Raw genomic sequence first — 72,089 nt, forward strand, 5'->3', positions numbered from 1 at the left:
ACTTGTAATATAATTCATCTATGGTACTGTACTGGACTAAAGGTAGCTGATAGTCTATCATGCTGTTCTTTGTTAGGGTTTATCTTGTTGTTTCTTGTAGGGGCTTATCTTTGGTTAAATATTCTATGTATTTTTAAAGTTGTATTTGTCATATTACAACGACTTAAAAGATTGTAATTTTTGTATTTATAAAATGGGTTCTATATTTGTTTCCGTATAAAATGTTTTTATATTTTTTTTATAATGTAAGAGCTTTTTTATTTCAATGGTCAAGGACATTTTGGGCCCAGTTATGAAGGGTATATGCTACTACCATTTTCAATGTTTGGTACATAAAAGAGACAAGAAGAAAAATAGTTATGACTAATGGCACAGCCACCTCTGTGGCTGTGCTAATGGTAATGGCTTAGCAGGATTCAAAGGTTATATTTAATTTTTGAAGACATTTTCAAGCACATATATAGCACAGTCGAATTGGCAAATTTCCCAAAGAAGACACTCATTTTTGGAGACTTCAACTTGCCTCACTTCGATGTCAACTTACCTGTATCTGGCCTTCCTCAACATTGCTGCGAATACCTCCGTGACATGTCTTCTCTGCACTCTCTCTTCCAGATAAATCATGTTCAAAACCATAGAGGAGTAACATTGGACTTGGTCTTCCATTCTGATAGTGAAGTGCAAGTTATCAGGGCCAACGATTGGTTGATTAAACCTGAAATTCATCACCCTCCTCTGTCCCTTACTCTTGAGTGCTATATGCCTTCTACTTGTGACAACAGCTACAGCGGCTACAACTTGGGGAAATGTGACCTCCCCGCTGCTTTTATAGCCCTTCAGGAAGCAGATATGGGATTTATTCACCAGCCGATCTCAACTGATGAAAAGTTTGATCTTTTGGAAAGTTCCTTAGAGAAAATCGTCAAAAATGCAAGTCCGATGAAGAAATTTGGTATCTCACGCTTCCCTAGGTGGTTTAATGATGACCTAAAAAAATGCATTATTGAAAAGAAAGCTGCGCATGCACGTTTCAAGAGAAGTTTCAATCTTGTCCATTATTATGAATTCTCAAGGCTGAGAGATAATTGTAGGTCGCTGTCTCGTGAATGCCACATTCGATATTTATCCAATGTTCAATCAAACATATCTTCTAATCCACGAGCTTTCTGGGGACTAGTTAAGGCTCAAAGAAATACTCCTGACATGCCGTCTAGTCTGCATTTGGATGACGAAGTGGCCAGTGACACAACAAGCATATGTCAGCTGTTTTCCAGTTATTTCAACTCGGTCTACTCTCCATCGTCACGAGTTTCACCTAGCTTTAGCTATCCCGTCTTCGATTCTCTCTGTGTCATAACAACCTCAACTGAAGAAGTTCTCAGCAAGCTTAAGAATCTGGACACTACAAAGGGAGCTGGAATTGACAATATACCGCCATCTATGCTTCATCACTGCCGATCTCTCTTAGCTGAACCCCTCACAGTGTTGTTCAACGAATCACTTAACAAAGGAATCTTCCCTAGCTCTTTAAAGTCGGGCTTTATCATTCCTTTACATAAAGCAAATGATCCCAGCGACATACGGAACTACCGTCCAATCACTATTCTGCCGGCAATTGGCAAAGTCTTTGAAAGTATCGTGGTAGATAGACTGAATCCTTTTCTATCCAAAATAATCCATCCTTCCCAACATGGCTTTATGAAAGGCAAGTCTACTGTCTCCAATCTCCTGCTCTTTCAAGAATATGTCTTGTCTGCCTTTCGCAAGAACTACCAAGTTGATGCAGCCTACATTGATATGGCAAAAGCCTTCGACAAGGTCGACCATACAATTCTTGTGTCTAAGTTGCTGGGCTACGGAGTGGCTGAACCTCTTTTGTCATGGATTTCTAGTTATCTTCAAAAACGTTCTCTTGTCGTGAGGATTGGTTCTACCACTTCCACTCAGTTCTCACCTTCTTCAGGAGTTCCACAAGGTTCTTTGCTGGGACCTTGCCTCTTCAATGTTTTTGTCAATGACCTACTAGACAATTTAACTGTAAAGGCCTTACAATTTGCTGACGACCTGAAGATTTTCACTACTGTGTCTACACCAGAAGACTCTCAAGAAATTCAAAATAGCCTTTCTGAAATTGAGAATTGGTGTGTCAGGAATAACATGTCTGTAAATCCCAGTAAGTGCTCTTGTATAACCTATCACCGCATCAAATCCCCAGTCATGTACGTATACTCCATTTCTGGTACATCCATTCCACGGTCCCAGTGTATAAAAGACCTAGGCGTTATTTTTTCCAGCGACATGGGATTTTCTGGGCATATAGATCACATCAGTAACAAAGCAAACAAGATGCTTGGCTTCATAGCAAGATTCTCCAGAGGCATCGACAACCCTTCTGCTCTTCGCTCTCTGTATTGTTCCCTTGTGAGACAGCTAGTGGAATATGCAAGTCCCGTGTGGTCGCCTTACACTGTTGGCAATAGGACGAGACTGGAGGCTCTACAAAGGCGTTTTCTTCGTTTGGTTGGTGTCCGGCTGGGTTTTGCCTATCTTGATGTGCCTGTGGAGGAACTGTCCAGCAATCTGAACTTGTCACCTCTTGCCCTGCGACGTGACGTGGCTGATGTTACTCTTCTCTGGAAGATAGTCAATGGTCACATGAACTGTCCAGATCTCCTAGCTGAAATCGACCTCAGAGTGCCTACAAACACAAGATCTCGAGATCTGCTGGGTCGAAGATACCACTCAACCAACTTCGACTTCAACAGTCCTTTCGCAAGGTTTACTCGCCTGGGAAATCGAGTTGCGTCTGGGTGTGACCTGTTTTTCGATGGACTTCAGCAGGTTCGTCGGCAGGCCTCCTCTCTTCTTCTTTCTGGGAAAGACTAGTAATTAATTTATTGTTGTTTGTTAATCTTTATTTTCTGTTGTTGCTATGTTAGAGTATTTATTGTTGTTTGTTAATCTTATTTTTTTGTTGTTGTTACGTTTTGGATATTTATAACCTGTTATATCTTTGTTAACTTATATTTATCATCAAATTTTGCTTACCTATTTTGTTGTATTCAACCATCATGTTTATCTTTGTAAATTGGCTGCTGCCGTTGGAAATAAAATAAAATAAAATAAAATAAAATAAAATATATATTCTTCATCGAATTAGTTTCATTGCACAACATACAAACAAATACGTTAGAACAAAACATAAATTTGCAGAGTGTAAAAACAATCTTCTTGGTTGATTTGAGTTTTAACAGTCAAATATCCAAGTTTAACCCTTAAATTGATGACGTTACCAACAAATCTTTACACCTCGTCAAACACTCGGCAGTTTAACATTTTTACAAGAAACGGCTCAAGATTGGTACCCTTGAGCAGGAGAATCACATGAATAACCTCCCGGTGTGCGACAGAGACAGAGACATTGGGTGGGTGGGGGAAGGGTGGCAGTGATTGTGGGCGGGCCTAGCTCAGCCAATCGCAGAGCGGCGTTCCACGTCTTATAAACAAGCCCGGACTTCATTACAAGAAATCTCTAAGAGAATGTGGGTTAGCTTGTCACCAATACAAATAAACTCCTCACACACACACACACACAGAGAAAATCTTCAGAGAACCATTTAGTCTTGCGTGGTTGCTTTGTTTTTCATCTGGGAACTTGTTATGAATAGTATTAGTCTGACGTTTTTTGAATTAATTACTACCGAATTTTATTAGATGGTCAATCATTTGATAACGTTTTAATTAGTCTTAATCGTAGTCCATGACTAGGTCGTTCAAGGGTATAATCTTTGCCTTACTCTGATCCTCAACAATAAAAGATCAAGAACAAGTGATATAGGGTCCAGATTTTAGATAATTCTAGAGTTGGAACAGGGAACTTTGGGATTTGGGATTGAGCACTATGCTATACTGTATTTGTTGAGAGAATTAAGACTACGAGTTTTTGTTTTGCATTTTCAACTAAATCCCTATTTCCATCGAACTTATATTCGTGTAGTTTGCTATTAAACAACCTAAAAGTGGTAATAAAATAAACGTACGAAAGGGGATACTATTCTATGGGAAAGCTTGTAAATGTATTTAACGTTACTTATAATGAAATATTATTTCACAATGTAAATTTACGTAAGGGTAAATACATGGTAAAGTTCAATAAGTTTTTCCAAAGAAATAGAATCTCAGCACGTCTTAGAGAGTGTAGGCATGGAGGCATGTGATATTTGGCAGGGTACATAGGCATGTACTAGGTACATGCCAAACATGTGTTGAGTTATGCATTGACATGACAAATTTTTTTATTTGATAAATAAAGCATTTTTACTTAACATTTGTATAAAAAAATAGTTTTATATATTTAAATATCCATAAAATAATCAACTACCTTATAGCAATCAAGACACATAGGCTACATTTATATAATCTTTAGAGCAGCAATGCACAGATTGAATATTTGTTTAAACTAAGGGACATTTAACTTTTACTGTTTTATCAATCGCCTAAATAACGCGTTTAATTTTTTTCAAGCAACTACAGAATGTTGTAAGTTTTTTTATTTTATTTTAAGAAATAACATACGATACATCCGATTCGGAAACATAATTATCCACCCGTCAATAAAACAGCCCTCATCATATAAAATAAACCATAAACTGATCCAAGGAACACAAGCATGGTAACGAAAGTAAAACATACACCAGAACATATTCATTACAAACTGCAATAAACCTCACAGTAACCCACAAAAATCTATAAGAAAGAAATCTCAAGCTTCAATCGTCTAGAAAGATGGCGTTGGTTAAACAGCAGATAAACGGCGTCAAGTATGGAAAATCCCGACCAACTAGGAGCCGCCGATAACATAGCGAGATTTTAAAAGAGAAATCAAGTATGTAATTGCAAGGGAGGGAGGGGGCGGGGCCTAAAGTGGAGGGGGAAGCCACACCCCTAGCGGTCGCGAGCAGAATCAGTGAGTCGCTGACTCAGTGACTCAAATGACTCAGTCTTGTGCGGTGTCAAGCAGCAGCTAGTATCACACGAGTACAACACTGACGCGGTCCTAAACATCTGCAATCGTAATTTTTTTATATACATAACCTAAAAATAAATGGTTAACAATTAACGTTTTTCATCAAAATATTTTTGCAGTATTTCGTGCGTTTGGCAGTCGAGATGCCCCCGCTATAGGTGACTATGGAAGTGTCCCCCTCGGTTTTGGCCCCCCTGGACTTTAGTCTTGCCGTCAAATCGCCGCGTCCGGACGTCAAAATGCCGTCAGTTTCTGGCGCTGATACCAGCAGTGCATTTCGGGTAGTCACTCCTAAAGGCAAACAAGGTATTTATAGAATGATATTGTTAAGTGTGTGGTATTATTGGGATCTATTTGTTAATAGGCAAGCATGTTTCTTTAAAACATTTTTCCTCAGCTCGTGTGTATTGCAGGGGAAATCTACGCAGAATGTTGGAAAGACATTTTCCTGTAAATGTGCGGAATCCCATCGTAAATTAAAATAGGCTAAAAATAAACTCAAAAAATGAATTTAAAATAATAAAAAAATTAGCATGGACATAATGGGTTGCCATGCTGTTGACGGAATAACAACGCAATTTAAACAGAAAATCAAAACAAATGGAAGAAATTCCAATCATATGTTTTATTTACAGCGTAGGGTGAAAATAGAGAAGTATGTACATTAAATATTTTTGGTCGAGTTTTCAACCACTGGACGACCTCTAGTTTTAATAAATGGCTGGATTTAGAAACAGCTGATCCTTGTAACAGAGATGTCATCTCATCCATTCCCTACTTTACTCGCCTTCTACATTCTGATGTGTCTGCGTTGGATAAATATAATTAAATATAATTATACCATGATATTCCGTCATCTTGTACAATGTATTTTTCTTATTCCTACAGTATATTTAAATGCTGGATTGATCTAAGTGTAGTTAAATAGTCATGTTAAATAATTTGTACGCAATCTAACTTTAAATCCCTTGAATACTGGTTTTGTCATTGAAACAGGTACTTAACTAGGCATTTAATGTACCATTGAATAAATTTCAATTAAAAGTGGTAGATGAGACGGTTTGTTTTTTTATTTGAAATCTATCATATTTATAAACTTTACTAGAAATGATACATTTGATTATTAATTGTATATATTGTTGTAAATAGTGTGATTATTCAAAAATATACTAGTCTACCCTTATTTACCCGATTGCAAATAATACAATACATAATGAAGAACAAAATGCAAAGTAAATATAGTTGTAAAAAATAAATAAAAGACGTTGACAACCACTTTAACAATTTATTTTTCTCACAGTATACAGGTGGGTTTTTGGCCAATATGTTTAATACAAAGGGTGAACTTGTATTACTGTAATGGACGATAATTATAAAAAGTAAATGACAGTAAAGAGATGCGAACTCGCACAGTCGCTACCAAGTTTGATGATCCGTCGCGCTACCAACTCATTGAATCTCGACTCATTGAAATGTATGGAAATAGTTTCTTCATAAATTGTAAATATGCAAAAGGTTAAATGCGGCTTGCTTTTCTTTCACAACTTTCACCTAACAGCTGTTATAATTGTTTACAGCTTTATAAACTACACGATATTTTACTTGGTGGAATTATTTATCTATAGGCCTATAGCTTAGAAATCTTCAAATAGACTATATTCATTGTGAAATCAGATAGTTTTATACTTAATGAACATTATTTTTATCCCTCATATTCGTTGGCCTTCATCATCGAACCTCTGGTAAAGAGGAAAGATTTCGTCTGTCTTCAATCAAAAATGTACGAAAACAAAACACGTACAACATAAAATTACATAGTTCCTATATAAGATCCATAGTTTTTAAAACTAAGAAGGGCTGCTCACCTAATTGTGTTTTTTTCTATTTGAATTTGAGTGGGAACAAAACTTTATCTGTCAATGGCTTATGTAGTACCAATGACTATATAGTCAACGGTAATATATGTTGATGTAGGCCTACTGTATAAAAACCTACAATATTATCTGGTGCACTTTTAGGAATTTTCAAATAATTTTCAATTAACGATGTGCTGTAGAAGAATAATGCATAACTAAAGTATGAATGTTTTATTAAAGAATGTTAACTTCAATGTAAAAATTTAAACCATTGGTTGTTAAAACTTTTAACTTCTCTATATTTATAAACAAATAATAGCGAAGGTTTGAAAAAGGTTCATTGTTTATAGAGCTACAGTAATGAACAAGAAAAACATTTTGTATTCACAGTAAAGGAACGAGCATTGGTGAAGGATACTGCACTATTATTTATATATATTTATATATATATATATATATATAAACATTCGTAACACATACTTAAGTAAGTTAGAGGTGTATTTAATTGGCTATTATAAGAGGTTTATTATATTTGAGATACACATAATTAGGGCACGATCATTTATAACACAAACAATAAAAAACATTTTCCATTACTTATACCAAGCCGGTACAAATTTGAACTAGATCGCTCATTTTGTATACACACATTAAACAACACAATTTTTTTTTTTCATATCAATTATCATACAATCCTAGGTGTTGGTTTACGAATGTTATAAAATACTTTTATCATCCAATTTTTTTTTTAGCAACGTAATTCCAACACATGTGCAAACGAAGCGTTTACTCCATTGCACGTGATGAAGGGAAGGCAACAGTTATAGTCGATAATCAACAATAATTACGCCAGCCAAATCATATGTGTTTGTCTTCTGTGTAATAGCGTAGTATAAACACCTAACACTTTTATCAAATTTTACTGTTCGAATTCATAATGATTTGTTTAGAACAACAATAATATACAATTTAATAAAAGACGTTGACAATTTTTAACGTTGGATCAAAATTTGAAATTAGGTTAGAATGAAGAGTGTTATTATTCGGCATAAGTTATCTCATAAATCTACTGGTTTGGTTTTTTTAATATCTATCTGTTTACTCCATCTAAATAATGCATTATACAAATTAATAAGGTATGTTTCGTCTATAAAATTACTGATAGAAATGTAAAATTTAAAAGATGGGAACCAAAGGCTGTATATGTAAGAGAAAAGACTAAATCCTTGGAAAAAACGCTCTGTTTTTCTCTAGTAATGGAAGGTTGGATAAATTTATCTATAGTTCCTTTTATTTATAAAACCCCATTGGTTATTTTTGAAAATAACGTTACTGTATATTTCTTGTGCAGTAACCTTTAAAATTCAGTATCACCGATATGTCAAGAAATTCGTAGTTGATATGCAGTAGCATATTATTCGAAGGCTAAATTTTGGAAACCGTTACCTACATATGTGTAAATGATAATATACAGGACTAAATTATTACATTGCCCAACACCATAGTAGCCTAAATTAGCATGGACAAACGGTGTCCGTAACAATGAGTTCACACTAGCAAAGTACTCAATTTTACACGGTTCTTGTACATTATTAGTAACAGTAAGTATTTTGTCTTTGAGTTATTTAAATTTCCTTCGTATCCTGTTCCTGGACCATCAACCAATCAGAGGCTGAGATTGTACAGCGGCGGCGACTTTCATCCCACTACAGCAATCTTGACTTCCTGTTCCCCACACACACTACCACAAACCACGCTATGACAAGTAAACTGCAGCAAATAAAATACGTATGTTTAATCAGGGTAGAGAGTTGTTCCGGGGAGAGAAATGTATTTATGCTATACATAGATACGTTTTTTATATCATTGTTTAGGAATGTGATGTCGATGATGTCTTTTAGGTGTGATAATTCATTGTTTTTATGGGATTCTTATAATGTTTGGTAAATAAAATTCAAGTTTCATGCTTAGGCAGAAGTAACCTTACACGCGCGGAGCTTACTTAATACCATTGACTAGTCAAAGCTAATACTTAAAAATATGGTTTGTTCCACGTACATTTGTATTTTTGAGTATTGATATTTGTATTGGTAAAGGATACGAATACGTAAGTTAAAACTAAAAAAAGAAATACTAACGGAACTGCAAGTCCATATTCTTACGATTTATTTTAAATTAAATCTAGAGCATGTTTTCACTTTCAGTCACAATAAAATATTTTTCATCTGCCCTTGGCATTATGTCCAAATCAGTTGATACGATTCAAGCCCAAACTTGTTAAACTAAATGCTCCAAGTCTTCAAAACCTGAATTAACATCGGTTTACGTTTCAGAGAAATGTAAATCTCTTAAGTAGCAAATCAACTTCAAATCGCTTGTCGAAGCTTGGGAGTGACTTAGCTAATCCCCTCTAATCTAGAGGGTCTTTAGAGGTTTGTACCTTTCCTTTAATTACCAATAATTACAAAGTAATTACCAAGCCCTCAACAATCACTTCTTATCTTGAAACTGATTAAACTTTATCTAACAGTTGCAAAATCCAAGCGTTACTAAATCTTTGAGATTGTTAATCAGAGTGTAAGTGGAATTATTGTTGAATTTATGATTAAATTTGTTTACAGAGCTTTACTTCATGACGTTTGAGTTTTTGTTTGATAAACAATTTTATGGGCTGTTGACATTCGTAATGGACGTTGAGTAGTCAAACGATTGAGGTGTGTTTTCTACTTGTGATAGTAAATACAAACAAATTAATAACTAGAACACGTTACAATGCAATTAAAAATACTTATTGCTGTAATTGTTGTGTGAATCTTTAGAATTATCTAATGAAACCTCTTTAATAAGGTAGTTAGTTGTTCTTAAATATAAATAAATATTTTAAACATAAATATAAACCTTTAGCTTCCTTTAAACGTGAGAGAAGACACACGACAGGCAAGCACTAATCTTATGTACCATGACTTGTAGACGAAGCAAATACAAATCTTTTTCAACTACAGTACGTTGAATCGTAAAAATATAATGAATAAACCAAGTTGATGCATTCACTTATATTATCAAATTTGATATTTACTGCAAATTGACAAATTAAAATATAGTGTTTGCTACGAATGAATGGAGTCACACTTACAAAAATATGCATCCTAACTAGTGGCTTGACATAATTCCGGTGTCTATGCTTTCAATATCTGCAAAAAGTGTCACAACTAGCTCGTAGTTAGTTTTCGAGTTTTTTAGTAGTTCTCGCAAATATATATCTATAGGTACATCACTATAGGTAAACAATGTTACTAGACCTAGTCTATAGATATGTTAAGAAATTATGTTGGTCTATGGTTAAGATTACTGATCGTTATTCATAACCCAAAACACGTATCAGTAGCTCCTTGAGCTGAAAATATGTTCATGATTATAGATTTTTATATCACGACAAGTTACTCGACCTATCGATAGGTTTAAGACTATCGATACTTAATCATACCTCACAACACGTATTTCAATTTCAACCTATCGATTTGTTTAAAACTATCTATTGTTAATCATACCTCACAACCTGTATTTCTCGACCCATCGATATGTTGAGAGTATCGATCGTCGTCTCACATCTCGCAGATGTTAACAATTCATGCGCTAAGAGGATTGCGTCGGTTACCACAAATCCTGCTCAAATTGCTTTTATCGATCATTACTTTTCCTCAATAAATTAGTGGCCTTTTACCGGTCATCAGATTTGCTCCCTTTAAGACGTCTTTCGTCTCTTACTTTATTACTTATACCTAACTGTTATTGCACAGTTTTACTCTATGAATGGTCATTGTATTACTTTGTCCCTACAAGTTTATTGACACAAATCTGTAAGATTATTTTTCATATCTAAATAAAAAACGGATATATACTTTAATACTTTTAATTGAAACGGTGACCATACCATAAATAAGGTAGGTAGGTATTTTAAGCCAAGTATGAATTGAGATGAGTGTAGAATGAGTGGCGCGATCTTGTAGACTTTTTACTGACATTGTGACATGTTCCTTAGACAGGACTATTAATTAACCCATACAGCCAATGGCAAATAAGGGACCTAAAGTTTATAGTGGAATCAGAACCACATTTTTGCCTTGTAATTTACAAATTTGTCTAATTACCAGGACGTCACAAGTCCACACCAGGGAGTATCGCATGCACAGATCATGCCTATAACTATATAACCTACGATGAAATTAAGAATGATTACGCTAGTTATGTAATGAGGAAGTTTAAACGAAAATCATACTAGGAGAAAATAAAAGATTCCATCTTCTATACTGCTTTATAAGTTTCCGACCACATTTAACTTAACCAAACTGTATTTATAAACCCTTAATTTCACCTCAATCCCACCCTTTGGTTACATTTTGGGGAATAAATTTTGGAAGATAATTGCAAATCCTATCCATTGTAAGGGGCATAAACTGAGGGCCTGAGTTAAAACAATGAAAGTCGTTTGTGTAAATTAATCTTAAAATGTGTAATATTAAGTGTTTCTTCACAATTTACAAAACGATTTGCAACATCTGCAACGATCTGGCCATTAATAAAGTTGATTTCATTTTCAATCCAGTTTCAGCACAATTACTATTTATTAACATATTAAAAAATCATCGTGAAGGCCTATAGTTTTTAAGGAAATAAAAGATTAAGAACTGTTTAAAATATCGAAAATATACATTATTCTGTAATTTATGATTTAGCTGTGTCTTTACTCATCAATAAACACATCTATCAATACAAGACAGGGGAAGGAGATGAAATCGATGACAGAAATGACACCAACGCTTCTGCAGGGGATGATATGAGTATTTCTTGGAAGGGGATGTCTGCCATTACACCCTTATTGGTGGCGAGGGGTCTTATTCGTTCTCAACAACCTCAAAAAAATCTTTATGGTGTAAAAATATGTCAACAGATTATTTAAAGAGAGCTGGAAGTTGTAGATAGTTTTTTTACCGTAAGTTGTAGATATAATATATTACAATATATTGTGTGAATGAATATATTACAATAGGAAGAAAATCTAAATAAAGAAGCTTATAAAAGTAAAAACTTTACAGTTCTATTAACATTAATTGACTTAATAATCATTCAATAAATAATACATGCCCACGTACATGCACATTATCGCTACACATAAACAGTATTTTCAAAAAGATGATTGAGTCCAAATATGCAGTTTTTCTATAAATCGCATTTAAACATTAAATATTCATTCAAACCCGTTAATACACATTTAATTACAAACATTTGAATAATTATTGATTTTGCTGAACTAGCTCTCAAGGCGATAGTTGTTCCATAGTCTCCTAAATATTTAATTCAAAATCTAATCTACTATTTGTTCGTAGGTTTGCGCAGCCCAGACCACAGCTCCGGAGAGTTTTCTCCTCCCGCGGCCCCCGACCATGGGTTCTGCCCCCGGCTGTGGACCGCCCCCAGGCAGGAGTATCTGCCTCCAGCATATCTGCCTAGGTACCCGCCCCCGCCAGGACATAACTCCGGTAGGTGATGCTATCACTTTGTATTTATCTTTTTACATTAAATGAGAAGAATAACCTAATTAAATGGGCACTACCTCTAAGAATATGCTATACGAAATGATCCCAACAGTATAGTAAATAATAATAGCAATAATAGTATAATAATAGTAAATATTTATTCCAATCAAATCACAACCTTGAAGAATTGAAAAAATCCTAAATTGTAACTTTTTAAGATGTTGTCCCTAACTAACCAAATTTTTGGTTGAACCGAACTGCCAACCCCCGACAGCTTCACTGGCGATTATAAGATCACAGACAAGCTACAGGACAGGACTACCCCTTGTCAATTCCTTTCTAGATATAAGTTGTATTTCCGGAACCAATTCCGTTGATCCTGATAGTAAATAGAGATATAACAAATATGACATTGATTTATGGATTTAATAGAAGGATATCTTTCTTGACAAAAAAAGTAACCCATATAACCTTGAGGGTTTTCAACGGTATATATTTATTTGACGGACTGATACTTCAACAAAATATTAACTTATTACAGCCTATTATTAGTATCAGTATTACAGAACGGTATGTAAAATTAAACTTTTATCTACATCCATACTCGTATTGTGAATTTAAACGTTAAACTACATTTTCGTTATCGAAGTTATCTAAATACAAATAAATGAATACCACAGCAACAGTTGAAATTACCATTATACTCGCGTATACACAACTACTATTATTAATTACTAACGCAGTTATTTATATTGATACAAATTGCACTCGACTGATAAAAACAATCGGATCGAATTGGGATGTTAAACAAATCATCGTGTTTATCTTTAAATTACCACCGGACAAATGTGTGTTTTACCGTTGTAAATTATGAGATAAAATATGATTTAACCACTTTTGTGGCTTATGTGGTGTGAAACAAACAAAACAAATGAGAATAAAACGCGGCCGTTGTTTTTATAATGCCGTATTACTGTTAAATAAAGCCCGCGGTAGGGGAGGTGTGAGGGGGGGGTTTAAACAGAGGTTATGTGAAAACAATCCACTTTTTGAGATTTTCCAGATCAAACACTGCGTGTTTACTTTGACCGAACTAAAACTCGTAAAATGCAGCTAATTTACAATTCAATTTTACACCGACAACAAAATCGCCATGAATAAAACGGGGGATTATTTTGTAATTAGGTTTTTGTTGGCAGTCACAACAGATATTACTTTCGAAATATTTATTTTAGTTTTCCCAGAACCCTATTGCTGACTCAATTTGTGGTAACTTTATGTCGCCTTTTTATCGTTGTAATTTACGATTGATTCGTTTTTCGCTTTGTTTTGGTTACTTTGTTTGCCGAATGTTTGTTTGGGTTGGGTCAACAAGTTTTGAGGTTCAAACTGATTAGAAGAGTTAGGTTGGCGTTGTGAAAAATCTATTAAGCTTAGTTGATACGAAGTGTTTATTGTTTTTTGAATAAACACAACGATAAAATTGGCTTGGCACCTTTTCGTGATCGATCCACCGTTTGTTATACATTAGATTAGATTTCCTGAGCTTCATTGCGCGATTCTAAAATCGTGGTCGAAATCGTCCTCAATGAGTGTCGCGACTAGACTGATCATAAGAAACCACGTTATTTTTTTACGAACTTTAACCCTTGTAATCAGTGTTTTGGAAGCAGAGTGTTTTGACGATCATGTTCATAAAAATGTTGTTAATGGAGAGAACTCCTGAAAATTGCCTTCTGTAACTACATACTACTGATATCTTGCAAAAGATTTTCAATTAGCAAAAGTATTTCATTAAATTAAAATGTGTACTAATACTAAATCCTTTTCAAACGTATGCGAAAAGTGAAGCTTGGTTTACAATCAACATAGAGGACCCAAAACATTCAAAAATTAAAATGCGTTAATCCACAAATAATTTGTATAACATTTATGGTGTATGAATTAAAATTAGTTACATTTTATCATTTTATAACATCAGGGTAATTTTAGTATAAACAGATTTTTCTTATTTGTATTGAAATTGTAATGTTGGGAGTTCAAGTATTGGATATGGTTACTTCAGCAAGATGAACATTTAATAAACATCCATTCATTAGTTATATTTTTCTCATAATATATCAGGTTACTATATAATTGTGTATGCAACCTGCTCTTCACCATTGTAAAATAAATTAAAAAAAGCTTATTTGACACTTTTTTTAACAAAATTTACATCCCCTTACACCTCCCATCACAATAAACAAAGAAATTTATCTCCACCACAAACCTCGATAATTTCCTTGTTTTTCAACAGCACTCAGCAAGAAAATCCAAGTTATCGTCCAAACTTCCAAAACCTTTTAGCCGAGAAGAGGTTGGTGGGAATCTGGAGGCTGTATTCACTATTGGGGATGTTTTATTAAGCAGGGAGTCCATCGCATTTAGGTTGGTGCACCTGTGTCCGCCGGCGCCCGTGTGGTGGCAACCCTGCTTCCTCTACCCTTACCCTACCACAGCTGCGACTTGCTATCAAATCTGCCCAGGGCTCACTTACCCGATTGCTGAGCTAGGGTACTGCGATTTTATTGGAGAATTTATAGGTTAATTTTGACTATAATTTTTAATTATATGGGTTATAAATTTGAAGGATTACGCTAAATATTTGAACTCCACGACCATCATGATACGTATTGCTATAGTCGTTCTTGTTTTTATTAGCGGAGAAATAATACCCACCATAAATTAGATAAAATATCAAATACAACTAAATATTAGAAAAATCCCGGGCATTGAATTTTCCTGTTTTGATTTAGCTAGGAGTATGCTCCGATAAGTATTGTATGAGAATAAAATATGATAATTCAATGCATACAATTTTGTTTTTCAATACAGTAGTATGTATTTCAACTCTTACAAAAATATCAGGGGTCGGAGAAAAATATCTAGAATCGACGGAGATTTTTGTTGGAATAAAATTAACGCAGGCCAGGTTCATAACAAATTTGTTTATTGTATGGATTTTAAATGGACAAATAATGTAAACATTGTTTTGCCAAAAACATAATAAATAGTGATGATTTATGTCCGAATATGTAACTCTCTGTATGTTCCGGGTGAAAATAGTTACTATTGAACCGTATTGGATAAGTTGCACCATGTTGTACACAAACATCATGAACACTGCCAACATCTATACATATGTTGATTATGTTGAATAGGCCTATGCCGTAGATTAAACATACATGTACTACCATAGGGAGTACTCCCTATGGTAGTATGTTTACTCTATGCCTCTATGCCTCTATAGTGTGTCGTGGAGGGTATCAAGGAAGGCAAGGACTATGAGACGGTAAAATAAAAGAACGATAAATTTTGCAGCTGAATTATAATTGATCTACTAACAATCCGTATGTTACATGCTTCTGGTTTAGATTGGTTTTCACGATTTCAATTTTGAAACAATTCCACCTATTTCACAAAATGTATCTTTTACAACCGATCGAAATGTCCGCTTATCATCGGATGACAGCCGATCACGGTTTGCTAGGGACGCCGCCGTGTTGACATGTGATAAAACAAAGCCGGCCTCACCGTTAGTTCCTTATCAGCGTCAAATCCCGCCTCCGATAACAGGGACTAAATGAAATCGGCCTGATGTGTTTATGGCGCCGATCCCATAGTAAATCATAGACTATCTGAGCTGCGGCAAACAGCGGAATGTCGAAACTATCGATTCTTGTGGTTCGAGAAGTGGAAACGTTGGAGATTTTGTGGAAGATTTTTGATTTGAAATGTCAATGTCACAGTTGGAGATAGGTTGGTGGTTTAGACCAAAGCTCTTACAAGAGGTCTATGAACAATTCATTTATAACTTCTTATTCTTAAAAAAATTATATTTTCTGGATATTATATAACCGAACACGGTCATAGAGATAGTTTTAAAATATGAAGGTCGCTGGATCCATTACAAGCGAGATATATTCTAGACGAAGATGCCATTTGTCAAAGCAACACTAGCAGAAAGCGTCTAAAATTCCACTTGCGTTGAAAAGCAATTACAATATCTATAAACAAACATGCTACAGCTTATAGCCGCTCAACTCCCTGCCATACTCTTTGGGTTCAAATTAAACCGTTATAACAACTAGAAACATTTAATGAAATTTTTACTTTATTATGTTAACTATATTGAGTTATCTACCACTGTTTACTATCTGTTACATATACATAACAAATCATTATAGCTATGGTTTGGAAAAAACAATAACAAATTAATGGTGTTATGAATGGAATTGTAAGACCAAAGTAGCAGACGTTTTTAGAATGGATCTATTAATCTTAGAGTCGATTTCGCAAACTATCAACATACGATTTAATAGCTATAAGAGTTCCAATTAGCTCACCATACTTCAAAACCCTTTCTGGATCTTGTATATGAACTCTTTCGTGCCAACTCCAGCAGTTGCGCAAGAAGCTATCGACTCATACTGATGAAGGCAAATGAAGAGAATTAACTGTTGTCGTTTTCAATCCCGGCGGCGGCACACACAGACTCATCAATGGAACTGATTAATGCAGACAATTAGTGCGGCCGAGACTGAGTTGACCTTGTGTTGACCTCTGGACAGTGGACAGCTGTCAGACATAGTGCGAGGCTTTGCTTCTAAAGTTCGAAAAGTCCGGAAAGGTCCTCGAGAATAATGTGCCTCTCGGGAATTGGGTCGAAAGAGGTGACGGGTCTGGCACCTCTTCTTAATAGATTCCTCCAAAAAGAATACAAAGCTAAGGAACTGATCTATATTATATCAGCCACTTTGGCACTGCCTCGAAAATATGCATCACCTAGGCACTGCTCCGAAAAGATGCACCTCTCAGAGTTAGCACAGGCTAAGAAGAGGTGTAAGAGGGTTTCTAAAAAAATCGTTTAAAAGTTTATAACTCATTGCACGAATTGGGTTTAGTTCAATATTCTTCAGGACACGAGTGTCATAGTTACAATCGAGTCCTAAGAATTGCTGGCATTTCAAATATTATGCGTTATAATTGACTTATATTTATTTGCTTGGTTTAATACTTGATAATGGTTGCAGTTCGGATAACATAAACCTCAAAATATTCACCACTTTCTACCCTTATACTGTATAACATTTCTAATTTCGTCTCGGCACATAAAATCTGCAATCCTCCCAATCCTTCACTCTAATCCTGAAGATTTATCTTGTCCCGAGCAGGTGTTGGCGGAGTGGACAGTTTTTAATTACAATCAGGGTTGACGCATGCATCAGCTGATCAATCATCTATACTCCCGACAAAGTGGCTGATAGCGACATGTCGCACAACTTACCGACGGATAACCGATAGATCACATAGACACGGTAGATAGTGTGTGTCGGCGCGTTTCTGAAGGCTTACTTCAGAGACCGCTTACTTGTAAGTTGAGTGGATCGCACCACCTACAAAACGATTATGTTCTACATGTTTAAGTACATATAGATCTAGCTATGTTTTCCAACAGGGACGGATTTTTCAACGTTTATGATTTAACTGTTTTTATGATCGCTTATGCTCGAGCACTTACTTGTCATCATGCTTGGAGAAGGTTCAAAGGAGCACGTTTTGGACTAGTTTGAAAACCTCAGTGCCTATTATTTGGCGTTAGGTTAGTAATAGCATAAACAAATAGAATTAAATATAGACCAACAGCAGTTCTGCGTTTAGCATATGTTCTGACGTCCACCGCTAGGAGTGCCGCGTATTTACGGCGCACACCGCTGTAGCGTCTGCTGGTAGCGAGGAGCCGACGACGGCAGCAAATCGAACAGCGAGCACGCTCTAGCGGCACGTCGCTGAACCTTCTTTTTCTAGCCAATATTTATTCTATTTATGGCAATGCTAATGGTTTATTTGGTCGCCCGAGTGGTCTCTGTATGCCACCACCCGAAATCTGTTAAATATATATAGAAATATAACCTGGCTATATAGGCTGTCGGTAATTATTCGACACTTTTCTGATCATCCCTTAATACTAGGGAGGTTAGCCAAGTTCTTCCTCAGCTGTGTTGAAGATAGGAACTGTCAGACGCTCTTATGCTTACGGAAAACTACGAGAAGAAACCAACTATCTTAGCCATTTATACACAACCATGTCGTACCGTAGATATGCCAAGCTGTTTAGTCTATACAAGACTTTGTAAGAATTTCGGAATATTTTATGTACCCATTAACTATTTAATTTCAGTATGAGAAAAACGAAAATACTCGCTAATCAACTTAAAAACTATCAAAATATGACCAACCAAAAGATAAAATAGTCGTCTCTACTTGCTTTAGTTATGACAAACAGTACATAAACTGCTGATCAAAATCAAGTTATGAGAATAATCAATTGTCTGTTAAGTGGTCATACAAAAACAACAAAAGCTATACTCTCCTCTTTTACGTCATAGACGATTTGAACCACGAGTAAAATTACTCATTTCAAAACAAAACAATTAAGTAGTTGAGTTTGCAAACAGCACAAACGCAGGTATACCTGTGGGGGACGCTATCGACCCCCCTGTATTTGTCTCCCCTTGTTTATTGGGGCCGCGATAAATCTATTTTTGATGTGCGGCGCGCGCGCAGAGTCAACACACGGACAATTTACGGTCACGAAAGTCTGTTGACAAAATCGACGTTGTGTGTCGTCCGCGATAAAAACGTCGCTCTGTTGACTCAAGGGGCGCAAATCTCGAGGTAGAGTTTGTACTGCTTGTCAAAATATCACCCGTGTTTGGGTTCGTGTTCGTTCGGTTCGATTTACTGCTTTTGTGGGAAAAAATTAGTTGAGTTAAGAATTTGTGTGTTTGTCTGAACGATTGCCATTCGTAGTAATGGACATTGGCATTAACATGGGTGAAAATTCAATGTGAAACAAGTTATTCAAAACACGTCTTTTTCACGATTGCAGTCACTAACATTGTGAACTATTTTAATCCCAGTTATAATGTATTTCTTATAATGTGATTGTGATTATATTTTGACCATTTGTAAGGTATATGTATGCTAACAACGTATTGTTTGTATTTAGTTCGCACTGCAATGAAATCGTGTCATCATAACTACCATTGGCAGGATTTAGAAAGGGAAATATCCATCAATTTTTTAACAGTTGTTAAACTTAATACTCTTCCGATAACAGTTGATATATTGTTTAAAAGACCAGGAAAGATTTTGATTCATCGATCAACCTTTTCACTGTGTAGAATGAACAACAACTGACAAAAAAGCCACTGGGACAAAGCCCAACCAAATGCTTAAGAAAATGCTTTTATTTTCCAAAGACAGTGTTAAAAAATATCTCAAATATGTTTTGTACGCAGCTTTACGACTCAATCGTAAAATTCAAATTCATTTATTTTAACTCCAAAACGCAAGAGAATTTGTAATCAAACCAATCAAAACTAAACACAAAATTTTTAGGGGTTTAGATACCTAAAGTACACACAAAATTGTATATAAAATTCACATAATTTCAAACTATTTTTCAGGATACTGAAATAGTTTACGACCCTTCTCGAGGTAAATCAAACATTTTCCCGCGATCTCTTAAAAAGCCCAGCTCAATTGTTGTCTTCATCGCCCCTAATAGTCGCCGGTCAATCCCTTCGTCAACCGTCTATCCCAGCAATATCATTGCCATAATCACCGTGGAGGGTGCAGGGTGGTTATAACCTAATAGTTATCAATAAGGAGAGGCATGCACCAATAAGGGCGGTGAATAATGCAAGTGTGTGTGAGTGAGAGAAAGAGAGAGAGGGAGAGAGTATGAGGGGGTGTAATGACTGCTGCCTCCTTGATAGATGACCTCACGATTTGTCGATCTCGTCAACATCAGCCGGTTCCCACGGAAAATCGGAAAGGGGTGTGATCGCTTATTTTCCTAAAATATTCCTGAACATACTTAAAATGTCTTTCGAATTGGCGAATGTTGGTGGGAGATTTTCGCTGTTGTTTTAAATGAGTGGCTTTACTAACGTGTCAGTTAGACTACGGATTGTTCACTAGACACATTGCTACTATGACACATTACTGATACAAGGGTATTTTAAAACAATCAGAAAGTGAACATTCATTCGTTGCAAAGTGACGTTTGTAATTTAGAAGTCGCAGGCAAACAATGATATAAAATTTAACTGGATATATATTTCAAATTTTAGCGAAGCATAAATTAATTTTTACTATAGTAGGTTACTAGTTTGAAATAAGTTGAGCTCCATCCATTAGTCTTTCCAAATTAATAAGTCACCAATAGCACAGTTAACTTTAAGTTACCGCGTTGACATCAATTCAATTCATAAAATCTTGCTACACGGGTTGGGTCCGAGTACACTTATCAGTTTGGTCCGCGGCTTATAAAGTCTCGAGCTTGTGAACACGACTTTTTAAGTCGCAGTGCAAATACTGGTTATTTCCGGATTTTGGGCTCGGACTACGATAAACCCGAGCTCATGAACCGCCTCTTAAGTGCACAGTTCATAGACGGTTTCACACTGGCGTCCGGAAAAGCGTTACTGTTTTCCTGGAAGCGGAGTGGAATACTATGTTAATATCTTTTCCGCTCTCCGCGTTCCTCTCTCTGCTCTCCGCGTTCCTCTCTCCGCTCTCCGCTTCCGCGCCTAGGAAAACCCAGCTTAATGTAGATTTTTGAGTGCGCTCTGCCCCTCAACAACAATATCAAAGTAAAAGTTTTCAATGACTGTGTCACCCCAATAGCCATTGTATTACAACATTGTAATAGTATTTTATTGTAATAGTTTATCGTTGTACTGTATTGTTGGTTGTAATAGTTGGGAAAACACCAAAATTAAACAACAAACACATGCCGCACATAAACATGCTATAAAACTAACCAAGACGATTCACTGAGTATGTTTAATCTAACAACGAACACTCTGTAGGAAGTACACTTAGATTAAAACGATCACAAGGCGATCTGGCAGTTTTCATTAACACTTCTTTTTAATTAAACGGAGAAATCTTAGCTGGGATTAGTCGCGCGTTGGTGGGAGAGACGTGCCTGGCAAGCCAATGAAATCTTGTATTGATTCAAATTGAAATGTTTATGGGCGAGCTTGTTTATGTGAAGTGACACGGGATTTATCGAGAGCCGTCCACAGATTGAAACAGATTGCGACATGGACAGATCGGCGATCGGCGACCATTGGGTCTGATGTCTAAACACTAAACGGTCGGTGATTTGACTAGTGTAGGTTATAATACTGACTGTAAAATACAAGTAGACCAACTCTATTGCAAGCTATGAAGCATGCTTTTGTGTATGAATGTTTTGTATCCTAGGTGGTAACGCAAAAGTGAGTAACGCACTTCAAAGAAACGTAGGGAAATTATTTCACTCTCTTTTATCCAAAAATCTCAAAAAATGTATAAATATCATACTACATTTTCCATCCAATAACTAAAAACATATATTGAAATATGAAGTATCAATAGAGAGCTATGGATAGATCACAAATTCTATGTGCATAGAAATATAGGTATTACGGGGAATTAACAAACAATCTTACTCAAATTTGAAGAAACCAATATTTTAAAAATCAAAATGCATTGTAAATTTCTTACTGTCATCTCTTACTGTCTGTTTATCTTTACAAAAAGATTTTACAACAAAGAAAATATGTTTCTGAGTAACTAAAGCAATGTGAAAACTATATTGTTAAAGTTTATAACAGTAAAACAATTTCAAGACAATTAATAATAACAAATATTTTTAGCTATCAAAGAAGTTTATAAATTCAAAAGATATAATCTCAGCCTTATCTTTTGAGTCATAATAAATTACAAGGCTTAACTTTATTTACGGTAACGATTACTGCGCCTCATTGAATTTACAAATCGCTCATTGATTCTATTGGAGTCTAACTCTAACCCATTATTATAACACCGTGACTATGACAAACTCCCCCTCCGACACACGCGTCTAGTAATCCGCTAATTTTCTATTTGTTGTGCCAGTAATGGACTAATCCCGGGATCAAAAGTCCATTAAAACTGCGAACGAACTCGCCGATGAGTTTGAACCTCAAAGAACTCATCAGGCCGATATTATGTGTTACGAGCGTGATTGGTTTTTCCATTATTCACGAGTCGCGTATTCGAGTCTCATTATTCACAGAATCGACATGCCGATATTTTCGCGCCGGTTTATCCATCGTGTGATTCGTTTCCCGCCATTACCACTCCCCCGACAAAAACCACTGCCCGAATAAACAATGTGGTCAAAACATTTAGTGGATTTTATTTGACGCTTTGATTACTCCGTGTCAGAGCGTAGTGTTTTTGAAATTCAATTTTTCATCCCCGACGATTGGACATTTGCAATCCCCACTAAGCCGTGCCGCGAAAATTTGCGAAATTCATCACAACCGTCGCTGCAGTTTTGTTGTAATCGTTCGCCGTACGCCAAATCCGTGGATAATTGCTTTTGGTCGAGTGTGTCTGGTAAAATGTTTATTTGGCTGTTTTGGGTGGATGATTTACAAGTTTAGTAAGTAAGCAGCACTGTAGGGTGATTTTAATTTGTAGAACAATGTAAACATACCCAAGTAAACGAATGTATACCAATCAGCAGACTAAAAGTTTTATTTATTTCCAGACGCCATCAAGTTCGGAGTCAACAGACTGATGGAGAAGTCAGACGACGAGGAAGAAGACGAAGACGTCTCCAACAACAATAACAACGACCAAGTGAAAAACATCAACAGGGTGCGAACTGACGTCACTACGATGACTGACGAATCAACGCGGAGAGCTGACCCTTGGAGGTCATCAAGGTCACGATCGAGGTCAAGGTCGAGGTCAAGATCAAGAACTAGATCGACCTCACCAGAGTTGGAAGTCGACAGTCCGCCGAGAACTCCGCCCCTAGAAATGACGATGCGGACAGCTTCGCCGAGCTCCAAGTCGAAAAAGGCAGAAGCATTTAGTGTCAACGCTCTCCTGAGGCCTGACTACCCTCGAATAAGGAAAGACCCGAATTTTCAACCGTTTTCTGAAACAATCTCTGTGACGCGTTCTTTCTTCTATCCTGGACTTCCGTTTTCCGACTTGTTGCTAAGGGACGGGAAGGATACGGGGAATTCTGCGTTTCTGCCGCGTCATTTTCTATCACCCCCTGGGTTCCCGTTGGGTTCCTCGATGTACCCAGCTCCGAAGGATGGTGAAGTAGATACCAACAAGAATCTCCTGACGGGGTCGCTTTACCTGAGCCTCGGCGCGGTCCATGCGGCGGCTGCTGCAGCAATGGCTAACTCTTCTGCTCCTCAAGGTAATTAAAAATATAGGAGAACTCAAGAATAACAGAATAGGAGTGTATAAGTGATTAAATATGACATTATGTTGAAATATTGACTCAGCTTCGTGCATTCCAAGCATTGAATGGTAGATTGGCGGGGGTAGAGTGAGATTTCTTTGTTTCTAACGAAGCCAATCAGTTGGTTTCTATCAAAGATCATTTACCATAGCCTGCACAAATTTAAAGTGTGCTGATTCAAAAAAACAAATATTTTACAAACTGCAAATATTCGGCACTTTCAGAAGAGTACTCTAACAAAATTGCATACATCAAGTGATCTCTTTAAGAATATGGCCTTTGTATCAAGTCATTTTACATCACGAGTGATGGCTGTGATTCGTCAACAGTTGCTAAGAGTGGTTCACCTATCACTGAATGAGTTATTCCGTCGCTAAACACTATTCTACTTTTCCAGGAGCCCCCAACCCCGGAGGTTTGTTCCCCGGAATGCCTCCTCAGCCACCGACTCCCGAAGACCTGTTCCGGCTGCGCCATCAGTTGTTGACGTCTGGAGGCAATGACCCTCATCATCACCACCTCCTTTTGCGAGGAGGAGACGTCTACAGCTGTGTCAAGTGTGACAAGATGTTCCCCACACCTCACGGACTGGAGGTTCACTCGCGGAGATCTCACAACGGGAAACGTCCATTCGCTTGTGAACTGTGCAACAAGACATTTGGGGCCGAGGTGTCACTGAGTCAGCACAGGTAAGGGAAGACAAGACTATGAATAATAAAGAAATCGGACAGTAGAGTCAAAGGTGTTTGAGAAGGGGTAATAGATGCGAACATTAAATGTTATATTGTACTAGGTGTGTTAGAATCCAGGAGAAAATGTTAATTGATAGTATTGGCTATGTGCAGAACTTTTAATTAAATAAATTCTTAATCAGCATCGTGAGTGTTATTAAAACACCGGAAACTACAAAAATTCGTAAAATAACACTTTTAATATGTACATACACTTAAACTGATTACTCACAAGGCTTAAGGGGTTCGGATTGATGAGCGTTTAGTATCAGTTGCTGACACATTGGTATGACTAAATTGAAATCGAGAATATATTGCATGACGTGTAATCAATGTGTACATAATTTTGAAATATGATTTTCTCTTACCAAAACAAATGTATCTTCTTCGTAGGTGGTTATGCTGCCGGAGATCGGTACACAGTGTGGAGAAGGTGTTTGAGTGCAAACAATGTGGCAAGACATTCAAGAGGTCGTCTACATTGTCTACACATCTGCTGATACACTCGGATACGCGGCCCTACCCTTGTCAGTTCTGCGGGAAGAGGTTCCACCAGAAGTCCGACATGAAGAAACACACCTACATACACACAGGTTAGTCTTGTATCATGTTGTATACGACAGCTATTCATAGATATGTAAATATATTTTGATGCACCAGAATGCAGATACATTAACATCAGCTTTTATCTCAGCTCAGCTTTTAAAGATTGCACCACTCAGTCGGATCATATTAATTGTTATTAAAGTTTGAAGATAAAACAATCGCAAAAGGATCTCACGAGATCCTAGCTGTATTTGTTTGGTAATGTGGTTTTACAATAATTGAATTGAAAATCCTCTAAACAGATTTCACAACGAAACGAGCTTAGACACAAATTAAAAATTATCTCTGCAGAACAATTTACCACCTTCAACTGCTTCATTTTTCATCACTTCACTCGTAATTATCTAATTACTCTACATTTATCCTACAATCCCCGCACTTATGCGAATTTATCGTTACAATCCCTTCTTCTCAAGACAGTTCACTTATCATTCCCCCTCCTACAAACCCCCTCCAGGGTAAGACGATGAGCTGACCGTGGGGTGATAATGTGCTGAACACCTCTAACTCTCCTCTACAAGCCTCCCTGAGCGTATTCCGTAATTAGTGCATAATTCACAGACGACGATTAATAACGGGATTGTGTCTTAGCGAGTTAATCACTGTTGAGGAATGTTCTGCTTGGTCCTTCTCCTTGCAAGATGTTCCCTTCAACAATAGCATCATTGTAGTCTGTGGTTGTGTATGTAATGTTTAGATTATTGCTATGACAGTTAATCACTGTTTAGGAATGTTCTGCTTGTCCTGCTCCTTGTAAGATGTTCCCTTCAACAATAGCATCATTGTAGGCTGTGGTTGTGTACCTAATGTGTAGATTATTGCTGTGACATGACAGTTAATCACTGTTGAGGAATGTTCTGCTTGGTCCTGCTCCTTGTAAGATGTTCCCTTCTACAATAGCATCATTTTCAGTGCTTAGTACATAGGTCAGTAGCGTCGTGCGGGTCTGCCTCTAGTGGATAAATCCTGTTTAAAGTTGCCTTTTTTGGTCGTTTTAAGCAATTATTCTGTTAAACCGTTATTTATAACTATTGAATCGTTAAACTTCGTTTTATTAATCGTCCTTATATTTTAAGGTATGGCAGATAAGTGCGGTAAGTGCCATCAAGACGTTATTAACGTCAGAGATAGTGTTAAGTGCGTGGACTGTGTGTCTAGTTATCACTCTAAATGTGCTACAAGGAATGCCTCCGACGGATTGAAGAAATTCACAAGATCCACGCCGTGGAAGTGTGAGAGTTGTGCTCCCGATAATTCGCCCAACTGCAGAAATGTGGGACAGGATAGAGATGTTGGACAAGCCACCGTTTTGGAAGCCATTGCAGCATTTAGGAAAGAAAACTGTGAAACTTTTGCCGCCTTGCGAAGTGAGATAAACAGTAAGTGGGAACAAACTAACTTTAAAATCGATGAAGTTAAAAATAATATTGCAAATATTGTCCAAGATGTTGACGAGGCAAAAACTCAGGTCAGTAATATTAAAAGCGAAAACGAAGAAATGAAAGGTAGGATAGCAATTTTTGAAGAATCATATATCGATTTACTAAGAGAAGTGAAACTTCTACGTAGAGAAATGAATGACATCCAGCAGCACTCACGTGTAGACAACATCATCATCACCGGTGTACCTGTTACTAAAGGAGAGGACATTAACGCGGTACTCGCGAGACTTTCTCACCTTCTGCGCATGTCTTACTATCCATATCAAATTTCAGCAGCCCATCGCCTCCCTGCAGGAGAAGGTCAACGTCATCCCCCTATCGTGGTAAAATTTGTTTCCCGAGTCTACAAGAACGACTGGATGATTGCAAGGAAATCTAAACGGGTGTTACATGCAAACGAGCTCAACGATAGGTTCCCAAATACTCCGATTTACTTCAATGAACACTTAACTGTACATACGAGGGAAGTGTTCAACAAAGGTAGGGACCTCGTGAAGGATCAAAGACTCGCATCGGTCTGGGTAGCGGATGGACGTGTTCTAGTGAGGAAAACACCCAACGGAAGGATTTCTAGAGTGCGTGAATTAGGCGATCTGAACAGAATCTGTGGACCATATCGCTCCCCAGCCTCCTCAACAGGTGACAACATGGACTCCGCCCCCGCCGCTGCCAGTACCTCTCCTGATGTGACTCCACAGCCTCCACTCCCACCCCCGCAGCCAACTGAGTAGCCAGCCAAACAAGACAATGAAATGCAGTAAATAACCAAAATTATTCTTCATACGGTAATATAGTTTAACTTAAAATCAATATTTTTTCTATACAATCATAACATTCCAGATCCATTTTGAGATCTCAATGTAAATATTAATACTTTTACCACAATATGTCAGTTAAACTCAAGCTATTGTTTATAACTTTACTCTAAAACCTAATAATCCTTAATCAAAAATAACTAATCGTAACACTAAAGCACTATCCATCTCAATTGTCAATAAACTAAATAATTCAAATAAAATATAATAATAATCCTAAAAAATAACAATATAAATAATACGTGTTAACCAACATTGCTCATTATCAATATTTGCATTGATGGTAAGCCCCATCTCTGCTTTTCTTATCTGATGATTGCGAGTGCATTATCTTTGTAATGATAACCATACACAAATTGTGAATGGTCACTAAATTCAGTTTTTTTGTTTGTATTTGTAGACTATTCTAAATAAATAATCACTACACGTCATTTCACAGTGACGTTTGTATTTTTGTACATTAATACTGGATAAATTATTCTGTCTTTAAACTAACATACATTTTTATTTACATAGTTTCCCAGTAAAGTTAGTTTGTGAAGCATTTAATTTAATTAGTATATGTGACTGAATATGTGAATTTTATTTAAGAGACAAGAGTGTGTAATCTACGCATCATTATCGTGATCAGTGATTTTCTTTAACTTCAAAAAGTGTTATTTTATGTTCTTAATTACCTTACACTCATGTTAATGCCTTTTGTTATGATATTATTAGAATGGTGTCTTACTCCACACCTGCAATTTTTAATCTTGCCAACCGAATTTATTCATATATTATTTACAATCAAAATTATAGTTAATTAATTAAATTCATTTATACTACTTCCAAAAAATATTTTTTAGGTTTACTCTGATACAATAATATATGCAACTTGTCTGTTTATTAATACTTAAATCCATATTTTTTATGCCTAGCTAGATGGCAGACTAGCACTGGCTGTTGCCTACCACCTGATTATATATATATTTTTTTTTCTCTTTATTGTTTTAAAGTACTTGCTCCTTAATTCATTATTACATTATATTTTTTATTTTTATTTTGAGGAAATGGTAAACCTCAACAAAGATTTATTTGATGAAGCCTCAATTAATAATAACTTTAAGGTAATTGAAGACTTGAAAGATGTGAGAGGGTACTTCAGTACTGAAGTGGGACATTCTAAATTCAAAATCATTCACATTAACATCCGCAGCTATCGTAAAAACTTTGATGAGTTCTTAGTATTCGTCCAAGGGTTAGATATCAAATTTAATTGTCTTGTTCTATCTGAAGCATGGCTAGGTGATGATAGTGATCTTTGTAGCGTTGATGGATACAATTGTTATCGATCGTACAATAGTATAAACCAAAATGACGGAATTGTTATTTACTTAGATAGTAATATTACAGCATCCTGTAGTCAGTTGTCGCTCGGAGGAGTCGCCACCGCCTTATCAGTGACCTTCGACTGGGCCGGCAATCCATGTGACATATTAGCCGTATATCGGAGTCCGAGCTCTAGTCTTGAGCACTTCATCAATGGCGTTTCTGAGCATTATTACTTAAGCCGAGATTTCCGAGGCATTCGTGTTTTAGTTGGTGATACAAATTGCAACATTTTGGCACCTGGGCAAAATAGTCTAGAAGAGCGCTTCTTAGACGAAATGTATGGATATGGATTTATACCGTGCATCAACTCAATAACACGACCTGCTAGTAATACCTGCATTGACCATTTTTTCGTCAAAATTGCTAATCAAATCCTTACTAAATCAGCAATCCTCAGTCAAGTTTAACTGATCATTACCCCATAGCACTACAAATATTTAAGCAGCGACACTACAATAATGATAAAATGGAAGCTTCTTTTTACAAAAAGACCGACTGGAAAATTGTCAATAACCTTTTAACAACTGAAAACTGGCAAGAAGTACTAGCAAGTGAAGACGTGAATTTTTGTGCCGAGCGAATTACAACAAAAATTGGCAGGGTGATTGAAAACGCATCATCAAATATTAAGATTAACGCTAAAAATACAAAAATCAAACCTTGGATAACTAGTGGTCTTATTACTTCAATAAGAAAGCGGGATCTCCTTTTTAAACAATTAAAAAAAGAACCATTCAACCTGTATCTTCGAAATAAATTCACCCAGTATCGCAATAGATTACATTCCCTAATCAAGCATATAAAGTTTAATTATTACAAAACCAAAATTGACGAATCCTCGGGTGACGCTCGTAAATTTTGGTCAGTTGTAAACGAGGTGGCTGGCCGACCAAGTGCCAAAGCGCCGTTTCCGGTTGAGGCGTTGTTAACTCTGACACTGCCACCCCCCCAGAAACAAAACACATTTGTAACACATTTAATAATTTTTTCTCTTCTGTGGGATCTGAGTTGGCAATGGGTATCACGGCTTCGGGACGACCGGAGGTAGATGACGCCGACCACGCGGTTGATTCTGTGTTTGAGATGGTGCCTGTCAATGAGCCCCAGCTTTCCAATTTAATAAATAGTATCAAGGGAGGTTCAGCTCCAGGCTGGGACGACATTCCAGTCAGAATTATTAAAGAAAATGCAAGCCTTCATATTCCAATTCGGCACTTAATAAACACAAGTATACGCACGGGGAACTTTCCTGATATTTTAAAATTAGCTAAGGTTATCCCGATACACAAATCTGGGCAAAAATCTGTTATTAATAACTACAGACCCATTTCATTGTTACCTGTGATAAGTAAAATTCTAGAGAAATGGGTAAAAATTCAGCTCTTAGACTATCTGGAGAAAGAGAATATTATTACAGAAAATCAATACGGCTTCCGAAAAGGATTAAACACATCGGATGCACTCTTTGATCTCACAACATTTATTACCCAAGAAATCAGTAAAAAAAATAAAGTTATGATAACATTCCTGGATCTTGCTAAAGCGTTTGATTCTATCGATAGAAATTTATTACTTAGAAAGTTAAACTTACTAGGTGTCAAAGATACTTCCTTAACTTGGTTTGAAAACTATTTTTACAGTCGAAAACAGTTTGTAGCAATACGTGGAGTCAACGGTGACAACACAGACATTAACTATGGAGTCGTCCAAGGAAGCACGCTTGGCCCTCTTTTATTTTTAATATACATTAACAATATCTCAAATCTGTCATTTAAAGGTAAGGTGTTCCTATTTGCTGACGATACGGCTCTAGTCTCCTCCGGGCCAAATTGGGACGCCGTATATGACAGGGCGTCCTCCGACTTGGGCAAGCTCAAACTATGGTTTGACCACAACATACTATCCTTAAATGTGTCCAAGACCAAATGTCTGCCCATTTACTTTAGATGCGATAGTGGTCCGGGCCATAGAGTACTCAGGTTGCACGGCTGCGGGGGTCCATGGACAGCGCCGTGCCATTGTGAAATCATTGAGCAAGTCGAAAATTACAAATACCTTGGGGTCATAATTGACTACAAACTTAGCTGGGCTCCACATGTTGATTACGTCAACAATAGATTAAGAAAAATGATCTTCGCTTTTTCACAGCTTGGTTGTGTGCTGTCTGTGGACCATTGCATGTGTGTATACTTTGCGTATGTCCAGTCACTGTTACAGTACGGGATACTTGCGTGGGGGGCTGCGTCTGCCTCTGTCTTGGCTCCTCTTGCTGTTACCCAGAAATCCATAATTAAACACATACTAAAAAAAGACCAAAGATACCCCACCTACCTACTTTTTCAAAATTTTCCAGTCCTTAACATCAGGAAACTATTCCTAAAAACAGTTATAACCTTTTCAAAAAATAATAAAAGCAAAATTTTCTCCGATTCGCTACATTCTTATGACACTAGATCTAGAACACACATAGGCATCTCCGTTCCCAAATTGAACAATAAAGCACAGCTTCTTACCCCTCACTATCTAGCTCACATTATACACACTAATCTCCCCATACAGATAAGAGAATGGGAGGGAGACAGTGTCACGGTTTTCAGCAGAAAGATCGGGCGCTGGCTTCTCGGTCTGAGCGATGATGCTGCCGAAGAGCTTATCAGATCCCAGTACAGGGCATAATGAAAGTCGATGACAATTCTAAAACTAAATTAGGCTACAATACCGAACTACTTCAGTACTGGCACCCTCATTCAAGTACTTCAAATATTGTTCATGTTCAGTATTTTTTTGCCAACAATATGGCAAAAAAAAATACTTCTTTTTATTTAAGTAATTATTTGTTTATTTTGTTATATTGTCTGTGAAGTGGTGAGCGACGGAGAAGACTCTCCCCACACGCAGATGTACAGTCTTTGTGGGGATTTTTTTCCTTTGTACTTTGCTTTACAGCCACGATTGTAATTTTTGTAATTTGTAATTTTGGAAATAAATATATTCTTATTCTTATTCTTATTCTTATTCTTATTCTTATTCTTATCATTGTAGTCTGTGGTTGTGTATCTAATGTGTAGATAATTGTTGTATAGCGAAATTTTTAAATATACTTATTACATGTTACTTTTAGATGGAATTTAAGGTACAGCCTAACCTTCCAAAAATTAGTTATTATTTTTATTAACAATTCAGGAATTTAGTTAAATGCAAGAGAAATCGAAATTGTTTATAATAACTTGATCTACATGTTTTTTAGGCAATGATGTAATAGTGATCGTTTAAAGTTTAAAATACGGCTGCCATTTTGTCATATTTCTATGTGATTACTTACTTTTTAAAGTGTTCGCTAAACAATGACTGGTTTTTATATTAATTTTATATATGCTGTATAATATTACAATAGTTTTGCGGCTACAGAGTTATTTACACGTAATCTACCCCATCAAACTGAAGCACCGCGATTGTCAAAATCGTTTATGACGTCACTGTCGGGATCGTTTCCTCTTAATTGCCGTCGCCGCAGAAACAATTTCTTAATATTCCGCATAATCCGCAGTAAAGGCTTTATCGCTGGCGTAATTAAACATTCTGAGACAGTGAGGGCGTCCGTCAACCTTTGCGGTCAACCTCGCAACTGTCAACCTTAACAATTGTCAACCCTCCTTAGACTGGTTAATCTTTATGGACTTGTCACCTTAATTGACTTTTCGGTCTTTCCGGACTTTTCAACCTCAGACTTATCACCTTACAATTGCAAACCTAGACTTGTTGTAATTTACGGACTGTAATTTAGCAGAGGGTTAAGATACAAACGATTATCGATCTCTTAGCCTAACTATCGAATGATTACTATCGTCTGGTAATCCTTCATGTAATGAACTCTCCAATAACACACCAACAGCAGGATCGGGTGAACGGGAGACACCCTCCTTACAACAATATTTTGTCGCCGGGTAAGAGCTCAATCTAAATTTCGCGACTTCGCTGTTTTGGTTTCCTCAAGTGTTTACATTCTGAAGCCCAGGATTGCAACCGAGGACAAATAATGTTCTGCTTCTCTTAACCCGTTATTTGATTTCGCTTATGTTTGTATTTTTAACAACGTTCAGTGCGTTCAGTGTTGGTTCAGCATTTCTGATGCTAATTTGTTTACTCATGCACGTACTTCGAATATAAATTTGAATGCAGCGTTTATTTGATTCAATGAGTATCGATTGATTACATCATATTTTTGGGAAATTAATTAGCGCGATGGGCTGAAGCTGAATGGTTTTATTTGTGTTTCATGGGTTTACGACTTGAAGTACTACAAACTTTTAACTTTCTGAAGAACACAAAGCATATTTTGGCGTTCCATGGCCAATGAGTTGAAGGTCAATTTTTGATTATTTTTTTATATTTTATATTTAATTTTAAAGGTTGATCTTGTTTTGATTGTAATACAAGAAGACAGTAGTAATTTGTAAATACAGTTATTTTTCTATCATAATGATTTTAAAGTTGGTAAAACAAAGTGTGTGTGAATAGATGGTATTAACATGCACTCGAGCTTTACTGAGAATGAAGTTTGTGTTTAATCGGACCCGTATTCCGGATGATAATAAAGCTCAAATTGAAGTTACAGTGTATACTCGAAATCTGTTTCTATTAAAGCTCGTTCATGTAGTTAAGTTTGTTGAAACTGTCAGAACAACCCTCTGTCATTAATAATATGAGTATCTAGATTTGAGCATATCCAATATAAACTCCATGATATAGTCCTTAAAACACAACAAAATATTAAATATCGAGGTGGTTTGCAATACTTTAATACTAGCTATTTCTGCATATGTTTTAGCTACAGTAACACTATCTCATCCCAGCTACAATGCATCTTATATGTATGGTATTTCTCATGTTTCTAACTAAAGCACCCTTCAATCAGACGATTCATGTAGCATCTTAAAGTTGGATTGTACAGATAACACAATGGTAAATCCACAATACACTCCACACAGTATACATTCTGAAGTTAACCTCAAAGTAAATCCTTGTCTCTGAATATATCCTCTTGAGGTTGGTGTGTACGTGCCTCGCGTCTGTCTGTCTTCAGTTGATTGTCTAACTTCGTTATCTCAACCTCAACCTAACTATCCGAGTTGATTTTCTGAACCTCTGCAACGTCTCAGCTCCAACGTGGAGATTTTCAATCAACTTTAACTTGGCTTCACTTTGTTGCTGGTATTTTGTAGCTGAATATTGTACCTTTGTTGTAAAGGGTGATGTTTTCACTATGTTTACGTACTGAAGACTATAAGAATGGGAATGAGCCGTTACGAATTATATTTAGCACACGTTATTGGATTTAAAAATTATAACTTTGTAGCTGAATCAATACGTTGACTTCTAAGTTGAATTGTTTCCTTCTAAATAGGTTTTTAATTTTTGATTGAATTTACTTTGAGCTTCAACTTGCCTAACTAACTACTATACACTTAAGGTTGTCCAGTAACTTAAAACTGACCTTTTGTATCCGTTAGATCTACAAATTCGAATAATGGTAATCACTATTTTGCTTGCCATATAAAATTGCAGAAAATACTAAACATTTAGATAATAATTAGTAGGTTTGTATAAGTTTGACTGTTCAATTCCATCAACTTTTCAACAAGTAGCTAAGTATATGAGTAGTTACATTGCTTTGAAATCATGGTAAGTGTGGTCGTAAAAAAGCGAACTGTTGTTAATCGGTAGTTTTTAATTAAGAGGACTTAAAACCAATGAGATGCTGATCTTATTAACAAGTCTGTACCAGTAACCTCACTCAACCAACTCTCTTTTACCTTAAAATATGTGACAAATTGTGAAAGTATTACCAAATAATTAAAACACGTAACGCAATTTCGGCGTAATAAAAACATTTGAACTCTATTTCCAACTGTAATATACATTAAAATCAGTATGAAGCCGGGCCGCGGTAGTGAAAGGAAGGTGGTTGAAAGTCAACCAATTAGGCGGTCCTGGACACTGTCCACTTCTCTCTTGTCCCCAGTTCATTACAGAATTGCTTCACACTCCTTTTAATCATCCCTCCTCTCCTCTCACCTGATCCTAAGTCCACAAAACATTTGGCCACTGCCACTGTCTCCCTTTATCTAAACCTGCCCGGGCTCTGAAATATCGACTCGGACCTTTGAGTGTGGGAAAGACTGGTAAAATACGGCCATAATGGAAATTTTAAATTTGTTTGCTTGTCATCGTTGTAATATTGTGTGAAATTTCAGTAAGAATTAGATGCATATTGTTACAACCTCGTTTAAAAGAGAATATAAGAAATTAAACATCTATAGTTTTTAAGATATTAAGCTTGTAAAACTTAAATAGCCGCCATTTTGAAACGGTTATTGATCTTTTGATCGTATTTTATACAAAGGTAGTGGGCAAAACGGTAAACTTATTTTGCTTAATTTAATTTGTTGAATGGGTTGTAATTGGGTAAACGAGGTTTTAAATCACTGAAATAACAAGAAAAAATCTGTAAACCAACCACGACCTCAACAGTGTAACAATGCACTTTTAGTTCTGTACAGCAATAGTTCTGTACAACAATAAAATTGGCTTCAACTGTTCCAGCACTAAGGGAGTGTTATGGTTTAGTGTATACTCTGTTATCTGTGGTTGATTCTTTTACTTCTAAACAAAATTGTTCAACACCAAATTGCTTTACTTTATTAATTGCTTTATGCGGTAAATACGGAGGTTGCTGAAATATCAAACCGTTAGGGAGTTTTAAATGTTTTTGTAAAAAGCACATACAGACAGACAGACGCTAAACAGTTTGAGATAGGACAAATGTTGTATTGCATTTTTTGCTTGTTCGCCTCTCGAATTATCTGATAAAGTGTCCTAATCGAAGCTGGACACTCTGTATATTATCCTGCAGTCTAAGTAAAAAGAGAGTTTTAAATATATATATATGTATACAACTAAGATGCCTTGAATACTCTATAATTTGTCATAGCTAATTTACCATTTTTATTGTATTATTGGGAAGAATCTTAAAACCGCCATGAAATACAACCCCCATGAAAAAAAGTGACGCTAATGATTTCATAACTTATAATGCCACTGTGTTGGACACTAAAAAAGTCAGTGAAGATTATTGTCAGCTGTTAAAATTAAAACGCAGTAATAACACTTTGAAACCAATAATTGGTAGAAAGGTCGTAATAAAAAATCATTTGCAGAGATTTTCCCTTCGCGAAGGAGTGACGGGAAATCTCGCTTTACTGCGTTGTTATCTAAGACATGTTATCTCGGTTTACTACCTCCGTGGGAACAGTGTATTGACTGTCCTTACCTCGACAGCATCTCGGGGTCGTAAAACTAACAAACTTACAAATACTGCATTGCCGACGCCGCCGGTAAACAAACTGCGATACCGACACTTGTTTGTGATCGGTAATCGATTGTTTGGAATCATTGGTATTTACAATGAATGGGTAACGTCGACTTTTGGATCCAGAAATATGGACCAGATGTAGCAAATTTTTCGTTAAAGAACGTGATAGTTGATTGAGTTACTGAAAGATTGTATTACAGTCTACAATTATATTTCCTCCCTTGGTTTTGGTTACTGTGATAGTTGTGGCATAAATTGTTAGTTTACTCTGCCCTTAAGTTAGCGTATTTGTCAGTATCGGTCAGTCCCATTTTACATCAGCATAATATGTCGTCGCTCAATTCACATACAGTACGTTCATTGTTATTCTAAAACTGGCATGGGAATGAAATGTCTAGTTATATTCATCGTAAAAGACATTTTACTTGATATAAAGTAATTAACAAAGCCCCCTGATCATATCAACCTTCAAACATTCTTGAGATTATTTAAAGGTCTCTCTACAAAAACAACTGGGATTTGCGTTTGTTTTGATGTCTACTTCTTCATTTATTTCGAGTCATCAAACACTTGAAACTAGTTTTTTTTTTTACTTTTGTTCGTTACTATTGTAGCCACCAGAATGTACGCTGTTAATTTTACTTTCATTTAGTATTAAATTTGGAGTTTCAATGTAAATGCGTCGTCTAGACAAATAAAGAAATCTGATACTCAACCTTTTGATTTATAAACCACCATAAACGTAATATGTGGATAAAAAGATTAAAAATAAATATGGATGAATCCACACTTTACATAGACTTTTCAAACAATGAAAAATAGTAAAATAGTTTAGAACAACAAAATACACATTGGTTATCAAAAAAGATCTAACTCTTTGATTTTATATGCTATTTTTTAGAGTATGCTACAAATACGTGATGTGTTTTATTTCTAGTCCTAAATATTAAATATACAAATTAACACCTTTTAATATTGTAATAATTTAATTTCACAAAAATCATCCTGTTTATCAGGAATATTTATTCTAATAACCCACTTTAAGATTTCACTATCTAAAACTTCGAATTTCATTAACTGATTCTCTTCACGAAATTACGAGATGAAATAAATACTATTATTGTAACCATAAAATGAGCATATAGATGAAAATGAAAACAATTTAAGCTAGAAAAATATAATCTCTTTTATGTTTCACAAAACAAAATTAGAAAGATATCCAATAAAAACTATACGTGAACGCCACACACGAATTCACAAGGAAATCTGAACAGAAATCAAACTAAAAGGGAAGTAATCGAGTTGAGAAAGGTGCGATCGCTATAGAACCCGATAACCAAGTTTTATGAGCAAATCGGAGAAAGGAGAAAGAGAGGATAGGGGGAAGGGGGGGAGGGGGAGAAACAGACGAAATTAAGTTGACCTGCTGAGAGAAGATTACAGATATATGATTGGAAGATGGGTGGAGGGAGGGGGTTGGGAATATCAAAGTAAAGGTTTTTGTTTCTGTACCAACCTGCTCGCTTTTTGTTCCCGCAGTTTAGAACCCCAGCTTAATTGGCCTTGGACCGACGCCGACAAAAATCGCATCGCCAATTAACACTATTGGCCCCTCGGTCCCTAGGGTCTCCCCCCTAGTCCCTGCTAGCTCAGGGGCGTCTGCTCTCTGAAGATTGATTTTTCCGAGTGTCATAACTGAATTACAATTAGACGATTGAGATTTTCATTTGTAATCCTTTTAGCGAGGAACAGTTTCATATTTCGATTTTGGGGTTGAAAATGTGGTCGTACGCGACAGAAGAACACTATTTTACTGAGGAGCAATATAATAATTTTTAATAAGTTACTTATTGCGTTTTTTGATGGCAATATATACCATCGGGATTCATGTTTACAGTAATCATTCCCATATATTTCATTCTGATGGCAGAGTTGGTAAGGCTTGGAGCGCAAGTTGTCTCTGAGGTCTGGGTACAAAAAAAATCCGGTTGACTTGCTGCTTTCGGATTTTAGATTACGGATAATGCAGAAGAAAAGAAAATCCGACACGTCTCTCGGCCTTGAAACTTTGACTATTGATACCCCAGTATCCAATAGTCAATGTTAGGACCTTCTCGTTATTGAAGAACTTTACTAAAATCCATATGATACGCGTGAAACAACTCGCATTTTTTGTTTGAACAGTGGCAAAGTGAATTGCTTCTATTGTGGTTACCAATATAAAGGCTTGTACTTTATATCATGCATACTTTAAAATCATATTAACTCATAGAAAGGCTTAATCGATTGTGGCAATGCCTACTTTTACTGAATTATAATTGATTACGGTACATTATTCATTGCTACAGGTAACCTATTTGTAGTTAGCATGTATGTGTCTTGAGTGTATATTGCGCAACAGATCTAGAATATAATCACATAATTGATAAACTAACAACAACCAACACACTGTTTAAGCAACTCGATCTAACGGCAGATCAAATAAAAGAAGGAAGCTGGTGTAAAAGATCCCAATAAAAACCGATGCGGGTGTAATTCATATCAATGAAACAAAGAAGGCAGACATTAACAATTCCGTGACACTTTTTTAATCCAAGCTCGACGCTATTAGCTTTTTATTCGAGGGAAAAAAGTGACCTTGATAACAGTGTAAATAAGTAATTTGTAAATAGTGCACTGATAGACTCCATCTAGGTTGTAAATAGTAGTTTTGTAGACTTTGACATTTATATTTTTGAATTTATTACATATACCTTTTATTAGTTTTATTTAATCACGAAACCAACGAAGGTGATACACTAATTTAAAGACCTTGTAACGATGCTACTCTTACTACAGCAACATGTAAAGCCAATTTTGGCGTGTTAAAATTGAGTTCGTTGATGGCTACTAAATATTTTAATGTTGTTCCAAAACGATTTTACAGCGCTTTATTCTTCTGTATCAAAACCAGAGGAGAGAAAAAACCGATACAACCACATATATTTATAACGTTCAGAAAGTTTAGTGAAACACCAATAATTAGTAAACAAAAACTCATTCTATAGATACTGGACATAAACAAACTAGTCCGCTATGGCGGATCTAAGTCTCATTTATCTAAAAATCTCTTGACGTCTCTCATTTACTTCGTTCCTATCATATGAATAATGTTTCTTCCGAATTCGAGAAGATAACCATAATTTGCAACACACCTCTTCACAACCAAACCACTCACACGATGGTCGAATCCTTCGCTTCACTGTATTGGAGCGTGGTCGTGCTCGAATCAGTCGATCAATCGAACAACAATCGACGAGTGAAGGTCGCGAGGATCGAGGATCGCCGTCCCATGCTGTGGTGCGATACATAGTACCAGGGCGGCAGAGAATGATAGCAACACAGCTCTCAGATCTATTGACTCTCAAACGGTCTTCTTGTTGCCGATATATTCCTTTACGTGCGTACTGTATTAATGTTTGTAATAAATTAATTGATAGTGAGTTGTCAAGAAGCATCAGGTTTTCGTAAGAAGTTCCCTAAAATGTCTTGGACATTTTCTGTAAGTTTCAAAGACTGGAAATAGAGTTGTGCAAGTACAACTGCAATCGTGTATTAGTGTATTAAGTCTTGATCTCGTGTTCATAGTCAGAAAGTACCTTGTTGTCAATGTACAGTAATGTATACTTTAATGTTGTATTTGTACTCGGTACTTAGTTGACATAATTGTAAATCGGATTATCTTTGATGTTTTAGACGAATATTCGTGAATTCATATTTTCTTCAAGCTTTGGGGCATGTAATATATAGTTGTTGTATTATAATGTTAGGGAAATAGATAATATGTTGCATATTTAACGGAGCTGCACTAAAACAGAAAGCATTAATAATTAATTGTGGTGTGTTAATATTATTGTGCGATTTACCACAGAAATAAAGTAATGTGTAAATAGAGGATTTAAAACAATATATGAAATGAAATGAAATGAAATGAAAAATCATTTATTTATACAGGCAAAGTTAGGGCCACATGGCCCTTTCTTACACTTAACCTGTACTTTAAAACATAATATAAATATTTTAACATAATCAGCTTATACAATAAAACAAAACAGAAATCTACAGAAACTCAGATACAGAAACTTTTATCAAAAATCAGTAAATTTTAAAAATACTTACACACACACACTCACTCACACATACATACAAGTCAGCGACCGCCATGCGCACAGGCCAAACGTATATAGCCATACAATATATAGCCAAACGTAATCGTAATAAGTTGTAATTCGGGTTTGTGGAGACTGTAACACAGCTGATACAGTTTCTTGTCCTTTTCTGGTTTAACAAATTCAGGCGATTAAATAACTGCACACATATAATACAATTTCCTTCTTGTATGCGGCCCACCGGAGCATTTGAGTCTAAAATAAATTCGATTATTTTTCTACATTCGTTTTCAACTCAAATAAGTAGGCCTAAATAATCCGGAGAACCCGAGGGCACAATGTTAACCATTACAAAGTAAACGAAATTTGAAGATAGCCAACGTAAGTAACACAACACAGCGGACAATTTTAATCTCACACCGTGGAAAAGTTCTAATTCCACAAACACGAAACCAAAACGTATTTTCAACCATTTTTCTCGCAGTCCATTCCAGCAGCTCCCAAAACACTACGTCTCGGCAGCAGTGTTTCACTGTCGCAGAAATTAAAAACAATAGACGAAGATAAATTCCAGCCGACTCGGTCACGTCGGAGCCGTCAGTTTTTCTAATGCCTGGAGATTCCAGCACAACCCTATAATGAAACGCGCGTTCATTAATGAGGGGCAAATCTATTGCTTGATGAGCGTGCCTGTGCGTAGTAGCCGTGGAGGGGTTAAGATTTCTTTCATTAAAGCCTTCTTTAATTCCTTAAAGTGCGATTAAAGTTAACGGGTGTCATGTTGAAAAGTTGGATTTTTTTGCAACGTAAAAAGTGAGAAGTGAATATATTGTATCCTGGGTTAAAGCAAGACTTTAAGTTTTAAATTGGATGAAATTGGATTTAGTAAATGGATTCGATTTCTTTTAGTACTCAGAAAAGGTGGGCTTTTTGACAGTTTAAAACTGGACCTAGCCTCTTCACCTAGTCATTAAATGATTGTGCTTTTGACAAATGGTCATCGTCCATTCTATACTTACCCTGTTTTCATATATTTTGGTTAAACCACCCAGGAATATCTTAAATTAAAGACTTTTGGACTTCGGTTTAATGCCAATTCGTTACTGGACTCCAAAATTTGACTTTACAACCACTGCTGTGTTTAACGTAAACACAGAGAACCGACACAACTAAAGCTTAATGAATCAAATATTAAATCATTGTCATCCATATTGGTGGTATATCAGCAGTATAATTATGTCGTTATCCTAAACATGAACATTTTTACGGTGCGTTCCAAAAATTCGATTTGACTTAATGGCCCACAAATATAAAGAAGACATTTGTCGAGTTGATGATTAAAAGAGACTGACAGTTCTCTCACTATAAAAAAGGCCAATGAAGCCAAGTGACAATAAGCTTTAATTAAAAAATAAATATCAACCGCGGTCGCGGCCACCAGCACACCATCTGATTCCCACAGGCTAAACAAAAGAAGCTATAAATCCATTTGTGCTGGAGATAGAGACATCATGGGAGATTATGATTAACTGCTAATGTGATTGTAATGGGGAGGCATGGGGGCGATATGGGATTGGGATTGTAGGGATCAGCTTACACTGTACACGTTGTATCCCATCATCGTCCTTAGACAAGGTCGCTGACTACCTTTGTGGAGTTTGTGTTAGTTTGGAGTAGTGATTTAAATGGGGACGATTATGGACTGGGATTGTAAGAAAGTAGAAATCAGATGTAGACACTTGTTCAATAAGATTTTGACAGTATAAGGCCAAAAACCCTTTCATAATTACACAATATGATTTTGAAACATATTTTTTAGCTTTTTATTCATCAAATTAAGTCCCAGTGATAATTAGTATTTTAAATATCGGTGTGATTGGTGTCTTTGTCAATTGATACTCTTCTGTCAAGTAGACTTGTCATTATTATGCCAAGTTCTAGCCTGTATTACAGGAACAACATTCAGTTCAGATATCAAACCATAGACCGAATGTGTTCATTTACAATGCTATTTCTTACATGTGCACCAACTTATTACTTAGACATCATTCAAAGAGAAACTTAGTATACATGTTTTGTATGATCAACTATATAGTATTGAACACCTAAGAGAAGATAAATCTAACATAATTATTACTCTGTGTAACAGCCTCGTTCGACAATGTCCTTTCTAAATGAATCAACGCTACAGCTAGTTTACATACTTCAGGTACATTATATGGTAATCAAAATGCAATGATATTACACATTGCTTAGTCTGAAAATAAGAATCATCAGACGCACCAAACCACGCCGTGTTTCACCGAGACACCCTTGCCGTTAAGAAACAGAAAACACAAAAACAGCAACATTCCCGCCCCCCAGTCCTGGTTACCTGCTAAATCTCCCCAAACAGAATAATAATCGGAGGACGCCGTGCGGCTTTTTCTGCTTTATTAATAATGAAGGGGAGAATTATTATACGCGTGCACCACCAGGCGCTAAGGGTGGAAGGGGAAAGAAAACAGTTAAATGAATAAAGTGTGCGCAGGGGGAGGGGGATAAACAGTAGGATTAAAAAAGGCATTACCAGGACGAGGTTGGACTAATAGCATTAGCGGTCAGACGTTCAAACACCGGGATCGACTTTGAAGAGGTGACATCGTGGGAAATTATTTTTTAGTCTGGATTGGTAATTTTCTTTCTTCCCTTTAAAGCACTTCACTTGGAAGTTTTTACTTAACGATTAAAAACACTAACTTGAATCCTCTAGGCTTGGATAATTACAGTTGCTTGGCTGAGTTTCGATTTAAAACAAGTTCATAGTCACACACAAGCAATAGTAATTCTTAGATCCATGATTAAGAATGTTATTGGCTCAGTGATTTGCTGCTACAAGGAAGATAAATTTGTTTAAGAAAATGAATGCTGATTTTTTTTGTCTTTTAAGCTAATTGAAAATTTAAGCATTCCAAAAATGTAATCCACGAAATGTTGCGCACAAATCACGCACAAGCATCAACCCATTTTGGGGGCTTTAATTCCCAAATTCAAGAAGTTCAATATCGTGCTGTTTCAAATTTATATTTTCGGTTCAAGGTTTCTTTACTACTACAATGATTGGTTAGGTAACGGAACCTAGAGTTGTTAATGCTTAAATTTTAACCAATAAAACTAAACCTAATATTAATAATCTTAGATTGTTATTTTTTAATTGCGTCAAAACATACTCATGACAAGAACACTAATAATCTTTTATGGTATCACTATGCTCTTTAAAACCCCCATAATTATAGGCTTTATTCCTTCAAAAAATTGTAGTACAAATTTTCTACCGCTTAATAGGCCTAACCATTACCAATGAAATACATAACACATAAGAGCATGGAGTTTACCTATCTAAACCGAAAACGGACATATCTCTTATTCGAGGATGAGAAGAACGTTCTCTACAATAGAAACCCCTATAATAATTCATACGATAATGCATGTAGACTATGAAAATGAAGAAAACAAGACCACCGAGAAGTTTACCCCTCTAGTCTTCCCCCTTAAAACCCACCCTTGGGCGCCTAATCCAGTTTTCATCAGGAGCGCACGGCATAGGACTTCTCCGAGTTAAAAATTAACCGAAACACCCGGGACTCACTGTTTTTTACCCTCACTTACAGAATTGCCCCAGGATTTACAATCAGACGGTGTCTACATTCTTCTTCTCTTCTTTATGGCCCTTTATACACCGCGTGCTCTTGTATTCTGGTTTAATCTTTTAATGCTCTATCTAAGTTCCACGGAGTACCGCTGGGGATTTCAGTTCCGTTTCTTTGCAGAATTTCATGTTTGGATGAAAAATGTGGAAAATGATTAAGTGGAGAAACACTGGGTTTAGTTTAATTTGTCAAATTAAGTTGTTCTTGGGTTTTATTTTTATTTTGGAATGATCCAGTTGAGGAATTATTCTCCATCGTAAAATAACAGTATAGTATTTCTATGTCAAAATACGTAAATATAAATTACCTTTATAGTTTTTTTTTTAAGTTTAATTTTCATCGGTGGCTATAATAAGTTTTCCATTCAACCGTTCGGATTCTATACGATGATATCAAATGCGAATACGATGTTTTTTAAGATTATTTCGGACATTTTCTATCACCGTAAAACAGACTTATGACGTATTAAGACGTGAAATTTATTCTCTTCCACAGTAAAAAAATTATGAAACTTCATAAACCTTACGTGGTTTTATAGAAATTGTCTGCCAACATTTTTGGCAACAGGGCCATAAAACATGGACTTAAATAAAACAAACAAATTAAATAACTACACATTGTGTCCTGCAACTCTTTTTAACTGACCCAGCAACAACCTAGCGATTCAATATGTTTATCACAATAGTAGTTTTAAGCTATCCTAGATAATTAAACGGATTAAAGTAATCTTTGTGTTTATATATATTATTGATCACGTTGTCACATACGGATTTAATTACTAATATCAATGCACTTTTTGTTGTCTGTACACCCAGTAATCCAGCGGTTCACCATTGAACTACTATCCGTAGAAATCTGTTTGTAACGAACTGTGTAGTCACTGAAGACAATATATGAACCCAGAAAAATTATTTCACTTAGAGAGTGTATTTTGAACCTCAGTTCTAAAACCTACTAACATGCTAGTTATAAAGTATGCAAATGGATGATTGATTTTGACGAATTATGAAATAAAAATAGTTAGGCTAAAGCATTAATTGTTGTTACCTCGCAATTGTCTTCGAAGGCGTTTGCTGCAATGTAGGTACAGGCATGGTGTGCGGGTTGCGTTATACGCCGTCTCAAATACGCATGAGCCAGGGAGCACAGAATAGAAATTCCTATTAATGTTTTAATTATATTCTTTGTTCCCTGGCATCATCCAAAGAACATAAAAATCGAATTTGCAAATAAGCATAATTTTTTTCAAAATGCAAAGTCAAATGTGTTACATTTAATATATATTTTTTTCAAATTAGTGTAGCATCGCACGATGAGGTAGAGGTTAAAATGCATTGTTATTTATAGATTATCCGGTTCTATTCCATAGTTTTTTGTTTTACCAAAATACGGTCTTATTTTATAAGTGCCTTAACATCAATTACCGTGCGTCAAATTACTTTTTTCATAAGAAGGCGTGTATTTTTTAGCTAAGCTTTTGGCCTTAATCAAAATAGAAATGTTCACTCGATTAAAATATAATGCTCACTTTGTTTGTTTTATTTATTGATGTTTAATATCGGTAATATCACGATATACAGATTTATATTCTATAATATACGGCATAGCTTGCAGGCTTTTGAATATTTTTAAATAGAAGTTTATAGACTTATTATTATAAAGTGTAAACAACGCTCTGTTTAAACAAACCAAAATTATGATATCACAATACTGTATTTAAATTTAATCTTTTTGCACATATGAATAATTTATTAACATATTCTACAAATTGCATACGGAATGTTTCTTCTATTCACTATTTGTTGTTCTTGAGTAATATTTTAGCCCTTGAATTTCTTTCTTAAGCTTAGTCCAACCATTGGACCAACGTAAAGAAGATAGTAATATCAGTGATAAACTTAACTAAAAAACATTGACAACTAACTAAACTCATTGCACATAACACTACTATTTCCGCCAACAAAAACAAAATAATTCGAGACCCAACTTTTGCATCTAATTTTCAAAGTGTTGAAAGACTTTACAAACAGCATAACATATGGTTTTCCGCGTTAAGTGAACCTTTTCAAATCCCGCGAAACCCGCAACTGTTTAGCCTAAGCAAACGAGGATTAACGGAATCCCGGCGCAAAACGCAGCTTTGTATCTGGTTGTGACGGTCTGTGAGAGAGCGAGATAGAAATGGGGGTAAAATAGTGGGGGGAGGGGGGTAATCCCTACCTAACTAAAGATTCATAAACGGTTAATAGGGTTAGGGTAGCACATAGGCCCTGAGGGATATACTACGCTTAGCCGCTCGTTTAACGTTCAAGGCTGTATACGATACTTACGGAAAATTGCTGGTTTAGCGAACATACGAATGGGTATCTTGTAAATGTGGTTCACGCTACTGTTGATTGTTTACTGAGGTCCATGTTACGATGTTGGTTTTGCATTTTAGATACTTTTAACTGACCATCAATCAATTTAAACAAATTCAGTTAATAATATAGTAATATTATAATACGAAGCACGTCTGTCATGGGTCCTTCCTATAATGTACAAAACTATTTTATCATTAACCAACGGATATTTGAACAGACAAAATATAAATCCTTTTTAGGAAATCCTAGAATAGTATATAGGTGTGTAGCCAATATACATGGTGGCTGGTCATCAGTGTTACAAAAATCGTTTGGTGTAAGTACAAAGTAAATAAAGTGTGATGATGCATATGAGAGGTTACAAGTCTAAAGATTGGCTTCCCAAATAATTATTTCAATATTTTATAAAATAACCATGTTTTAAAAACTAAACAGATATTTCTCAAATACCTGCAAATATATTTGATTATATAATGTTATTTTCGTGATCTACATTATATCTTTATTAAGAATCATTGGAAATGTTGGATGATCAATAATAAAAACTCCATTATAAATATTTCAAAAGATTAAAATTAAGATATTTTGATAAAAATCTAAAAAAAACATTGGTCTATAGCATTTTTATAGACCTTGTATTCAAGGGGGTAGCAACATATGTTGAAACCTGCGCCATTTTATAAGTTTTCCAACAAAATGCTTCACTATTGAGGTTTAGATCTGCTCAAGTTCACTTTAGTGGTTTGAAGACTCCAAAACACGGGGTTATTAACATTTTAAACATTGATAGCACGCATGTATTCAGCAAATCTTGTATTCCTTGTGTTTTCTAGTATTCAAACCACTAAAACAAACAAAATCAGATCTAAACCTCAATAGTGTAGCATATGGTTGGAAAGCTTATAAAATGGCGCAGTACAACGGAGTTCATATCATTGATCCTCCATCATTTTCAATTATTCTTATTCAAAATGTAATGTAGAACACGAAAATAACATCATCTACTCCAACCCGTTTGCAGGTAATTGAAATATTACTGTATTGTGGTTAAACACATGGTTATTTTTGAAAATAACACTGATGACCAGCCAGATGAAATAGTACTACAGATGAATAATAGTACCGATGAAATAATACTATTGGTAATACATTAAAACCTTTTGAGCAACCTAAAGCCGATGAAAGGACAGAAAATATTGTAACTAACCACGTTTTTAAGGTAAACAATTGTCATACTCATAATTATGTTTATCCTCCCTTCATTTAACTAAGATTTTAATAACTTCACTATCTTTTTGCCATTTAGCTGAATTTACGTAAAAACACAAGAGTAACCATCGAATTCGACGGATTTCACCTAGTAAGAATTAATTTTGTTTAATTTAGTCCTGACCTGAGTTAAATTCTGATACAGTTGTAACTGAAATTCACTCATGAATATAAATTCGCCATTTATATTTTATACAGTATTTTGCTTATGACCTTATTTTTCAATTTTATACTTTTTAATTGAACATTCTTCGATAAAATTATTTAATTTTACACGTTCATTGAGGCAATGTCTTGCTGCTTGGTTAATAAATATTTCATTTTTAAGTATTTGCTATATTACCTGTAACAGCTAATTTGACTATTACACCTTAATAACCCTTTTAACTAAGGAGGCCACCAACAAAAAAATTACACATCTAAATAATCTAAATATTCCCAACAACAAACAAGTCGATCCATCGTCGATGCAAATTCCAGAAACGTTTCCGACACAGAGAGGTGTGGACGAGTAGACAGCCAGTGGAGGGAAGGGGGGGCAGAGATTCAATTTTTGTCCCTCGCAGATTGAACGTCCGACCCGGGTCACTCGGTCCCCGAGGCGTCACAAGTAGTTAGGTGGAGTTTATAGCAGCAGTCAATCAGAACCTTGCGTTATGGCTGTGTGAATCACGTGCCTATAGTAGATTATTAATCTAAGTTTCTTGTTGTAAAGGTTACGGTTGATTGAAATAAAATTAATGCCGATAGCAAGGATTAATTTTTTGTTTATACTACGAATGCAATGAAAAATGCAATACAGTAGGTCATATAATGTTAAAAACTATAAACGACGGTACGATTTCGAGCTCCATTTTTATACACAAAGGCAATAGCTTGATGATGACTGGTGTAGCCGGTCAAACCCGTTCTCCGATCTAAGATATTTTTGTGTATTTACCGATTAATGTTTTCAGTGTAAGTGTATATAAAAAAGTGTTTTAAGCTAGATTTATCAATGGAGTAAAATGGTGCCAATAATAATAATGATAATGAAGAATTGGTTTATTACACGTATTGTAATCATCTGAATTTAATATCCTGAAGACGGTATTTACGGAATGTTTCATTATTGATTCAAAATTAGGGAAAAATTAACTAGAATTTGTGCGATCCTTCATTGTAATTCAAAATTATAAAAACGGGATTATACATTTTTTGAATACTAAACGCACATAACCAAGCGACCAGTGAGAACCAAATCTGTTCAATAATGTAAGTTGGAACCTTTTCGACGGGTGTTGCAATTGAGAAACTCACCTTTATAAATAGCAATTCTCTACATAGCTAACTGTTCATTAGTGATAATGTGATTCTCCACTTTTGGTTGAAATTCATTTTCGCATTATACGTATTTTTAAATTCCACACCAGCCGTCTTGTTTCCATCGTAAACTAGAGACAGAAAGTCTGAGACGTGTCCCGAATGTCAAGCGAAAGCGGAATCACAATCAGAGACGGAATCAGAGACGCGATGGCGAGTTTGGCGGGAGTCTCGGCGGTTGTGGCGGGAGAGCGGCAAGATGGCGCGCAGTGATTGGTGTTTGGTCGCCATGGCAACTGCAGATCTCTTGACACCTTAGTACGGCCGCTTGCCGCTGTAGCTACCTAGCGCCACCTGCACGTCAGTGGTGTACCACAAGGTGGACGGATTGGAGTGTAACCTTCCCATTAGGATAGTTATGGACATGGTTTAGTGGTACATAGTTATAAATGGATACAAATTCTATCACATACCAATGTGACGTAAAAAAACACAATGAGAAGTGAAATATTTGATTAATTAGTCGGGGTGGATAAAAAAATTCTTTAAATTGATAAAATAGATTTTATTTAAGGTATGTGCATCTTGTCTAGTGGTTAGAGCGCGGGGCTTTATTCGTTTCCTTCATTTTTCAGAATTCTATCAACTAAATGCGTCCGATTCTTTCAATATATTCTACACTCACCGTGCATCTCAACTCCAAATGCACCATACAATCTTTTCTTGTAGGCCCATTGCGATAGTGGGACTTATCCTATTGACGTTCTTCCCTGATATGATTTTTATAATTAAGACATAGTTTTAATCTGTATTCACATAAAGTACACTCCTGTTAAATTGCTAGAACACAGGCCTTCTACAATCAAAGCCATGGTTCACCTCTGTTAATCACCCGTGGTTTGAACCCTCCTTGCTGTAGGTCCGTACGTACCGTGCTTAGTACTTTGAGATCAGCAAGGGATTGCAAAAGTTCGTGTAAAATGTACACAAATACACGTATGTACAAATACATCGTTATAAAATTAAGACGATCAATTTCTAGACATTTTTAAACCACCACTAACAACTATGGGGCTTGCTGGTTCGACCCAAGTTCAAATTGTGATTGGGCTCAACTCGGTTGGACAGTTCCCTTACAAAACCACTTTTGGAATTCCGATTGTTTTTAATTTTTTCAAAAACTCGACTAACCCGATTATGTTTGTCCCCAGGCGAGAAGCCCCACAAGTGTCAGGTTTGTGGCAAAGCGTTCAGCCAATCGTCCAACCTCATCACCCACAGTCGCAAACACACCGGGTTCAAACCATTCGCTTGCGACTTGTGCGGCAGAGCCTTCCAGCGCAAAGTAGACCTTCGGCGACACAAGGAGACTCAACATACAGAGATGAGGCCTTCGCTGGAACCTCCGCGGGCACCACTCAACCCCCAGGTTTGTTACTGCTATACTACGCTGTGTTTATATAGTCTGTACGATGGAACCTGCCTCCTGACCTGGGCCTGAAGCCATGGGCCAGACTCCAAGTAGACACGAGAAATCAGGAAACAGATTCCATCATGCAGACTATAATAATTGTTTGTTAGTATTTATATAATGTTAATAAGGTTAATCAAACACTAACACATCGTTTATTAGGATAATGCCAACAGAGGCTTGTCGAAAGGTAGTAGCGAGTACGCATTTGTATATGAAGGACAGGACGACCAATAAAGTATTTTTTTAGAAGAGGGCTTCCACTATTAACATGTGTCTCGAGGAAAAAGTGATGTAAATGAGGTTAGGTTAGGTTGTGTTATGTTAGGTTTGGTTGGAAAGGGACGGGCTCAACGAAAAATATGTCAACAAACATAAACTACAAGTTACGGGAATAATAATGGGAAGGAGCACAGTTTGTGTTAAGTCTGATCTCTTACCAAATGGAAGTAAAGCGATTCATTTCTTTGTATCATATGTATATACCTACATATATCGATCATTTATATTATCATTATTTGCAAAGGGAAAATTTCAATATCAAGATTGTGAGTAGGAAATATTTCCTAGCAGTGATTTAGGCTGATTGCTAAGGGATTTATACTACAATAATTTATTGTCTTTCGATAGTGAACTATATATCCTACCTATATGAACCAGCTAAAGCCATATTCTAGCACCGATGTCTACTTTTGTAACTGTAAAGTTGTAAAATTATATTCGTATTTTACTCCTGGATTGAAAATGAATGAGGTTTTGATGGCATAGTTTTGATCCAATTGCAGAAAGCCAAACCAAAATTAAGTACATAACTCCTGAAATGTTTATATCAAGATGATACACACCACCACTCATTTAATAGTTGGATCAGTCCCCCGCATTTTTTATTTACTTCCCACCTAACCAAGCTCGTAATGTTCGCAGGACTCTCAATGCCGTTACCTATCGGAATGTCCTCCAACATAGAACGAGGCACCACAGGGACCGTCCTGCCTGCGTCTGCAGGGACCACAGGGACCGTCCAGTCTGCGTCCCTCCGACCATAGGTTCCTGTGAGTTCCCTAGGGAAGAATACTCTGGAACTGATCCCCAGAGATCACCGTGCAAAATTGAATAGAACTAATAACGTACAAAGATATTCTACAGACATCAGTGCAATTTGTGTCAATAATGCTTTTGGCGAAAAACAACTTCATTTAACTATTCCCATGGACAATAAGTTGGAGTTGGATCTTCACGTTTAGAAACGATCACATTCAGAGTGTTAGCATCTATACCCATGACTAACATGTTCAACAACTCGTGTGGTACCTATGTGGTTGAATTAGATAGGCTCCAATAATGAGATTCAGTGACGTTCGGTGAACATTATGACCAAAGATAGATCTATAGATGAAATGTTTTAGTCTAAATTTAAGATGAATATCGTGTGTTAGTAAAAATATATATTTCAATTGAGAGTTCTAGTTTATTTCCAAAAACTAAGATAGTTTTATATTTTTGAATCCGGTATTTTTACCAAAGATCAGTTTTATATTATAAATGCCAAAGATATTATTTCTGGGTGCCATGTAGACATTTTACAATAGAAATTATTCATTTGGGTTAAACCTTAAACATTGTTGTTAATCAAAACTTAAATTACAGTACTGTACTTCACCATTCATGTACAGTATATTGATAAGAAACTATACTATTTCATGTACTGTGTACTACAACGTTATTATATTGATTATGTATATTTGTGTGTATAAAAAATTGTAACTCTGCCAAAGATCTATTAGGTGAATTAGTTTTGTAAAATAATTTTTGTAGATATAAACATATTTTTGAATATTGTTTCGGCTAAATTGTTATACATTTTTGTTATTCATGTTTTAAATGTGTATGATAAGATCTAAGTTTAAAGAAATTTTGGATTTTCGACTCAAAAATCTACCATAAAAGCTGGCATATGTTACAAGTATGTTACTGTAAATTATCAAATAATGCTCGGTCAAAAAAGGTCATATTCGTTACTTGGGAGCAATCCAAATAGCTTTATTTAAACTTTAAATTTAGAAATTGTTTTAATTGTTTATTTTGGTTAGTATTTATTTGTGGTTTTTTTGTTCACTTGTAAAAACTGTATACTAGTGTTAAACAATGTGTTTTTTTAGGCTAATATGCAAAAACATAATACTACATATTTATACTTGGATAATTAATAATCTTCCATGATTTTCCAATATTTATTTAATTTTTCAGTGTATCTGATTTAAAAGTACTACTTTATAGCCTAAATCTTTTTTATTTAAATCATTAGCATAACTCATAAAAAAACACCACTTCAAAAACACAAGCAAAATGTTTCACAACTACTACACCATTTTAAACACCAACCATCCTTAAATTCATCCCATTTCAAACATTACTATATCCTAAATAACTAAAACTAAACACTCTCATAATTCAATGCGGCGCATTCCCTCTTCACATTTCCAATGCAAATCCGGTAACCGATCCGAGCATCTTGATTAATAGACTCGGCGCCATCAATTAATAAGGTGTTTTAATCGCGCGTCGCCCAAGACGCCTTCGCTAATTCAATTTGGAGGGAGACGCGCCGCGGCGCCTACTCAGACTCCATATTCGCCGGATCGCGTTTCACCAGCACTTTCGCTCGGCGCGCCTTCCGAATACTAATATAAACCAAAGTGGAGATTTACAAGGGTCGTCTTACATCTTACTTTTTTCGTTATCACTTTACCTTCGGATTTCCCCCTTCGAGTGATAAACTGTTAACTCCTGACTTAGAGATATATTGAGGCATCTTCGTATGATCAGGGTTGGGATGGGTCGGTGGAGACTCGAGGGACTCAGAATCTGGCTAGGGGTTGATTTTTAATTTATTTCGGTAATGGGAGTGTTATATTTTCATAAACACATAAAGTGAAAAATCATAGGGTCATTTAGATCCTGAAAAGTCAGTAGCCTTTTGATGATTCAAATCTGGGCCCCGCCGACCTTGATCATTGGGTTTTTAATAAATGATTCTGACTAACGAAACAGTTGATCTTAGTCAGTAACAAAGCTACACAGACCATCTCACACCATTCTACACTCGTCCTTCACTCATATTTGGGTTAAAATACGCACCTATGTGGCGTCCCCATTTTAAATTAGTAAAATACCAAATAATATAACCAATTGGCTTTAACTAATTGGATATAATATAGGCTACACCTTTTATTTAACCTAAAACTGAGAATTTTAGTTGCCATTAAAAACATAACCGCTAAAATATGCATAGTCCAAATCTTACTATCTAAACAATACAAATACACTTTAAAATATTATAGCGATTATCCACGAAATAAATTATACAGTAAAGTATTGTTGTTTTCGATAATTAAGGTAAATATTTAAATTTTTTAGGTTGTTGTATTTATTTGCATTATGTGATAAATTTATGTTCATGTGTAATCATCAGTTAGTGAGAATTAGAAAAAAATGATTGTTGTAATATGTAGCTTTTAGTTTAACTAAGATATAGTTACTGTTAAAATAAACCTTTTTTTAAGACTTAGTTATGATTAGGTTTTGTCAAACGATTAAAAAAAGTTATTTATTAATGAATCAATCGTGTATGCTGTTTTCAAGTGTTGTGTTTTTGAAGGTGTGGTATGAGGAAAGCTAACATTTATCGCTCTCTATGGTTTCATTAGTTCAGTAATTTATTACCATTAGTTAATTTAAGTGTAAATAGTATATAATTACTTAATTAACATTTAAGTGAGCACATCCTTGTAACCAGGGTTCATTGTTAATACACACGTATTTGATCCACCGCTACCATTACAGTATGTACATAACATATCATAATCAATGTACAAACGTATCTCCACTCTGGTCATTCCATTGTACAGTGTTCGTGTATTCGATGTACATTAATGTAAGTGTAACATGTAACGTAATGTAACACGATGTACAGTGTCTCTATGTAGATTGATGTACATTTAGCTCTCTTTGTAACATTCGCTGCCAACAAACCGCTATTGTTAATAAAACATTGTTTAACTCTATTGTGTTTTCATTTAATGTGAATCATATTTCAGTTGTTTATATTGAACGAAGGTGCAGTATAAGTTGATCCACGAACTTGGAAACAGTAAGTTATTGTTAAGTCTGAAGCCCACTATGAAAAACAATTTGTTTTGATCAATGACAAAAATTGTCATAATGTATAGGCCTATACATTATTTATACATATGTTATGTACTTTAGAAGAATAAATTTCATCCTATTTAATAAAAGATTTTTGATACGTAATCACTTTGATAAATTACGGTGAGTGTTTTAATCTCAGTAACAGTAGAGGATCAGTAGTATTCAATACACTACTAATACATACTAATATATATTTATATTAGAACATAAACGGCATGGATTACAAACATAAACAAATGAGGTCACTTGCCCGAATGGCAGTAACATATAGTTTGGACGTTTTTTGACAGTTTCATTTAAGTAATGTTGAATAATATTTACTTTCGGGCCAGTGACATCATTTTGTTTATGTTTACGATCCATACTAAAGCGAACTGGTCATAAACTTAAAACTAACAGCTATCTGATAAGGATAATACGGTCGTAAGTGGGATGTACAGAAGTTAAACAGTAAAATGGTTACAAATATGAGGACTGCTCGCCATTTGGAAATATAAACAGCAGTTGACAGGAATACGTGTCCCATGGCCATAATGGACAGTAATTATTCATTTTCAGTTTTATATTTGTTTAAATGTTTTATACACTTTTAAACTGCAAGCACTGTTTTAAGTCCGCTTTTCTAATAAGGTTTGTAGTAACTTACGTTTCAATTTTGCATTAATATTTTATAAACAATTGGCTATAGTATCAATATCACAGATAAGTATATAGAATAAACACCATGTACCTATATCCAAACAATAGTGGATTTAGAGCTCTATGCTTATTATAAGTGAAAACGAGAGACCAAAAATAATACACTAAGTTTCTGTAATTGCTCAATATATCATTGATTATCACACTCGTTAAAAATCAATGTGCCTCCGCACAAACTTCTACTATGGAGGGCGAAAGGTGTAGAGATATCAAGATTTAATAAATATAGCGGAAAGCGAGGGAGAGAGTGGGAAAGAAGATGTATAATGTGGTAGTTAGAGCGGGATAGAACGGTAAGAAAGTGATTTCTCCACGCTTTACACCGTCATAACCAAACATCGAGCTCAGGATTTATAGAAATCTCTTTTACGTGTTCCAGAGTTTTATATAACAAAGCTTCTCACAATATTCTTACTTTTGAAATAACTGTAGTACAGAAAGGATTCACATTTCCATTGAATTTCAATTCAGTCAGAAATAATTTTACGTTATGTAGGTTATATATAACAAATTACTCTTTGCGTTAATGTTGCTAAGTATTTAATCAAGCTTATATTTTAAACAAACTGTTTTTGTGCGTTTTAGCAATGCTTACAATGATATTACCCATTTGCATTAACTTATAATTATTAACTAATGCAGGTGTAGAAGTGCAAGCAAAACTAACACAGAGGAAAATTTTAAAAATCCACATGACAACCTTATTTTACAATAATGTGGTCCGGATTGTGTGCATAGGGGGATGTTCTTAGCCTAAGTTAGTGAAACGTACGACTTAAAAAAATATTATTTTCAAGTGACTCTATAAAGTCTGCAATTGAACCATTATGTGCCACTACAAAATTTGCCTAACTCATAATGTTTCCAACCAAAACTTTGCTCAAGACCAAATGAAAATCCACGCCTCCACCTCAAGAGTGATTTCTTCAGAGTCATATTACACAGAGATTACACCTGAGAAGGAGATGTGAATTAAACACGAAAAATAAGATAGGTAGCAAATTTGTATTTCAAAAGAACATAGTGGAATGGGCTAATCATAAAATGTATGATTATATTTTATCCTATATTTTTCTGTTGTTTGGACATGAAAGATACTATAGTTTACGAATTTTGTGTCCTTTCTGTTTGGCCTTATATAGAAATCAGTGGGGAAGCGAGCTGGTCTAATGGTCAGAGCGCGGGACTTCAGTCCAAGAGGTTCCGGGTTCTCAAATCCTGCCAAATCACCAATAGATTTTTATCTAAGTGATATTGTCGCAGCCCCTAGGTAAAATTTAATGGTTAGTTTTGCATGAACTGAAAAACAATCCCAGGCTCGTGTTTAGCGGCCTAGGACAAAAAATTTATAGTAATCAGTAATTTAAATCAGTGTACTCTGTCGGTGGCCCAATTCACCTACATTTTATTTTCATTTAAACTGTCCACAGCTTATACATAGAAACATTAATGTACTGGATAAGATTACATTTATTTTATCTAGATCAAAATGAGAATTCAACAAGCGATTTACTATTTATCTTAAATAATGATAATCAGAAGAACTGATTGAGAATTTACACAAACTAAGCCACTTCGGCAAAATAAAATTGTTGAATCAGAATTTTTCTCTAATAACCATCCTTTCTGTGTCAAAACCGTCAACATCCCTCCCCAACTAACAAAGTACTATTTCCCATTCCGTTTGAACGCTAACGCGGAGTTAGGTGGGTTTTGTCATGAAATACGAGGGATCACCCGAACGAGCGTTGCGGGGTTAAAAGCCCAAATCACTACAATAATCGCCAAACATGACATAATGTTGCAGAACAGTAAATATAGGGATTCGAGGTAGTGTGTCAAGTAGATTGGTTGTATTGGCGTCAATCGCAGCGAACGAATTTATTTTATTGATGAAGGAAAAATAATGAAATAGTATATATCATTACTAGTACCAAAAGTTGCATTTTTGGTAAGTTTTGTGTGTCAAAGTCGAACACATGAGCACAAAAGTCCGCGTTCCTGGTGAGAGTTATTTTCTAGGAAAGAATCGGAGCAATGGCGGAAAATCAATTTAGGTTCAAGTTATGAACGATAACTTTCATTACAACGCAAACAATATTCACATACAGAATAACCTACCTTATTAAAATTAAAAATACTTAAATTAAAGTAATAATTACTGTAGTATAGAAAATAAAAAGAAAGATTATAGAAAGCCTGCATAACAATGTAAAAATTACAAGTTCAAGTTGAAGGTTAAGTTTGTTGTGCTGTAAATTATCACTAAAGTCCGAAACATTACAAAACTACAAAATACAAAAAAACTATAGTAGTACAAAATGTAGGCGGTTTAAGGTGAAGGTTTCCCGGGTTCCCTCGCCACTATTTAGCTTAATGTATATATCAGCTGATCCAGCTGATCAGCTGTCGGCTGTTTCATGGTAAGAGTGAGCTAGAATTACTTGAATTGAATCATAATGTTTTCCTCGACGTTTTGTTTACTATGCGGCTTATTGCGCCTCACGGGTTCTCTAGTAGTCTACTAATGCAAATGTTGCATTCGTTATTTTGGTTTAATAAACGAGTTATTGAGTTAATAGTCAATTGTATTACATATTTATGTCATCTAATAGAATCCATTCATAGGCCTGCACCGCTGAGACCACCGATCACTGTTTGTTGACGACTTAGTAGCGATGTGACAGGGTCTGGTGTGTTGTGTACAGAGTGGTGTGTGGTCTGATCCACCCCTAGCCACATCGCGAGGGCTGGTAAACTTACAAACCGGCTTACAACAGCTTAGCTTGCAGATAACCCATTGTGGCCTCAGTACAGTCTATTAGCCGTCTTGTTGGTATTGCATTACGCTTGTTAGTTGATTGGGTGGTGTGAAACTGTATTATGTTGACGTTTAGTCCTTTTGCAAATTAGTCACTTGTCTTATCCTCATCAATCCTCTGTGTAGTGTGTATCGCATTAGTTATAACACAATCCGTCTAAAACGTAATACATCTTGTAGGCCTAAATATGTATAGTATGCTTACTTCAGCAACAAAGTCAGTGATTGTACTTAAATGTTCAAAAATGATCGAACTTGTTTTAGTTCAATTTTATGAACGACGTCTATTTGGTGTTAACTTATTTGGGTACTTTGGTATTATACCGGCCATACCAAATAATTATAGCCTAACCTAAACTATCCTAAGGGTGGACTATGTGGGAGCGAGCTGGTCTATCGGTTAGAGCGCGGGACTTCGGTTCCATAGGTCCAGGGTTCAAATCCCGCCAAATTACCAATGGATTTTTATATTATGTGATAATACCGCAACCCCAAGGTCTAGCCTGAAGTAATGTAAAAACAATTCCGGGCTCGTGCCTAGAGTCATAGAACAAAAAAAGTTGGACTATGTTTTAGGTTAGGTTAGGTTAGATTAGGAAGATTTTTCCATTTACACTAATTCAAATGGTATTTGGAAGTCGATTTATTGGCGTGGTCGGTATGATACACAAGTACCCTTATTCGATATACAGAATACATTTGACTTAAAAATTGAATTTCATAGGGTACTGTACTTAATGTTAGTTGCATTAATTAAAACATGGTAGACCTCCTCTAGGGACTTCTAAGGGTTGTAGACTTGTTTAAACCCCAAAAAGTACAAAAATATCAACATATAATATCAAAAAGAAGTATAACTTAGATTTTGATAAGCCACCGAATAAATCAACATTACCTGTGAATTCAACTCATTGTATTACTCCCCCCTTTTCAAAAACCCTTAAACTACCATCTATCTACATAGTTCGGGGATATACTCAATTAAAGTTGGTTTATAATAAGACATTTGCCGTCACAACAGGCCAGCGATGCCGCCAGTTGACCCAAGTCCGGCTATGCATAATGCAACAATGAGGGAATGTGCACAATAACAATGCAATAAATACTGCACTGACCTGATGTAAGGCTATTGTACACCAGTATATTGGCTTCATTGTTTACTGTCCTTGTGTGGTGGGAATTCTAGGCTAGTCACACAGATGGATATTAAACTATATTTTATACAAGTCGTAGGATACATAAACGTACAGGACGTTTCATAATAAAACAGCAGATTTTGATTATTATTACACGAAACCTACAAATTATTGACCAAGTTTCACTGTCGTATTAGCTAAAAATGTATTATCGATATATAAAATCGATTCCCAATCAATGATAGACTAGTTTTATTTTGATAAATATCAATTCTAGATTTAGTTAGTCAGCAATTGTCGAATCCCTAAGTGTGGACAGCCACCTTATACATTATGATTAATCTGCGGAACCTGGTATGCTGTAACTGTCCAGTCGAAATTGGCAGTATTGCAAGGTTGAAAAATCGTAGAGATTCTGACTTATTCATTAACCTAATTTTGGCTGGCAGATTGGTCCAGTAAACATTCAGCCTAAAAACAAACATATTAGCGTCAACCCGGACTGATGTGAGGGTGTGGTCGAGGCTTTCTACGTACTACGTGGCAAATCTGAGGCGGTGAGCTCGAATTAGCCAACTTTTGCATAAATAAGCACGTACTAGTCAGATACTTATTATAACTAGTCACACAGTAGTTCCGAAGCATGAACCTAGAATGTACTAAAGCAAGTATTTTTGAAATCACTATTGTTTGTGTTTAACCTCTGACTTTTGAAAGAACTATACATTATATCTCAAGAATAAGCTGACACCTGTTTTAATTCAGCCCGTATTTGAAGTAAGCCACCGACAAATTTTTTTGTATAATCGAACCTATTAACCGTCAAAATGGAAGAACAAAATTTTTACCTAATTTAATCCACCATAATACCCCGTTCCTAAAGTCCAATTATGCTGGTTCACAATCAAACAAAAAGGATTCATATTTTGTATATTCAAGTTTAGGTGCTACTCGTACGATATTTATAAATAAGTTCCAATACTAATTCGTTGAAACCCATTCGAATCATGTACTAAACTGTGTGCCAAACTGAAAAGTTTGCCAAAAGCATCAGAAATTGTTTTACTCACCACTAAAATTAATACATTTTGACCATGCAAAATAATGAAGTCCCTAAAGAACCACGAGGGAACCGTCATTTTTTAACTCTCACTCTAATTGACTTATTGAATGAACTAATCGCACAGAGTGTGAAGTAGTTAATAAGTCCCAACACGCAGACTAGACACTCATTTTTTACCTTTTTGTCCTGAAACAAACAAATCGCCTCAAGCACGAAATCAACTCATTAACTCTTCTTTTCTGCCCGCCCGTGTGGCATACACAGAGTAAACTACAGTAATATTATACAGAGCGAGAGATTCACTTTTTTAAAACAAGCTCATGTGTTGGCAGCCCTGCTTCATTTACTCTATTCCCGAACAAGATATGCATAAAAAAATTGTTATCTACAGAGTTTGGTTTTATTGGAAATTTATTTTCAATAATAAGTACTCAATACGGGTTTTTTGAAAGCTAAGAGTATATTTTGTTGAAGAATACATTAAAAGTAAACAATTAGTTGTGTGCCAATACTCCGAAAGATACTGCTCCAAAATAAATGTTTGTAGCAGTGCCTCTTTTCGGACGTAACACCTCACTATCACATTCTTTAGTATTTTTTGGAAAAGTTTCTCACCGTGCACGTTTTCGTTTTTTTTTTTAGTAATGCATATCAGAGCTGTACCTTTCGGAACATTAGGCACAGTTTATGAAACAGTACCCTTCGGAACATTTGGCATACCTTTTGAAACATTACCTTTCGGAACATTAGGCATACCTTTTGAAACATTACCTTTGGGAACATTAGGCATACCTTTTGAAACAGTATCTTTCAGAACATTAGGCATACCTTTTGAAACATTACCTTTGGGAACATTAGGCATAGCTTTTGAAGCAGTATCTTTCGAAACATTAGACATACCTTTTGAAACAGTACCTTTTGGAGCAGCATATTTCAATGTAGTCCCTTTAGGAGGCAGTACAGTTTGGAGCAACGCCGTGCACCGTTGAGTTATAGCTGACTTCAGCTGAACATTGAGACGAGAATGTCTACTACAGTATGCACTGTCAATGGTTGTATGTATACAAGTTTCAATGGATGTTTAGGGAATACAAGGGCGGACTGGACAATTTATAACCATGCCAATATAACGAGAGGGAGACACCGTGAAAAAGGAGAGAAACCCCTTCTGAATATGAGATGAGTTGGACATCTAGGCATGCATTAGTCAGATGTGGGGCTATTTATATTTCACATTACTTGTCAAAAAATAAATTAAAATAAATTTTTTATTCGTTTTATCATGTTGTTATTACTTGCAAATCAAACTTTTTAAAAGAAAGCTATTTAGTAGGCCCCCAATAATTAATTACTCGATAGCGGAATCATAAGTCTTATGGACTTAGACCAGTATAGTAGTCTTACGCAAGTATCTTTTATTTAAAAGGTTTTAATGATAGTTTTAAGGTATTATTGTAAACAGGTCCTATGATTGAGTCTCTGGGTTTTACGAAGCCGTGTTACGGCTTACGAAGTTGTGTAACGGGAATTTGACACTTCTTCAATAATTTTTCTAACGGGTAGCCTCCCGCACCGTACTGGTGTGAAAGAGGGCTTACCAAGATACAATTAAAGTGGTTTGAATACCCACATTTGGATTATCAACATTACATGTATTTAAACCACTTTAATTCTTCGATCACTTTATAATGACTTTTTAGACATGATAAATATTGTGTAACATGTTTTAATTCAAATATTTTTATTTTCATCCGAGCTAAACTCTTACACTAATTTGTAGGCGATAATATATTATTTTACATATATTATTGCTATGGCTTATGAACGGCATACTAAAAACTTGACCGCTGAAATCACAAAAATTGCAATGATTTTGAACTGTATTGTTTACGGTTAAAGGGACATACTAAATTTTTATAACAATTAATTAACTAGTCGGATGTTTTAACCTAAAACTCCGTTTCGTAAAATTTTGTTGAATACAATACATTAGTATAGGGAGGAGGAAGTAAAACCATGTAACAGCAACTATGCCGCAAATACGCAGATATGGGAGCTAGAAAATATATAAATAATATAAACTATTATGTAACTGAATCAAAATGTTATTGTACATGATCCAGTTGATAGAATTTATTGAATATTGCTACCGAAAGCCACAAATCACCAACCCCTTTTAAAATCGAAATATAATCTAATTTCTCTCCCTTTCACTTGCGATTTTTAATCTTTCCAGTATCAAAAGCCGCTACCGAATCCGGGGAAATCGTGTTGGATCGGGCAAATTAGAAAACGCAATGTGAACAATTGACTGATCTTAAATGTAAATAGCGACTTTGTATCGGCGAATTGTGTTAAGCTTTGTCAGACCAATTTGGGCGGCTCGGCCGCGTTTAGGATGAATTTGAATTCGGCAGATTTGTAACTCCCCCTTGCCCCCGTGGTCTCCTGAGGGACCGAGGATAATTGTAGGGTCTCTGGGGCCACGAGGTCTGTGATCTAGAGGATTAGCGGAGGTCTAAAGGATTACAATTTGTCCGGAGCGGCCGTGGAGAAAATGGGGAGTGATGGTTTAGGAAATAGGCTAATGTAACCTGGGGTGTGACAGTTTAAATAAGAATATGAAACAAATTGTACAAATTGTATTTTAATTTTGTCTAGGAATTAAGCTAGAACTGTTTTAAGCAGTACTTCAGGCGAGTCCAAGAAGGTCGTGGATAAAAATTACTGATTTCTACCGATTACACACGGATAATATCCATTGGTAATTGGTGAGAATTGAACCCGGGACCTCTTAAACATCTCCTCATTGTTTTGTATTATGATTCTGTACTTTGGATGTTCCCTTTTAACTTTTAAGATTAAATAAATGAATGGGTTAAGTTAGATAGGCTTATCGTGTAAATATGTGTACGGTATGAGTTTCCTTATCTCGCAAAAACATTTGCTATATTTAATGTCCATCTACTATTCCTTGAAATTAAAACCACGATTCTGGTATACGCTTGACGTTATTTGTTTGTTTTCATCAGTAATATTAACTCTTTTGTAAATCACTAATTGCATAAGAGCATAAATTGATAAACTAAAAAACGATTTCGTGGAACTGTGGATTATCAGATATTTTATTTAGTTTTCTATTTAAGTTTCTACACCAAAGGAGTTTCAATATGATCGCTTATCAAAATACGAGTAGGTCTGTTTGATTGCCCTATACCAAATACATGCATTGCAAGAAATTTCAATGTATCACACTTCTTGCTTTCTCGCAGTATTTTAATGCCAGTGTTTTAGCTTATCTGGAAAAAATAATTAACAGTAATTTACTACTATTTACTTTAGTTTACCTCAGAACATCAGTTACTGTATTACATCCTAAATGACTCCATATCCAATATTCCATGTTCGCGAAAACTGTTATAACATAAAACTATTACATCATTTACAAACCTAAATCGGAATAAATCCCAAACAAAAGATATGTTAACGATTTTTGCCACACGACATATTGTCGTGACCGCGTGTATTGTGTACCGACCGACAGACAGACGGACGACAAATATCGTTATGTATCGATCTATGCTCGTGCGTCTACTGTTTACTTGCCACGGGTAAATACGTCTACAAATATGCACTGTTTACCGGGCTTTATTGTTTTACCGCACATAAATGGTTGCGTAATAGGTGATGGTCGTTTCCTCTTTCGTTTTAACCATTTTACAGGAGTAAATTTATGTGTGAAATATAAACCACCACTAGCCTAATGTACAATCACAGATTTAAAACATCATAGCAATTATTGTTAATAACTGCCAATACAACCTGAATACTTGACTACGAATTTCATTCCACCGTTCCTACAGAGTAACACAAGAGCAGCGTAAGGAGGTTACAATGGCGCTTGGATCCAAACAAAGAAATAATCATAGTAGATACAAGAGCTGATGGCGCTGCCAGCTTGGAAACGGCGGGAAATTTACATAAGTCGACGAAAAGCGTGTGTACACCGGCAATACAAAGTGGAAAGACTGAAAAAGAGTGAGCCAAGAAGTGCCAAGAAGGGGTAGGGGGAGGCAGAACGATAGCTCCAAGTGATTCTATTATCCTAACTATGGGGAAAGGGCATATTATAGCACCCTTCGTAACAATTTTCACAAAATGTAATTTGCATACATTTGGCGCCGGGTGGGGGGGACGAAGTCGGGACTCCTTAACATGACCGAGTTAAAGAAACTTCTAAGCCAATAAAAAAGTTAGAATTGTTACATTAACATCTGAAGCGACAGTTTCGCGGGAAATTGCATTTTAAGCGGGTAATTTGTGAGGTTTTCTCTCCACTTTGAGGGAAAAAGGGAGGTCAACAAGGGGCGAATTTGGTAGTAAATTAAAGGTTTCAATTAGACACTTTGCTTAGGAGTAATTTTACCCCCTACCTGGTTTAGGTTTAATTTATTTTATTAACGGTTTCGGAAGTAATTAAAAGTAAATTCATTATGTATTTTTTTATAGAGCAAATAACTGAAATGTCTTTTCATTATTTCTATCCAAGCTATTATTATTAGTACGAGAATTCAATCACAAAATCTATTGGAAGTTTCCCTGTTCTATAAAATTCCCGACTCAAACAATTTTTTTGTAGGAAAATACTAAATTAAATCTTCTAGGAAACATTTCTTTATATTGTAATTTTAGGTTCTTGGGGTTTTTATTTTAAAAAATCAATAAAAGCAATAATAAAACCTGTAAGTTGGCCCCAAATGTAAATATAAACCCCTCTAAAAAATACCACCTCTCAATAAATTAAAAATTAAATGAAAACAGCTTGTTCCACAAAAACTAATTATTTCAAAACTCACAAAACCTTAAGCCCACAATGAACAGGACACAATTAATTTTTCCTTTTGATATTTTTTGGCATAAAAATGGTTGACAAATTAAAATTCACTGAGCATTAACTCTGTCCAGCCGCTAATGAAACAATTAAAAACCGCAAAAAGGGATCAAAACATTAAAAGAGTCTGTAATTAATGAAACAAACCTGCAGCCTTGCCTCACATTTGGTTTTATTTTTTGTATTTTTGAACAATTGTTGCATAATATAGTGTATAAAACTTATGCAATCAGTATTATGAATCGAATGTTTTAAAGATTTAAAAACTTGTACTATTACGCAACTGTTACAAATAGATAACATCATACCACCCCCGTATACAGATTCATATACAGGTACGTGAATAGACTGGCATACTGTTAAATATTATATAAAACACATACGAGAAACCTACTTTTGACTTTATAAAATAACATAGCCGCAGACCACTCTCACAAAAAAATAATAATTTACAATAATAAATAAACATATAGAGGACCCAACAATATAAAGAAGAAGTTATTTATGTTAAGTTTATTGACCGGAAATCCAGTACAAATATTGTATATGCTATTGGGCGTTATATTACAGTGTTTGGCCCAATTAAAAAGATAGGTATCGAAATTATGTGTGTGAACAAATCATTATAATCGATGGTTATAATGATTGAAGAGAAGGGAGCCTATATTATTCTTAACTTTATGTTAGGTAATGAATCTATGTGAATATAGATTTAATCCTCATTAAATCCTTATTAAATTACAACAAAGATAAATTGTTTTGTTAATATTGCTAACATTTTCATAATATCAAGGGATATCATGGGCGTTATCAAGGGATATTATGAAAATTTTATCAATATTAACAAAACAATGTATTTATGTTATATAAAGCATGTCTACATATCCTGGGGAACGAGTACGGTCCACGAAGATTTTTCAACTTCTACCTACCTGAGGAAATGTGAAAAACAAACCCAAGCTAGAGTCTGGTAAACAACCCGAGCCATTTGTTTACTGTATATTCAATAAATGATATGTCAGAAAAAAAAAATAGAATAAACAACAACGAACGTTGTTTGTCCTTTTCAGGATTTTACTTAGTATTTCCAAGGTACATGTTTACTAGTTCATAACAACGCATGTTTTCAAACAATATTTATCACGCCGAACCAAGCGCGGTTTCAAAACACAATTGGTTTACCAGATTTCTATGCAAGGTTTGTTAAAGAAACAAACACATGTTTACTTTTGATAAATTTGCACTCGATTTTGTTGTGATTATGGTTGTGCCGTTAAAGGAAACATAACATCGATATCATAACGTAACGACACGTCATATTTTATCTACTAGTTTCCTAAAATCACAACGGTGGCACTTTTACATCCGAAATTAAACCACTGATTAATTGAGAAATTATCTCATTACAGTAATGGTATTTTGAAATTACCAAACTGTAATTTTGTTCATATTTCAAGTTTTGGCAAATATTGTTTTCTCAAAAGGTCGATGTTAGTTACTTTTTCGTCCTGTTAGATGTTAGTTACAAGAACAGAAGTTGGATAGGTACACTAACAAATACTAAATAAACGGTATCAGCAATCTGACACATACTTTCTCCCATTAGCTTGTCAACAACCTTTAACATGGGTATGTGGTGGGAGTAAATTTGAAATTGTATAGAGAAAATCACAAAAGTTGCAATAACCTTTAAACTGTAGTTTGTACAGCAATGGAACTTGCACCATTTTTAGGATTATAAAGACCAAAACATTCTAATTTTATTCAAACCCGGTTTTTTATCCGATTTTTCGTTATTTTATGGGTTATCCCAGCCCCATGGTTTATGGGTTGTTTTCCCATATTTAATATGGGAAAACAACATAGGTACAATAACTTTTTGGCTGTAATTTTTACAGTAATGAGGGTTGCACTATTTTGTTTGGAAAGAACCATAACATTCTGATTTCAATAAAACCGGGTATTTTTCGAAAATAAAAGTTTCCGTTATTTTATACGGGATTTTTAAGGGGCAAAAGTTAACATAACTTTTGAACCGTTTTATATAGAAATGGGAGTTTTGATTCAATTTTTGTTTCAATTCGAACAATATAGTTTTGTTCAGAATTGAAAAGACAATAACATAGTAAATTTTATCAAAATTGTTCGGGCCATTTTTGAGAAAATTTGATTTTTCCGTTTTTTATGTGGAAGTTATCATTAAAACTCTAAATTTCTAAAAAAGGGAAACACGCCTGGAGATACTATAGTACAAAGGTTGTTGATCAGTACCTACATACTAAATACTGTATCATTAAAATCGGACTACATATGTTTGGTCTGTAGCTCTGTACACATACACAAAAACACACACACACACACACACACAAAAATCACATTGAAAACCATTTTTGGGGGTTCAGGGGGACCTAAAACGAATATATCCACTCAAAACTCAAACTCGAAAATTTTTAGGAAAAGAATACTTTCTCCATAATACTACGGTATAGCCCCAGAAATTAAAAATTCAAATAAATCAAAATTCACTCGCCTTACCACCTGTTCATAATTCTACAATGATAGAGTAAGAACCGATACACCATACACGGGCTGGGGCTATATCTAAGCCATTATATGTGATGGGTGGCGCAGATAGAGATTTCCTGAACACCTTTATACGTCTATAACTCCGAGTGGAACGTGTGATTTGTGGAAACGATCTTTATAACACTCAGTAAGAGATTACATCTTCTCGCTGCAGTTGAAAACTAAATGCTATTCTAGTCCGTAAACTTTGGATAAACCGTAAACCGTAAGTTCGATTGAAAAGCTATTTTGTTTCAAAATAACTAGTTAGGACACGATGAATTAATTGTGAACTGTTTTGTAGAATGATTTTGCTTGAAATTAATTCTTCCGTAATAAAACTCTTACCTTTTATTACAGACTAACATGGAGTGAACGTTTCTTATGTGCTTTTGTGAAACACCGTTTCCTTTTTATTTTCGTTCAGTAATCTCTGTACTAGATTGAAGAGACGCCTACCTACAACTATATGTTCTGTAAGCCTCCATTAGACCGCATTTTTGACAAAACCGAAAGATAAATACAATTTCAATTTAATACTCAAATACCAAAGGCTCCAATCTATGTACTTTATGGGTGGTAAAAGGATACAGCTGGCCCATGGAGATGGTATACTACTTCAGTAATCGAAATGCTATTATACAATGAAAAATAGCTCACATAATTTCAAATTTTGTACAACAATAAGCATTTTAAGTTGTAACACTGATAGTTCTGAATCGGTGTTGTAACTTTGTAATCAATGCTATGCCCATAGTAACTACAAGAACGTTAGTTATGTAAAACATTAGATTCTTAAATAAATTGAACAACCTTACAAAAAGAGTTTACCGTGCTCCCTATTGTGTCTGTTTATGGTATTGATATGATTGAAGAGTACCTTATGTGATAAAATTGAAGAGCTCTAGAAGTTTGCATTGATGAAATTGTATTGAAATATCACTTTCGTAGCTGACACGATGTCGTCTTTATCAAATTTACTTCACCCAAACATCCGAAGACATTCTTAACAAGATGAATTCACCACCTGGTATCATTTTAAAGAGATGGATCGCTGACATTGCCTGTAGGTTTGATGTGATGGCATATGCGGTATTGCCACAAACGGCTCCGGGAGCTGATGCTATTGACAATTTAAAAGAGCACTGCACAATTGGATTCAAAGATTCAGAAAAGGAGGATGGGAGGTCTTATGTGGCATCGTGTTTCAAATCCTGTCACTATGGCCAGGGTTATTCTTTTAGTGCAATGTGGTATGTTATAATGAAAACTTTTACTTTGGATTGTCTTTGTAATTTCTAATACAGTACACACATTTGTTGTTTGTACGTTGTGCTAGCACTATTATTTTGAAAATATAGGTTATTATCTCATCAGAAAGGTTGGCTGTTAGATTGTAAAAATATCAAAGCCTCAACAACGCTTATATAATTATGGGTTTGAAAAGAAATATTTAAACTTTGTGCTTGCGCTAATAAGATACTGTGGGTGATAAAAGAAAATATCCTATAGCAGAAAACATGCAAAAATAAACACATTACAAGCTGTTTGTAAAAATAAAATTAAATAGATTCCAAAAAGCTCAAACAAAAATTAATGTTACTCTTAGGTCTATGCTAGTATGGTAAATTGTTATCGTTGGTTGAGTTATTAATTGGATTTATCCAATTAACCTAATATGATTGTATTCATTCAGTTTTAAAAGGTTGGGAAACAATACCAAACTATAAAAATATATACCCATCAAATTCAATCTGAATTAATCAATTTACTATCGTCTCCTTCAGGATAAGACACGGGCTCCGGGAAATTCTCAAAAGAAGAAGCAATCGGGTTATGAACTTTTCCCTTTATTTTCATCCTAATAAATAGAAAGGGTAGATAGAACTTATAACTTAACGATGGGGTCAAACTTTAACATATCGTCACCCTAGAAAGGAACAGAGGCCTAAAATGCCTAAAATTAAATCCATTTTAAGGGATTTTAAAGGGCACTAATTCCGTTTCATTAAAGTTTGAGACAAACTTCTCCTGAACTAATCCTCGAGAACTCTCGACTTCCATCTGCTAAGGACTCAGCGGTCTCTAATGTTAGGCAATTATAAGTTGGTACAAGTGTCAAGTCTGACCAGTGGTCGGTGGAAGTTGGTACAACTGTCAAACCCGACCATCAGATAGTAGCAAAGTTTGGCAATATTCAAGGGTAAAAATTATTTAGCTCGCTGCAAGAACGTCGTTTTAAGGTTCGATTTGTATCGATAATTTTAGAAAGTTGTATAAAGTAAGTAATCGAATACTTATGCTTAAAGAACTATGTTATTATAAATCGGTGTACCTGCAAATAATTATATAGAAAAGTAGATGTTGCCGTAGTGTTTCATGGTAGGACCCAGGACTGGGTCTTTTGCTCTTTTTCTGGGTCCACAATAAAGACCGAAGAATGTTCGTTCAAGTAGGCCTACATACTGCTTATATTCAGGCAAAGTTTGGGGGGTTATGCCGTAAACCGGGTTCGGAAGTCTTGTCCAAAATATATTTTTTAAATATTGTTTTGGTTTACAGATAGCATATAGTTCCCTAATTGTAAAAGTTAACGTTTAGGATATTGTGAAAGTGCTTACATTTCTTTGTCGGGGAGCTGACTGTTGTGGTAGATAGAGGGGTTTCGGTCTTCAAGGTCCAGGGCTTAAATACCGTCAATCGCCAATAGAACCTGTGGAATAATGCCACGGTATTGAGTTCCAGCCTAAAAAAGGTGTAAAAAAATTCCTAGTCAAAATTGCACTTTCTATGTATAATAAGATAAGACTAAACACACTTTTGAACATGTTTCCATCCATGGTCATCATACCCTGATAAAACACAGATAAAAAGCTTTAAGTGCGTTGACTTGGATCGACTGGTCGTTCAAGCGATTTTACTGTTCCGCCATCAAGTTTGGCGATAAACAAAACGGACCGTCTGATCCAAAGTCATTTGTTTCAGCAGTAAATGATACTGACTGTTATTTGATAGCAGCTTCAAGTTTTTAGGTGAACAATGAATGGCTGCATTGTTGCAGCTTGCAACTTCATGACTCACGCTTTTACGAGAAGAAACTTTTTTAAAACTGACGGAATTACTTGTTTCGGGATTTCCCCTTTACTTCTCTTAACATTAAGATTTTCTTGGAAGTTTTTTCTAGGTGTAATACTGGTATTTAGTATTTTCTCAGTTTACGCGTTGAGCATAAGCAGTATATTTTAGCTTATGAGCTGTTTACGATACACACATCAACATAGTTGTTTTCTTTCAACTTATTGTTTCTTGCTTTGACTAGAATCCTTCATAAGGTTTTCTTTTTGAATTTCCCAGCCTCGTTGAGTTTGTGAACTAGTTTTGTTATGCTTAGAAACTTTCTCCCCTTAGATATAGATTGGATCATATAGCACGAAATGTCATGAAAACTTGGTATTTTACTGATTGTGCTGAAAGATTGTCTGCAATGAATAAACGAATAACGTCCTTATTTAGCTAGCGTACACCATACAAAGTTATGTTTTACATGTAAACTGTTAACAAATACAAATAAAGTAGATCACAAATTCCTTAGAAATAATACCTTAAAAGCAAACATGAGCATCGGCAAAAACGTGATTAAAACCAAGAAAAACACAGTTAGATTGGCAAGTAAGAAGATGGACAGTTTTCAATATACAAACTATGTACTTATTGATTTTGGATAGAACTAGATATTTCGTTCCCAAGCTAAAGATATTGCCAGTCACATAATTAAGCCATTTATTTAGCATGCTGATTAATTTAAATGATTTCGGTCGTATCGTATTCTTTTTGATTCAGCCTAACTGAAATGGCAACATACTGTAAGTCATAGAAGGTGCCTATCATCATCAAATATCATCATATATCATTATCAAATATGATGTAGCAATAACATAGGGAGAAATTTAGTAAACTGTACCACAACCTGTTATCGGCTACATTGCTTAACAAATACAGCCGGTATTTAAATGAAGTGTCTACTTAAGTTCACGGTCGTTTGACGTTCAAGACCTCTACCAGCTGATCAATAGTCACAGTAGGTTTGTGGTTGCGGACTGTGGTGAGGTGTAACCTAATCTAGGATTAGACCTCCTCTCTTGGGATTCGACAATCAGCACTCAGGGTTACAGCACGAGGGGAGGAGGAGGATTGATTTGCAATGGTCATTCCTAAACTTACAACTCAAAGACAACTCAACCATTGACATTAAATGGCGCAAGTATACATTTAAAAAATCTGTACCAAACAACTCAAAGCTATTTACTTTTGAATGATCTTTTATGAACTTATAGATAATAAGTATTAACACTAGTTA

General features: G+C 35.5%; 2 protein-coding genes across 2 annotated transcripts; both read left to right on the top strand.

The window, feature by feature from the left end:
• Nucleotides 1-5,190: 5,190 nt before the first annotated feature.
• LOC129000370 (uncharacterized) lies at nt 5,191-23,620 on the top strand. Its single transcript, XM_054427333.1, has 4 exons — nt 5,191-5,332; nt 12,267-12,419; nt 23,053-23,542; nt 23,605-23,620. Exons 1-4 carry the CDS (start codon nt 5,191-5,193, stop codon nt 23,618-23,620), a joined length of 801 nt encoding a protein of 266 aa, XP_054283308.1.
• Nucleotides 23,621-23,647: 27 nt separating this feature from the next.
• Nucleotides 23,648-51,413, top strand: LOC129001427 (zinc finger protein Gfi-1b-like). Its single transcript, XM_054428685.1, has 5 exons — nt 23,648-23,724; nt 24,167-24,458; nt 24,894-25,093; nt 50,089-50,306; nt 51,273-51,413. Exons 1-5 carry the CDS (start codon nt 23,700-23,702, stop codon nt 51,312-51,314), a joined length of 777 nt encoding a protein of 258 aa, XP_054284660.1. The 5' UTR covers nt 23,648-23,699; the 3' UTR covers nt 51,315-51,413.
• Nucleotides 51,414-72,089: the final 20,676 nt, after the last annotated feature.

Source organism: Macrosteles quadrilineatus, unplaced genomic scaffold (assembly GCF_028750875.1).
Source record: "Macrosteles quadrilineatus isolate MER2022 unplaced genomic scaffold, UCM_ALF_1.0 Scaffold_8__2_contigs__length_117827958, whole genome shotgun sequence".
In the NCBI taxonomy this organism is placed as follows: domain Eukaryota; kingdom Metazoa; phylum Arthropoda; class Insecta; order Hemiptera; family Cicadellidae; genus Macrosteles; species Macrosteles quadrilineatus.

What these genes read in the sequence shown, in the direction of transcription:
- LOC129000370 (XM_054427333.1), top strand. Translation starts at nt 5,191, where the DNA reads ATGGAAGTGTCCCCCTCGGTTTTGGCCCCCCTGGACTTTAGTCTTGCC. An exon ending in CACTCCTAAAGGCAAACAAG is followed by an intron (nt 5,333 to 12,266) that starts GTATTTATAGAA and finishes ATTTGTTCGTAG; the next exon opens with GTTTGCGCAGCCCAGACCAC. An exon ending in CCCGCCAGGACATAACTCCG is followed by an intron (nt 12,420 to 23,052) that starts GTAGGTGATGCT and finishes ATTTATTTCCAG; the next exon opens with ACGCCATCAAGTTCGGAGTC.
- LOC129001427 (XM_054428685.1), top strand. Translation starts at nt 23,700, where the DNA reads ATGGCTAACTCTTCTGCTCCTCAAG. An exon ending in TAACTCTTCTGCTCCTCAAG is followed by an intron (nt 23,725 to 24,166) that starts GTAATTAAAAAT and finishes CTACTTTTCCAG; the next exon opens with GAGCCCCCAACCCCGGAGGT. An exon ending in ACACACCTACATACACACAG is followed by an intron (nt 25,094 to 50,088) that starts GTTAGTCTTGTA and finishes GTTTGTCCCCAG; the next exon opens with GCGAGAAGCCCCACAAGTGT.